At 40.6% G+C, this 72,089-nt stretch overlaps 1 protein-coding gene across 2 annotated transcripts; it reads left to right on the top strand.

Moving 5' to 3' along the window:
• Positions 1-15,326: 15,326 nt before the first annotated feature.
• LOC148030472 (GDT1-like protein 5) lies at positions 15,327-68,656 on the top strand. 2 transcript variants are annotated; one of them, XM_087686803.1, is made up of 11 exons: positions 15,327-15,513; positions 17,588-17,656; positions 33,158-33,217; positions 43,833-43,880; positions 66,382-66,473; positions 66,581-66,617; positions 66,707-66,817; positions 67,246-67,290; positions 67,396-67,457; positions 67,639-67,711; positions 67,797-68,656. In XM_087686803.1, exons 1-11 carry the CDS (start codon positions 15,493-15,495, stop codon positions 67,866-67,868), a joined length of 690 nt encoding a protein of 229 aa, XP_087542929.1. In that variant the 5' UTR covers positions 15,327-15,492; the 3' UTR covers positions 67,869-68,656. The 2 variants fall into 2 exon arrangements, with proteins under 2 accessions (XP_087542929.1, XP_087542930.1); XM_087686804.1 differs by lacking the exon at positions 33,158-33,217.
• The last annotated feature ends 3,433 nt before the right edge of the window (positions 68,657-72,089 follow it).

Here is a 72,089-nt window from a genome sequence, read left to right as displayed (position 1 = left end):
CCCATCATCATTGACGCATACAACTACCTATCAACTCATCAAATCTTCCTTAGTTTAAACTCGTAAGTGCCATGGGACTGGCACTTTTCTAGGAGGGAGTAATGTTACAATGCTACAAGATATGTCACGGACAAGGATTACGTAGCCAAGAGAAAGCAGAGAAAGACCAAGAAAGCCCAAGTCAAAAAGTGAATGAAGAAGCTCATTCTACCCGAGTAGGAGAAGTGGAGGAGAAGGCAAGCTCAGAAAAAATGTGGGAGAACACTGAATATTCTAGCAAGGTGCTCTCAAGGATAAAGGAAAGCACTAAAGATTCTAGCAAGGCTCTCTCAAGGATAAAGAACGTCATGTCAGATAAGGAGGTCCTGTCAAATATAAAGAATGCTTTCTCAAGGATAAGGGAGAACCTCTGAGGGCTCTCGCAAGGAAAGTGCAGGGCGCAATGTAATTCATTTTATAGGAGCGCCAAGCTCCCTCTTGTGCAAGTTGTAAAGTCTAAATGGACATGGGTGAAGGGATAATGCAACTAGAAGGAAATGGAGAAAGAGGACCTTGCCAAGATGCCCATTCATGTAAAAAAGGGGATGGGTGCCCCAGGGATTTAGGGTTTTGTATATAAACTCAAAAAGTGAATGAAAAGCTCATTCTTTGGTGTGCGGAAAAAGTGATCTCTTCTTCTTCTCTTCTTCTCTCGTTCTTGCTTGCTTGTGGTGATTGAGAGAGGGAGTGTGAGGGAGTGAGGGAGTGAGTGTGTGAGGGTGAGGGATCGTGGAGAAGAAGCTCTCCATCATCTCCTCTCTTTTTCTTCTTCTCTTCTTTTCTCTCTCTTGTCTTGTGCGTGGCTATGGAGGATGAAGCCCGAAGGAGAAGGCTTGAGCTTGATTGAGCTTGCATCTCGAATCATGGAGCTACCAGCTTGATTGAGGGAGGAGGCTACTCATTCGAGCATCAAGGTAAGCTCACTACACCCCCATAGGATCGAAGGTGCATCGACTAGCTAAGAGATAGCCATTTGTGCTCGCTTGAAATGCTTGAAGCAATAAGCGGTCCGTGGGTCTTGGCAGTTGAGCGTGAGCTCCCAGTACATCCACAACTCGCAACTCGATGCATTTGCCTTGCATTGCTATTAGCATAACTACTCTATCTAACCCAAAGGCTAGATCCACAAAATGTCACCTTTTTGCCATCCAATCACATAGACCTTATTTGACATACAAGTTAGGACTCAACCAATGTCTAGGCTCACATATGGCTTTTCCTCATAATGGGGGCCTTACAACTTAGAGCACGGTGGATCATTGGCGGCATCTTATGAGGGTGGGGCATTGACCATATCTAATAGGAATGTAACTTCAACTAGCATTAAGCCCATTCCTTTCATCTCTTCCAATGCTTGTAAGGTCTTTGCAAAATTCCCTTCATTAGCACAACCAGTGATAAATGTAGTCCATGACAATACATCAGGTCAAACTAATTCATCAAATATTGCATGAGCATCGATCATGCTTCCACAACTTCCATAAACATGAATCAATGTGTGTGTCAAATCATTAAAATCATAACTTGCACATACAATGGAAAAATGAAGTTGGCATACAATTCTCTAAGTTTTTCTACTTCCTGCACGCTTGTAGAGTACATGTGAATGTTATATAATCCGTAGGTACAACTTCCTTGATAATTGACACACTTGGCAACATGGCCTATTTGTCGGGTAGTCTCAATGCATCATTAGTCCAAACTTTCCAGTAGAACCAATGGAAGTTACAATGGCCCTTGCAAGCACTATCCTTATCCTTGCTAGTTTAGAAAGCATAACATGGATATCGTTATTAAGAAATATATTGCTTGCTAATCTAATAAAGAGTGCAATGCATATATCGTTTCATTGCTACTAGAGTACACGAGAGAAGGATTCTATATGATGTTGAGCCTTTGCATTTATAACGTTTGAGTATCATCAATGTTTCAATGTATGTTACCGAAACAACAAGTGCCATTGCAAAATGGAGCACCACAACAACTGGTTACAAGCTCATAAAATCCAGCATAGCTAACGTATTTGCATTCAACATGTTGCAGAGCCCAATCATCCAGAAGTACATGACAATAGCTAAACATTTCCATCCAAAGAAAGGGCTTTGTGTCCTTAGCAAAGGTGTAGTACAAAGGGTTATATAACTATATCATGATAATGCCACATTCAACACAATGCTACAAGTAGAAAATGTTTCAGGCTATAGTGTATTTGAGAACATAGCTTAGCATAGTCAAAGATAGGAATTCCAAAGGTCCAATCGACATGAGTTTGCATTTGTCATATTACACAGCAATTATCAAATTATAGAAAGGATGGCACTATTCGTGACAAATGGTTCACCGACACTAGAGTCGCCTAAGGCACCTAGATGTCACCTTGGAAAATGTAGTGTTACCATTCATATTTCCATTTGGGCATGGCTCATTTGATGGCACAATGTATCACTGCGAATACATCAAGATACACGTATTGACCTTATTCTTAGTATACATTATGCATAAGCCTTACATTTTGATTCTACACCAACCAAAACAATATGTCACGGTCACAAATAACATGACAATAACATGCCTACAAAAGAGATGTTGATAACTACTACAAATGTGTAAAAGAAAACAACTTAAATGAAGAAATAATGTAGCACACACTTCGCTATAGCATTCTTGCATCAATATTAGGCTCTCCATCATGGCATAGAAGAAACTTGAAGGACTTAGTTACAATGGTCGCAATGTTTGGGGTATGCCACACCTCTTCCTCACATTTACTATAGATGAAGTCACCAATACACAATAGTTAGAGATCCACACATTGGAATCAATAGCACACAAGTTCAATCCAGAATTCTCATGGAAAGATTTCCAGGTAGAATACATGGTCCTATTCCATACAAGATTTCATTCTTGCAAAGGATGCTTGCTTAGATGTGTCTTACATTATGTTGTCAATACAAGGCCCAATGCAAAGGCTTATTACATGAACATGTCATTCTTTGGATACATGAGGCCAACATTTGAGAATATCATGATCTAGATTTGTGCATACATCCCAGTTGATAATGAGGAGTGCAACTTAACATAAATATTGAGAAGACTAGTCCTAAAAAAATAGCTTTGCACATGTCATTGACTTTGCTATGTATTAAGTAATAACGAGCAAGCAAAATGTAAGTAGGGTTTTCATTCTCACCATTTTAGATAAGGGACTAAACAATAGATCCTAAAACACAAAAAACATTATTGCCCTCAAAATGAGCATAGAAATATGGTCCCATACCACCCAACACTACTCATTTGGGGTGCCTATGTGAACATCCAATGAGTCACAAACTCATCCATCTCATTTTATTTGCACCAGAAGTACACAATGAAGGCAGTGCCAATGGGAAAACTAAACATCAATGTTGAAGATGCAAAAAGTTTGGGATTGTAAGACTTAGACTCAAATTTATTGAAATTAATTGCTCCTATAATACACTCAAAGCAAGTTAGAAAAGAAGCCTTATGAGTAAAAATGTTGTAAGTCAGAAAAGAGTTCAAGGCAATAGCTCAACAAGTAATACATCACTACTTAATCAATGCAACATCTGGCCTACACATCATCAATAGTACCCTAGGTAACAGTAGAAAAAGCTTTCTCATATGCTACTACACCCATAACCTCATTTCCACCAACAACAAGAGCATCTTGCTAACAACAAGCATAGAAGAAGCCACAACTAGATTGTGCAGTCTTTCCACAACCACCCACTATCAATTTAAGATATCAGTCTATGCACACCAATATCCATTATCATTATAGGAAATGAATGAAAAGTTCATCAACATAAAAGAGGCAAATGCAATCATTGTCGCGATGAGATGTCAATGCTAAGACAACATAATAGTTCACCAAATAGTGAGTGTATATCAAGGAACCCTACTCAACCCATTTAAGAACAAGCCAAAAAAGTTATTCATTGATCTCACACAACTTCCACTAATCTACAACCATCAAAGAGCAATATGCCAACAATGTCACATCACATCATCCACATACTAAGAATATGGAAAACATTACACATTGCACACATCAATCAAGGACGCACATGACCCACACTTCTTGCAATCCTCGCAAACAATTAGGCATCATTATCTGACAAAACAAGAAATCCAAAGAATGTTTGCAACAATGCATTATTAGTGGGACGAACATCATGCAACTTATGGACCGAAAACTATAATTATCCCCCCTAAAATTTCTCCATAATTCATATTAGAGTAGGAAGTTTCAACCTTTATAGATTCCCACATATGACCAATTTCATGGCCAAAAGTCACTCATATGCCACCCACCTTGACACGGTTGCAAAACATTTGGAGGAATGAATATCTTCTCTAATATCTTAAAATACAGCTTGATAGTATGAATAGTCATCCAAGGCTAAGGTCTTGATAGTAAATGGAAAGTTATCTCTCAGTTAGACATCCTTCTCATCTTTGATTTCATGTGGGTCATAGTGCATTTCACCGACTTTAGTATATGTAATCATAGAGGGTTCAATTGAAACACCTATTTTTATTTGAGAGTCAATCCTTTTATTTATTGATCTCCTATCCTTTAACCTTTGCTCTTTATTTTACCCATACTAATTTCTTCTTTTGGTATTCTTTCAAAATAACAATTCTAGTACTTGAAAATGACCAAATCAAATGTCACACTTTATTCTTTATACTTCTAGCATATTGTTTAGCTTCTTTTTATTTTTTATTATTAAAAATGAGTTTCATTTATTTCAATACCAAGGTCATGAAACAGTTACAAAAATCATAAGTACAAAATACTTTTTTTTAAATGACTTCCAATCACATTTAGAAAAAACCAAATCCAATGTCACATTTCATCTTATATACTTTTAGCATATTGTTTAACTTCTTGTTTTTTTAACATGTACTAATTTCTTCTTTTGGTATTTTGACTAGATACACAATGTCTATATACAACAACACGAACATAAATGGCATGCACCCAACTTTCAAACAATTACTTGCAAATCAAAACATGATCATTGGCAAGTTTTGCTTAACTTATAAAGAAATGTCTACAAAAGAAAAGATAAATCCAAATGATGTGTGTTTAAAAAAACAAACTAATTTTGACAATATGGAACGAGCACCAATGATTCATGGACTTGTGTAAGGACATCTTAACAATAAACCGTCAAGGAAAGTAATATAGATTGGCCAATGGTCATCTTCTCAATGCTACAATAAATTTTCCTCATCCTAACAATACATTCCATTAACAAGATTGGAAATAATTATGCACGGCTTCTAAATGAAATGCTAGACAAGCTCAACATTAAGTATAATGACTCAAAAGCTACCCCATTATGAACCATTGCTACACATGCATTGCTCGATGAGAATACCAAGGGTATCTCTATCTACATAATCAAACTCCTCCACTATGGATATAATGTTTGTCTCAAACACCTATTAGCAACAATAAGAGACAAAGCAAACATTGCATTAAGCAATTTTATGAAATCCAACAATCACACACATATACATCACAAATCAATTATCACTATCAAGAAAATAACCTTCCTATTCAACAAGCCACTCTATAATGATATTTATGGACAACTCAAACATCCTTTTACAAATCCATCCATAAGAGGACGTAAGCCCATAAAAATGCTTGCTCTAAAAGCAATAACATTAAGTCATACAATGGGAAAAAAAAAGACCTCTAATAATAACAATAGTATATGCAAAAATATAGATAAAGGACTCCAAGCTACCAAAGAAGTTTCCCAAACACTACAAATAGTAGCACCTCAACAAGAATAGCCCCAACAATCAAACATACCCATGAACAAAGCTCAAGAACCAATGCCATTGTGACAATGGAGGGAAAGATGGGTAGGCACTGTGTATACAACATAACTTGTAAGACAAACGAAAAACATATATAGGATACATCATGAACTTCAAGAGTTCAACAATACAAACAAAGATTGGTAAAAGAAGACTAAGAAAGATGTGCAAACATACAAACCTTTCAACGAGCACTTCAGTGTAAACATAGAAGCTATAGTGGAAAATATACAACAAGTTTCATAGATTAAACAAATGCTAATTCTTGAAAAAACTATGACACCTAAACACTATAATGATTTTCATAGACAACCTACACATTGTAAAAAGTATTATTTCTTGAAAAGGCAAAATCGTATTCACTAATACTTAGTACAATTCCACTTCTCTTTAAATTATGCTTACTAAATCAATAGGTATCACAAAACTTTTGAATACTTCATGCATATAAAAAAAACCTAAGAACAACATTAAAAAGGAAAAAATGATCTATATCATACTCTATACATTCTTTATCACAAACACACCTTAAAAGTTCTACAACATGCTATATACATTCTTCATCACAAACACAACTTCAAGTTACACAAGTCACATCTATTCTACATATTATTTAGAGGTTTGCCATGGGGATCCCAAACCAACTAGACAGCTCCCAAGCCTATGTGGCACAAGGAGGAAAAGTTTGGTATTCAATAAACAAAGAGGGATTTTTTTAAAAGGGTGAGTGGGGGTTTACTCTCTCTCTCTCTCTCTCAATTGAACATCTATTTACTGCATCTTTTTTTTTTGGGGGGGGGGGGGGGGGGGGATGTGTCCACTACAAGCCTTTCCCCCAAACACATTTCTGACAACCACATGTCGGTTATAGGCATGGGCGTCTTTCCTCCCACATCTTTATCATAAAGAGTCTAGAGAGAAAGAAGCTCATGCTTTCCTATCCCATAAACAGAGTGAAAAATTGAATATCGACCAAGAGAGGATAAAAGGAAGGGTAGGGGCAACCCAAATCTACACCTTCTTGACATTTTGGATAATGACTAAGTATAGTATGAAGTCAAATTGGCACACACACATTTGTATGTATGTATGTAATGCTAATATATGTAATACATGTGTGTGTGTGATATTAATATGTATATAATGGCATAAATTAACTTACATATAGATGTAATATTAATATATATAATATGATAACACCACGTGTGTATAATACACATGCACATCCACACATGGATACATACATATATATATGTATATACATGTGTACATATATACATACATTATATTTATGTACGTATATGCATACATACATACATATACATAAAAAGAAGTAACTTTGTATATAGTTCATGGGTTGTCAAATTCATTTAATGTTGTAGCCTCATTGTGTGTATTATCACATAAATAATTCATTAATTACCAACTTTTAGGCAAGACAAAATAAAGTTCTAAATAATCATGGTTACATTTCTTAATCAAATACATATGGGAGGACAATGATCCATCATTAGTGAGAGGAATAAATATTGGAGTCTTGAAGCATGATAAGGATTGCCATATACCACATTTGTCAAAACATAAAATTTGAGGATTGCATTTTCCAAACGAGAGTAATAAATACATGGTGAAGAAGTGACCTTATTGCCTACAAAACCAACCCAAGGCAATAGTTGAGGACTAAGAAGTAACAAGGGGTTGCAAGTTGGGGGACCACCTTAATTGTTATCCCTTCACACCATGTGGATAATAGCTAGTTTCAAGCAAAAGAAGACATAATTGTTGTTGTATATAGAAGTTTCCTTTACATCTCTTAAGATGAACTGATCTAATTGTCTTTGCAAATAATCATGCAATATGAAACTTGCCATACCTTGTGATAAAAATCTTCCATATGGGTGTATATTTATTAGATTTATAAAGCTTAAGATTTTATAGGATTGGTGGGTTTTCTTTAGCTTCTAGTTATATTTATTGGATAGAATGTTCATAAAAGAACTACAAGAAGTGGTAGATAAGTGGGTGGATCAAAATATTTTATAGGCTCATAGATTAGCTAGTAGGGTAGCTATCTTAAGGCATATATACTAGGGTATAAATTTCTCAAAGGAATAGAATTAGAGTAGCATAGACTTATGGATTAGCTAGTGGAATAGTGGGTGTACATTTATTAGATTATATGAGATTATATTTATTGGATAGAATCATCATATACGAATTACTAAGACTATTGAGTGAGCAATTGATGTGGGTAGTCGATAGTGGATATGACAAAATACTTATAAACTCATAGATTAGTAAGTAGGGTAGTTATACTAGGGCATATATTATAGAGGAATAAACTATGACAATGAATTAGCGTGAAATTAGCTAGTATAGTACTTATTACTTCCTTTAGACATATATGCTATAGTATAAGTAATTTAAATATGTTTGTACTATCAATGATAATCTAAATGTGTGATTAGAACATACGGATATGTGTGTATGTGTGTTCACGTGTATTAGTATACATATACAATTGTGTAGAAGCCAAGGCTTAGTAAATGTGTGTGTGTGTGTGTGTGTGTGTGTGTGTGTGTGTGTGTGTGTGTGTGTGTGTGTGTGTGTGTGTGTGTGTGTGTGTGTGTGTGTGTGTGTGTGTGTGTGTGTGTGTGTGTGTGTGTGTGTGTTAGAAAATAGGGTCAACATGCAATTGAAAGGAGAGATATGCAATGGTAGCTAGACGAAGATGTGGACGTGTAGTAAAAAGTGTAGTTTTAAAATACTAAAGCATAAGGGGATGCCTAAAGGATTTGGGGGAGTACAATTAAAAGAGAAGGGTGAGTGTATTCATACGATGGAAGAGAGGAGGGGTTGAAAGGAAGAAAGAGCATTGATGTCATCACCTTGATGGAGAAAGAGTAGAAGAATAGTAGAGTGTACCCAAGTGAGCTTTGCCTCTTCTGCTAAGGGATGTTGATGCCAAGAGATGTAATGTTTGTTGGAAATGGGAATGTCATGGAGAGAAAAAAGAAAGTATGCGGTTTAGTGAGGGAAAATTTCATAAATATCCCATCTCAATGGTAGAGAATTTAGCCCAAGTAACCGATTTTGGGTGTTGCAGTCGTGATAATTCCTTCATCCATCAAAGCATCAATGTAACCGAAATCGATTTTCAAACGGTGTCGTTCTCCTTGCTAGCGATCCGATCATCTGTGGAGCCGAATAAACTTGCATTCATTATATCATTGAGTCAAAAAAAAAGTCCAATTTAATTTGTGCATTTAGTCATTGGCCACGTCTAACCAATTTAATGTAGGAGGCATGAAATCATTTCAAGGATCATTAAGGGTTTAAACCTATTTGAATAATCATAGAAGGTTCATACCATGTGGAAAAAAGTCCTATAGGACATTGAAGTCGTATATCTCCTTTGTTTTCAAACCTATGAGTAGGAGAGATGTTATATCTATGCTCGTGAGTGGAAGGTCTAATCTAGTTGCACCTATAATAAATGCCATATGAAAGCTAAGTTGTGACTATGTGTTGGTTAGTATAAATGTTATATTAGTGGTGACGTTGTGTGCTAATGCTAGGTTGTGTGTGCAAGAGTATGAATGTGCTGAATGGACTACCTATCATGCATGCACAAGTGATGTCTTAATGTAATTTATGTGTACGAGTACTTTGCCTTATGTGATCAAACGTGTCTAGACTAGTGTGCACAAGTGTTTTAGTTTGTGGTAGTGTGTTTTTCCTAGGTGGATGAGTGCTCTCTAACTCATCTTAAGAACTCACATGCTATTAACAACCAATGCACAACTAAGTGCATGAAACCTATTGAGTGCACGAATACTTTAGATGTTATTATAGATTAAATTTGCAAGTAAGGACTAAAGTACATAGCACATTGTGTGATGGCGGTGGTAAAAACCTCACATTTATTATTGCAATGTTAGTATTCATAAGGAGTGTGTGTTTTTTCCATAAAATTCTAGAAATAAGGACTTGATATGTGTATTGTCCACCAATGAATGGAGATGTTTGAATCACTATCTTCTTAGCACTAGGCACCTCTTCATTTTTACTAGTGAGTAGAGTGGGGTAATTTTTGGTAGACTCTTACTAAAAATATGCTTCTTTTGAGAAATACAAAGCACTCAAGAAATCAACTTTAAACAAGTAATAGTTTTTCTTTTCTAAAGGCTTTGAAGGGTAAGTAATTTTGTAAGATAACAACTACAAGATTTAAAAAAGCAATAATCATTCTTTTCCAATTTATTTGGGGAGTAATTACTTGTAAGTATTAACATTACAAAATTTAGCCTAAGGTTGATTTGGATATTAGCTTTTAGACCCAACTTGCAAAAATTCTCCTATCACATCTTAATACCCAATATTTCCAACATCACAATGTAGATTTTATTGCTAAACTTATCTAAATAATGTGAGGTTCCATGTGCAAATATTTATAGACTCATGTTTCATTGCATATGCCATACTTTGGCATGAACAAGTTACATGCTCATGTATTTTACTTCATAATTGGCATATGAACTAGTAGGAGGATTAGTAGCTATTAGCACCTCTTAGAGTACACAACCACACCATGGTGAAATGATTCATGGAACTAAATGAAGTTCAATAAGTGGAAAACTCAAAACTAGGAGTGGAGTCATGCTCTACAATGAGTGTGAGGTGAAGTTTGCATGAGACAACTCTCTATATAGAGAGGCTATGTCACATCACACTATGTAGGCAATGTGCTTATAGGGGAAGAGGGAAGGTGAAAGTATGAATCTCAAGGGTGTTGGGAAATTAGAGCTTAAAAGGCTTACACATAGGGGACATGGCTCTAGATTCTAACGAGGGGCCTTTAATTTCATTTTGTTGGGAGAGTTACTAGCTAAGATAGATATGAATACTATTTAGGTAATAAAAAAAGATAGAAAGCTCCTTGAACACCTTAGATGTATATAAAGAAACCATCAATGGAGCCTCTTCTATTGGATGATATGTCCAAAAAAGGTTAGGTGAACAAAGCCATGAATATCAAATGGGCCCATCTTCAAATGTGTGGGAAGGTTTAATTTCCATATCATGGTGCATGAAATGTTTGTTAAACCCTGAGATCCTTCGTGTGGGATAGACTTGTAGCATTTCTTGATATCAAGTGAGCAAGCACTAAAAATGTTATTGAGGAGGTTAATAAAATGAGGTCAATAGATGAATCAATGAACCATTATGATTGGGCATGTAGGCCTGAAGTCAATAATTTTTTTAAATTAAAGGCTTCACATATAGTTTGAAGCATTACTTTGCATGTATTTAGTAGAGATGCACATAAAATAGTAAATTTGGAGTAAAGGCAACAAGAGTAATAGGGGCAAAATCAGGACTAGTTGTAATAATAACTTTTTACATACGAATGAAAGATTATTTGGGGCGCTGTCCAAACCTACGATAAAGAAGTGGGATGTGTGAGTATGAAAGCATAAATAAGCTTTATTAATTTGTTGGTTTCACGATCTCATTAGTATTTCAATTTAGCAACATTTAAGAGAAGCATCCTCGATAATATTGAGATCAATAGTGATGACATGTTGATGATCCTTAAAATAGAAATTTGAGTCTTAGAGGTGACAAAAGCATAACATAACATTTCTATTGACGAAGCAATTATTTGGGAGATATACCAATTGTTTGAGAGAGGGAAGCGAAGACCATCCAAATGTGATGGATGATTATACCAGATTAGGGAGAGATATGTGTTAAGCAAAAGAGAATTCCCATATAAGAGATTTGAAGAAGTTGCTAAATGAAAGAAACTTGCATCAACCATTAAGCAATTTCTTAATAATATTGTTGTAGTCTTCCAATGATATGCCGTTGTGTTTCAAATTGGTAGATGGTTCATAAAGGATAGGGTTTTTAATCCCAAAGTTTATTGTCTTGGTTGGAGGGTGTCCTCTTTTGCTTCCATGGAAATATATAACCTATTGAGGTAAGGTACCTCTTTTGTTAGTTTATGGAGTAGATTATTAGAGTTAAGTTTTGACAGAAGTAGGCATTTTTCAATAAGTTTAATGCCATCTCCTCTAAAGTTTGCAAAGTAGACTACCATTTTTATGGGTGAGTGTATTTTTCATGGCCTAGAGAACTAATACCCTGTAATAAGCAAATACCAATGATGCTCTAATAAAAATGTGGCATTCACCAATCCACTTGAAGAAGAGAATCATAGATTCCCTTAATGTTCTTTAAATAAAGATCTTGTTTACATTCTAGATAATGAACCATAAGGCATTATCAAACCACATAATACAATTATTATTGCATTCAAAATTGTGGCTAGTGGTATCACATGCACATTTTGTAGGTCTAAAGTAATTCGTACATCCATAGAGGAACTTAGTGTCCTTTCTACCATCCAATCCCTTATGAGACTTAGTGACATGCAAATACCATATGGAGAAGGGCATCTACCTACAAAAGTTTGCATTGAGAATGGTCCCATTAGGTGCATAATGCTTTTGATAAAGAAAAGTCCATAGAATACTTTTTAGCTACTACATATAAATCTTATTCTCTAAGTAAGATAAGCCGCATTTCAATTGGAACAGGGGCAATAAGAGTATAAGCCCCAAAACTCCAAGTCTTGTTGTTCTTATCTTGAAGAAGGAGTTCTAAAAGCCATGGTGGGATGAAGGCATCTACATAGAGTGTTTCCTCCTTGTTGTTTACCCATGAAGGAGTGTGCCAAGTGGTGGTTAAGATGTTGGCTTCCCCTTCAAAGTGTGATGGGGGAACAAGGGAGGAGTATTCAACATTTTTGGGGCTTGGAGAGGATGCGAGGATCTCAAATGATGTCCTTGGTTTTGGATTCTCATAAGTAAAATGAACTTTGTTAATATAATGAACACATGTTTAATCCTTTTCTAGACGATTCATGCCATTCAGAGTGCATTTTCTCATCCTCTTCCATACACATTGGTAGGCTTTTAATGAGAGCTTTAAGCTTTGTGATAGTAGCTTTTGGATAATAAGCATGCCATGATAGGCTCCATGTGAATAGAAAACACCATTAAATGTGTTTGTATTTGAGAAACAATCATAAGGATTCTCTAGAGATATAGTCAAGGCTTGATTCTGTTGATGTTGATCTTCCACTCCCTATATATTAGTGAGTGCCACATCCTCACATATTGCATTTTTATGCATTCAACATTGCATTAGTTTAAGTAGGTGAAGCTTTCAAAGTTCTGCTTATGTTACTTATATTAACTTCTCATGAACCCTCTTGCCACATGAAACATGCACCTTTGAACCCCATTACAAAGCATTGGTAGAACATTGACATGAAGCATCAGGAGAATCTAGGCATAGAGTGCCTAGTATATAACTACAAACTAACTTCACTTGTCATCTTTATAATATTGTTTGTTTATTCTCTATCCACTACAAAACTATCTGATTCAATAACAAAAAAAAATATCAATTCATCAATATATTATGAAACAAATTCAACAAGGTTCAAACCCAAGAAGAGGATGTGGTTCATTTGTTTTGGGAGTTCCCTCTAGTGCGTAGTGTGTGGATGAAGTTTGAGAAAGCTATGTTTCAAGTGGGTCTTTACAACACCATTACCCTCAAGTAGGCACTTCTAGGAGATTGGGGGATAATGGTGGAAGACTCTTGGTTTATATAGGGCATCATAAGGGTGTTAATTTGCAACATAGTGTGGTCCATAAGAAATAGGATGATCCATGGCACCTTGAGGATGGGGAAGAATGACATTGATAAGGCACATGAAAGGTGCTTGCAAGAGGTCAAGAGTCTCTTTTGGTCAGTTAGAAAGAAAAAGCATGTCTATAGGATAGTTGCCAAAGCCTTTTAGATGTTGGAGTACAATTTTGGAACTTGGCAATTCTCCTAAGTGAGGAAACCTTCATTTGGAGGTTGTACATACTCTCTACTTTATTTAATATATCAAAATCCATGCGTGCATTTAAAAAAAAGCTTCAAACCCCAAAAATACCTCAAGCTTTGCATAAGTGCACGTGTATTGCTAGTTTATTTTCCTTACTAGAGAGGAAAAATGAAGGATGGGAGAGAATGTGCAATTGTTTGAAAATTGTATCTATGAGAGAGAGAGAGAGAGAGAGAGAGAGAGAGAGAGAGAGAGAGAGAGAGAGAGAGAGAGAGAGAGAGAGAGAGAGAGAGAGAGAGAGAGAGAGAGAGAGAGAGAGAGAGAGAGAGAGAGAGATGGTGGCATTATTAGTTATAAAGGGTGGAATAAATGGACTATGGGGAACAAATATAGGGGTTGCTAGAAAGGTCTTTCTCTAAAGCTCACTTCTTACCCTTTCTTGAAAGGACTTCTTAAAGTGTGCTTGCTAGTCGAAAAAGAAATAATGAAGTTACTCTTTACAGTAAGGAACATGTTTCTCCAATTAAGAGGTTATGTAAATTCTTCTACTAATAAAAAACAAATTGATCTACCCCCTCACTAGTAAGGACTAAGACCTTGGCATGTGGGTGGGGACCCCAAACTTGACAAAAGGATATCATAGAAATATTTGATTCCAAGCCTTTTTCCTTGTGCATAAAGCTTATCATGAGGCCTTTCCTATGCTAGAAAAAGACAATCTTAAACTTAGAAATTGTGAAAAGTCAGTCTATAGATGCTTCAAAGCATTCAATAAAAAGAAAATTCTGAGATGGTATTATAAAATATTCCAACAAAGAGAAGAACAAACACTGTAGCCTCTTGGGCCTCCCTATGTTAGAAAAAGGCAATCTTAAACTTAGAAATTGTGAAAAGACAAGTCTATAGATGTTTCAAAGCATTAAATAAAAAGAAAATTCTGAGATGGTATTAAAAATTATTCTAACAAAGGGAAGACTGTAGCCTCCTGGGCCTCCCATGGCTTTTCCCAATGAAGTGACCTAAGTCAATGTAGCCATTGGCTCTCCAAGTAACCCCACCTTTCTCAGTCAGGTATTCGTGCAAATACTTATTAATAACATTATTTAATTAATACAAAGCGTGAATTATTTTTAAAAAAGAACAATTACAAGAGAGGCAAGGTGTCCTTTGGAAATATCTATCGTATGCATGTTAGGAATCTAGGCGGGGAGCGCCTAATGCATGTTAAGAGAATAAGATTTAACCTTTGGAGATTGTTGTCTTAAAGTTTTCAATCGTATGCATGTTAAGAGAATAAGATTTCAAGTGGGGGGGATTATTATGCTAAAGTTTTGAATGGTATGCAGGTTAAGAGAATAATATGTCATAATTGGGGAATTAGTATCCAACTGCGAGGGTTGGTGTATTTCCGAATAAGGTTTTAGGCCTACACGGGGGAGATCGATACCTTTGCTTTTCACTTTACTTTTCACTTTTACCGGTTTTGATTGCGGCCTTCTTTAATACTCCGAGAAAGAACAGGAGCGAGGGAAGAAGAAGAAGAAGAAGAGAAGAGACAAGGAGTTCAGCTGTGCGGGGTCTGCCCGACTTCGTCTTCCTGTTCCTCTCTCTTTCTCTCTTCTTCTGCTTCTTCTTCTGCAGCTCCCTCTTGAGCTCCTTCTGTGGCCATCATCATCGAGATGGCAGCCATGGTGAATGAGGTAAGTCTCCTTTTCTTGCTTGTCCATTCATAGATGCCCTTCTCGTGTCGTGTTCGTTCTTCTGGACTTTACACCTCTCTTGCGCGCCTGTAACCTACGCACTCCATTAAAGCGAAGCGTTTGCCTATCGCCAACAACCGAGCTGCTGCATGACATCACTTGTGCGCACTTTAAAAGACCTGCAGAAGCCGTTGCCTCGCCATGCATCTCGCACCGTATATGTCTATCGACCTATCAGTCCCGCGTTGCTTTGTCCTCTGGATGGATGTTGTAAACAGAAAGTCGAGATGCACTTTTTGTGAGAGATCTTGGCGATTTCTTTTCTATCATGAAGTGAGGCCATGGAGGATCTTCTCTCACACTTTCATTGGTCGGAATCTGGCTTATACCACCTATGTAGGGGCTTGTCATATTTCTGAGCTTGGGACCTCATGGCCACATCACGTGGTTAGCATAATCATTCCGATCTTTGACATCGCAGAGGGGCTGGTAGAGTCTGTGTCCAATGCCTGCTTTACTGCTCTTGTGAGTTTAATGGTGGAAGGTACCAGCTGCATCATCAGAAATCCCTCACCTTACCAGTGCATTAATTGTCAATTCTTGTTTGTTGTGATTGCTCAGAATTCAGGCCAATGCACCTGTAGTCTAGCCATAGTGTTTTTGCACACACGACACATTATGTCTGTACTTTATGCCTGTTAGAGGGGCATCGCACAGAAGAGTAGAACTGCACCCTTGGACATTGAATGCTTCAAAGATCTGTCGATTGCCTGACAACAACGCCCAGTTCTTACAAATTTTACCTCCATGAGGTATTGTTTGTGAACGCAGGCTCAGTTACTAAAGTCACGGCAGACGGGGAACTGAGCTGTGTGTGAAGCCCCTCTTACCAGTTTTACTGGTAACTTGTGAGATCCAATTTAGATTTGGTAGTGTGATTGGACTTTGCAATATTCTGGCAGTCTATTTCTGTACCAATTGCAGCTGGTGTTATCGCCATAAGTAGTCACATCACTTGTAATAGGACATTTTGCAGGAAGGACACTTGATAACTCTAGTTTACGTTAAATGTCTCAAGATCTCTTTGAGTCACTCAGTTCCGATGATGTATTTATGATATTCACCAGGGTCATAGTGTTCCATCTATATATATTTCTTTATTTATGTACAGGGGTTTCACATGCATTTTCACCTTGGTGGTGATTATTACTGAGGTGTTTTTATAGCATAAAAATTATATTTGTATAGATCTGATGCACTAGTTTCTAGTTGCCAAGGTATAGCACCCCAAGTAAGCTATAGATAAACAGATTGATGAATGAACATAAAAGTAGATGAAGAACAAAGGAGGCGGTGAAGATCAGCAATGACAGTGGGATAGAAGCTGTTTCTGAGGCTTTACAAGTAGGAGGAGAGTGTAGCACAGCCCATTTTGGTTTCCAATTACTATGACCACTTGAAATGCTACCCATATTTTCATAAATGAAACCTTGTTTTCCTGCCTTCAAAATTTCTTTTACTATAGAGTTGTAATTGAGTTGGTGAAGAAACACTATTCTTGTGGCAGACGTACCATATATGTATGGGTAGGAGTAGACACTTTTTAGGTGCTACAGATGCATTCAAAACCCTGCACTTTTTACTTGTTTGCTTGTGATAATACATAAACTAGTTTGCTTTTGTCTTCTTCACTTTCTTAGAGACCTTTGGATGTGGTGCAAAAACAGCACACACACAAACAAAAACTTGAATTAAAGCATAAGCATCTGACTGAAGTTAGAAATGCCTAATAGCTATTGATATTATAGAAGTAAGGAATCTGTTCATTGTGACCTTTTAAACTGCCGCTAGGAGATTACATCAAGAGCGACTTAGTTACTCAAATTTGCTGTCTTTATAACAAGTGCTCAGTTTGTGTTGCTCTTGGTGGTAAAAGTAGTCAACGGTCTATACCTGGAGTCTATGTAAAAGCATCAATGTAGTACGGAAATAGTTATCTTTGAGAATGATTTGGAAATGCACAATATTTTGGACTTGGTATGCTGAAGCTTGGATTTTTCCAACATTTGAACAGGGCTTTATCAAGGCAATAGCCATGACCGTTGTGTCTGAAATTGGTGACAAAACATTTCTAGTGGCAGCGGTATGCACATTTTATTGTTTATTTTTCCTCCGTTTGTGTATAAACAGCAGTTGTACACTCAAGACTGCACATGCACATACTCCACTCTTTGTAATACCTTTTTTTTTTGGGTGGGGAGAGGTGAAATCATTGTTTGTATCATTAGGTGTACAAGCTGTAATATGGGAGAATCTCAATATAGAACTGCTAATTCTGGAGATAAAAACCAGGTTTGAAGTGTGGTTGCTTAAGAGGGAGAAGAAAGAAAGGAAGTGATACTAATGTTTGCTATAAGCCAAAGTGACCTATGAGACCACCAAGTGATGAGTGCAAGTAACTAATCCATGGGATCCATCATCATGGATGAAGAAAGAAAGACAAATTAGCAATTGTAATGCTATTTATGTATAGAAAGAGCTCATTTCTTTCATGCCATCCCAAATATTCAACATGGCATTAAGAAGCAGCGATCTGAATAGCTTCATCTTCCATGTATCGTGTTTTACATTGTTGCTTCTTGGACACAACATATGGCTAATGACCTGATTTGGAGGATATTTTTTGAGCTTCCCCATTTTAGCTCCTACTTGAACCGCATATGGACAATAGAGATATGCTAGGGTTTAAAGAAAAGAGTGAATGAACACGATGAAACATAGTGAACAAAGATGCTAACACAGCAAAACTTAAGAATGAAAACTGAATGTCGAATAACGAATAAATGAATGAATAAATGTATGTACCTGTCACAATGCTCAAAGGTATAGTCCAACAGCTGATGGCTCTCATAGGAGTGTGCCACACTTGTGCATTTGAGTTTTGGGTCTGTTTAATGAGCTAATGAAGATTTAATGAGTAATGCACTAGTGTTGTGAATTTTCCAAAGATCAAGTAGCATCAACTTGAAAATCACCTTAATACTTATTGATCCTTTACGATATTTCAAAAGGCCCATAATATCTTATATTAAGTGTAGGGAAAAGATGCTCTTATTAGCAGATTATTTAGTTCATGGTTGAGCCTGTACATGTGGTACAACAAGCTGGGCACAAATATATTTTAGGCATTTTATTTGCCAGCATTTATTGTGTTTTGGCATTATTTGCAGCCAATCAGCTAGCATTTAATGTTGGCTGACCAGTCATTTTTGACATTTATTTGGCCTATATATTCTCATCACCTGATAGTCCTTGGAGAGAGGGAGCATATGCTAGTGCCTCCACAGCTGGTGACTCACATTGCTTCTGTACTCTCTAGTTTGTGCTCGTGTTTTGGCTATGTTCCCTCTCCAAATACCTTCTTTTCTCTACTTCTTTTCTAAATCCTCTATAGAAGGCTCCTCCATGCACATCCACTGATGACAAGCTCCATGGACCTGATTATTACATGTGGAGTGTGGTGATGAAGGCGTGGTTTAAGCAGTTATGGTACGTGGTTGGCGGAGCTATTGCACGTCCTCAATAGCCTTCTCCTGTTCCATCCGATTTTAATGAAGACAACCATGAGGAGGCAATGCTTACATGGAATTTGGATAATGCCCGCTGTGCTTATTCAGCCTTACTTCGGTGTATTTCCAAAAAAGTCCTACCAACGGTCACCTCTTACAGGATAGCTTCAGACGTATGGTCGAAGTTGTAGTTGATGTACAAGGCTTTTTCCACCATGAGGACTGTTACTCTCTATGGCCAGCTCCAACAATTGAAGTTTGAACCCAAAGATACGATCCAATCATTGCTACTTCGAGTTACCCAACTCCAGGACGAGCTTCGCACTATGCGGTTTGCTCTATTAGAGGCACATCTTGTTGGTATGGTACTCTATAAGCTTCCTCAAGAGTTTGATGGAGTGGCAAATGCGTTACGGGTGTAGACACCTATGATTTCTATCAGTTTTCTTCATATGTTCTCGATGCTACTTGAGCATGAGGCAACTTTGCGACTACAGGGAGGCTTTTGTCACACTATGGAGGTCTAGGTGAGGCTCTTGCAGCTTCAGAGAGGGGTTCGAAGATAAAGAAGTCGAAGGCCCAGTGTTACCACTGTGGCAAGAAGGGTCATTTACGGAAGGACTGCAAAGAGTTAGCGGCTTCCAGAAAGAAAAAGTCGTTGAAGACGAAGCGGGATGTAGACTCCTCCGATGAGTCATCATCTGCCTCAGATTGCGACTCAGCTCTTTCGGCCAATGCGAGCGCGGAAGGGACCCTCTTCTTCGGATCATGGGAAGGGCTTGGTGGCCCCTTCCTCAGCTGCTTTCTAGTGGTGGTGATGAGGTCATTTCCCATGACTCTCCAGTGCTATAGAGGGAGAGGGGGTGTGAGAGGGTGGTGAGATGGGGCAGCCGTGCCTCATCTATATCGCTATACAGATGCATAGGATTCATAGAGGGACATTCCTGATGCATTGACCGTAGTCCGGCTGGTATAAATTCTAGAGTTAGGATTGACATCCAGGTTCATGATGGGTTGGTTATTTGATAGAGAGCGGGTGGCTTTCGTCTGGAGCTCATATAGGGGACACTTTGGTGGTCTGGCCAAAGAAGGAGAATCCATGGTCATTTATGCTCTGTGGCATTGGTGACAGGATGGTCACGTGTGCCACATTAGAGGCATTGTTGACAGACATTGAGAGTTGCTATGATCTTCTCTATCTTTAGGAGTTGGTACGATCGACATAGATATCAAGTTCTCTCTGAGGCACCTTGGTGGCGGCTTGCGCACCCACTACTTGGGTATCCATGGTTCTACTATGATGGACATTGTGGTATGTACTATGATGTGACATTATCATTGTATATTGTATTGTATTAGATCATCCATGATCTGAGAGAGGGTGTTAGTAGATTATTCAGTTTATAGTTGAGTCTGTACATGTGGTACAACAGGTTAGGCACAAAGATATTTTAAGCATTTTATTTGCCAACATTTATTGTGTTTTGGCAAATTATTTGCAGCCAATTGGCTAGCATTTAATGCTTGTTGGCCGACTAGTCATATTTTGGACATTTATTTGGCCTATATATTCTCAAGCTCCCTTCTCCACGTTCATTTATTACCTATGCCTCCATAGCCGGTGACTCACATTGCTTCTGTGCTGTCTCATGTCTTGGTATATGGATTCCATATTTGGAGCATACATCTGAGTTCTCATCTGTATTGTGTTTTTTCTTTCCCTTTCTCTTTTGTCTTTTCAGCAGTTTATTACAGCTTATGTTTATGCTTCCATTGCTGTACCACTTCTGATAGCTCTTCACCGTTTCATTTTCTTTAACTGGCCTTTTCAAAGTGTAAAACGATCCAATCACCCTTTGCAAATGCCTAAGCTCTATAGTTATAATTAGTTGTTAGTGCGCAAATTGGATGCTTTATGCGTGCATAGTGAATGCCGGAAGGTCCCCAAGCACAAAGAACTCTACAAACTTTCATAATTTCAAGTAAAAAGCAAAAAGGAATTTGCACGACATGAGACAAAAAGACAAATTGGGTGCAATCTCCCCCCATGCCTTGTGTGAGCGCTTCACAAGGCATGTATTTATAGATCTATTTATCTTCAAGCTTAAAAATAGCCCACTTTACAAACAACATGCTCTTGTTTTTGCATTTGCTTTTGTTCAAATATAAAGTAAGGCGTTTGGGCGTTCAAAAGTTGGGTTGTGTCCAAATATAAAATCCAAATAATGAAATATTTAACCGAGCGCCTATGTGTATATAAGATAATAAATGTTTTGTCAAGCACTTTAATAAATAAGCACGCTTAAATAAATATTGGCGCCATGCCTTTAGTGATAAGACGTGCGCCCATCAAAAATAGTAATTCTTCTAGGCATTTGGATTCACGCCATCGCTTAGTGTTACCCAATGCCACCGTCGCCTGCTCTATACATCAATTAAAGCATTCACAATTGTTAGAAAATAATTAAATAAAACCCAACAAAAGTGAATACCTAGCAGTCTTCAGCTACAAAATAATTAAATAGGTTGGAACTTTGTCCTAACCTTAATTTAATTCGAGTGCGCACTCTAAACTCGTAAACGTCTATTAATTTAATATGTATTTTATGGAATCACCCGCTATGGAATCACCCACGTGCACATTAAATTGATCTGACGCCTGAAAATTATTGGCGTTCTCGTCAACTTCTCGTACAAGGAATCCACCTTGTGTATAAGCCTCGACAAATAAATAGTTCCTCACGGAATCCACTGTGGAATATGCCTCTTGGCATCAGTTGCTTTCTTTTGCTTTGCTTCAGTATGTTAGAGAGCTATGTTTACTTTAGTATAAGTTTCATCAATACTCTTGACATACTTGTCGGCTTCAAAAATCTTATATTTTGTATATAAAATGGGTGGGAATTTCTTCCCCCTCATCCACAATCTCCAACAGTGCCTTGCCAATGGAATTGTGCACTCTATGGTAATAAGTATATTTCACAAGTAGCAAAAACTATTTCCATTTGGTCTTATGCTTGGATACATCATTTCAAAACATCTAGGCCAGTAGCATTTGTCTCTTTAGACTAGCGTTTTGCGAGGATGAAAAGAAGATGAGAACTTTAGGGTCGTATCCATACTCTTAAAAATATGTCTCCAAGGCTTATTCGTCATGTGAAGATCCTTGTCACTCACAATAGACTGTGGCATGCCATGATATTTAAAGATGTTCAACATGAACAATCTTGCCATGTGATCTGTAACTTTATCTATTGTCACCAGAATGAAATGATCTTCTTTGCTAAATTTGCACATGATGGTCCATATGCTGTTATTTCCTAAAAGTATCCTAGGAAGATCAAGGATAAAATCCTTGGCTACACTATTCCATTGTCTATTAGAAGTAGACAAGGGTTGTAACCAACTCAGTGCCTTTGTTGGTCAAGCTTGATCTTTTGACATACAATGCTTGTGCACACAAAGTGATTCACATAATGTCTCAAAATTGGCTAATAAAGAAAGTCTTAGTTGCTTTTGTTGTCACACCAATGCCATGATGCCTTGCATACGGAGGTGCATGACTTTTAACCATAACCTTGGTCCTTGATTGCTTTGTGACACATCATCAATCATGCATCATAAGAAATCCCTCTCTCAGAGTACAATGCATGGTGTTGACCATTTGATAACATATCATAGACTTGAGCAAAGTCCTTATTCTTTGTACAATGTGTCTTCATTTCATCTAACTCATGATGATATGCTATAGATACTGGCTCAAACTCATGGTTTCCTAGACAATGTATCGGCCAAAACATTCTTTTTTCCCTCCATATGCATTATCTAAAAGTGAAGCACGGATAAGAAGTTGACCCATGGCATATGCTTCTTAGACAACTTAGTTCGAGAAATAAAATATTGTAAATTTTGATGATCTATCTATACAACAAAATCGGCCCCTAGTAAATAGTGTTTCCAAGTGGAAAGAGCATAAAATACAACAAGCAAGAGAGGGTAGAGAGCTGCCGTTTCCCTTGCTTTAGTGAAACTTGACATGCCCTAGCCTTCTCAGTACCCTGTAAAGTTCTACTCTCATATGCCAGAATATGGCCCTCTTGCATTAGAATTGCAGCATTGTTGTTCCCATATACATCACATTGAACAAGAAAGCTTTCCAAAGATTTGGCAAGATCAACATTGGATTTGAAATAAGCTTTTCTTTTAGCTTATTAAATGCTGCAATTTCCTTATCAAGCCGGGTGAATGGAACCTCGTTCGAGGCTAGCTATGTATTGCTTCCACTTATGCTAGACCCAATGTAACATCATCTTTTGAGACAATATGCCCCAAGCAATGAATCTCTGATATGAAGAATTTACTCTTATATATATATTGGACCATCTTTTTTCTGCACAAGGAGTACAAATGAGCAAAATAGTGTTGAATTGGGCTGAATTAAACCCTTTTCCACTAGTTCATTAACTTGGCTCATATTAAATTTTTTTGTTGGGCACCTCTCACTGTATATGATGGCCAATTTAGAGACCTACTACTAGGTATTAGGTTAATGAGATGATTCTTTGGCCTTTTAGGTGGTAATTCTCTAGGTAAGGAGCCCAAAAAAAAAACCTTGGAACTCATTTAATAATTGTCCGCTCATTATTCAATATTGAAACATCTTTTACCAAAACCAAGCACGCGGAAAGATGATTTTTCATTATTGAAGGAATTGCTAAAGTATACACAAGAGGAAGTGACTCTCCATTCAACTTAACATCAAGAATATGCTGCCATTCCTTTGTGAATGGGGGCGATTATCTTGTTATATACATCAATTGTAGCATGCTCTCTATGACACCTTGGAATCCCCTCTCGAGACATGGAATGATGTGCTTTGATACCATATTGAGAAATGGTAGGGTTTGTGGGGAGAAACACAGTGTATGGCAAACATTGAGATGAAGAAACTCGGAAACATTGAAGAAGATGAATGAAGAATGATGAACATTGAATCATGTTGATACAATCGAGCAGAGCTTAGAGATGATCGTTGCATTTTGGCTGATTAGGTGGTAGCATGTGGAAGGGATTTGCATTGTGAAGGGAGTGAAATGCAGTCCTTTGGGTAGAGGTGTTGATGAAGAGGAAAAGAGTTACTCTACAGATGTAGTGAAACACAACCCTTTGGGGTGGAATGTCAGAGTTGACATTGGAAGGTGGACATTAGTAGAGGGAACAAAAACATAGTTCTCAAGAGTTATCGGAGATGAAGAACATGCTGAAATCTTTTTGAGATGATGGCTGTTGTTAAGATGACTATTGGGCAGTTAGTAGGAGAATAAAACACAAATATATTGGTGAAGATCTCTTTGCGTAAGTGGTTGTAGACAGGGGAGTGCTGGGCAGCCCTTCAAAAGCGAAGGAAACATAAAAACGTAGGTATTTGAAGTAGGCTTGATAAAGAGGGTATAACTTATTGTAGAATGCAAAAATACAAATAGAGAAGAAGGAGAACTCTAAAGTGAACAAACAAATGCTGTAAATGAATACAAGATGCTCAATGGGAGAGCTATCCAATAGTCAATGGCTCTTGTGGAAGTCGGCTGAGGGAAGTATCAATGTATGTCATCCACTGGAGAGGGATCCTGAGTGCTCTAACCACTAGTTGTAGCGAAGGCTGATGAAGAAAAGGGCTGAAAACGCATAAATGACCTACTGTAGGTGAAGATGGGATGAGTGAGCTACGGCAAAATGTAGCTTAGAGGAGTTGCTACCAACGTGCCATGCGGTTAAATTTTGGTCTGAGCTCATGCTTGCCTTCCCAAGAAAGTAATCTCGAGGCTGCCAACAATTCCAGTTGAAAAGAGTTAGCATGTAAGCGGTCCTTTGCTGGATGCCAACGCGCCTTCTGGAGAACCAATTTCCAGGAGCACACCAAATGAACAAGCAGGGATTAGGAAGGACTAGAAAACTGAGAGTCTGCATTAAGAACATGTCACCAGGAGCTTCGAATTTGTGTATTACCATGCAGAAGCCCGTGTTCCTCAAGAAAATAACGGGCTACCACGACCCACGGGTGATGATCCACGCACATGGCACGAAAAAGAGACCAATGAAGTGCCAACATATGAGTTTCGGCATCCAAAATAGCCCCACCACCCATGCGTTTGGGGGTACATGTATGCGACCGAGAAATCCATGAAATGCCTGCCTGCAAGGAATCCTTCTTCCATAACATGAAATGAATGTGCTGAGTGAGAGCATTCAAAGTAGTAGTAGTCCAAGGCAGCAATGGCAAGAAATAGGTGAGCATTGGCAACATAATTGTTTGAGCCACTTTGAGACGAACATGGAAGGGCCAAGCCTGCGACTTCCAATACAGAAACTTAGCTGCCAGTTTCTGTGAAATCCACTCGAGAAGTTGCTTTGGCTGAACATCAATACCCAAAGGGTACCCAAGATGCCTGACAATGGAACCACGGGAAACAACATGTCCCTGCCAGCCCAAGGACTGTAAATCGGACTTTGTGCAACTGAGAATGGCTGATTTGAAAGCATTGATATGAAGACCAGAAGCATGACCAAAGAGTGTTCAAACATCTAATGCTTTGCGAAGATTGTCCTTGTCCGCACGCAAAATCATAAAGTGTCATCAGCCAAAGATTGAGCTATAGAAGATAACATTGAAAGAACCGGATGAGTCGGAAGGGCAAAGAAGAGAGGACTCAAAGGGCAACCTTGTCTCACCGAGCGTGCAAGGACAAATGGCTCTCTAACACCACCATTTAGCATAACTCGCGAAGAAGCCGCAATACTAATGGTGTAGATCAAGCGAGACATCCGAGTACCAAAGCCCATAGTAGACATAAGTTCTGCAATGAAAGACCAGTCTAAATAATCAAAAGCTTTTTCCAGATATAATTGAATCAATACCACTTGCTGATTGGAGTGCCTTGCATAGTCAATAGCCATTTGCACATTTAAGATATTGTGGAGAATGTTTCGGCCCTTAATGAAACCATATTGAAGAGGATGCACAATGGCCGGAAGATGCTTGTGGAGCCGATTCGCCATCACTTTGGAAAAGATTTGATACATCGAACCCATCAAAGAAATTGGTCTCCAATGTTTCAACATTGACGGCGAAGGGACTTTTGGAAGCAGTTTGATAAGACCTTCTTTCCATGAGGAAGGCATGAACCCCATTTCCCAAACCTGTTGAAACATAGTCGTTAATGGTTTCACCAGTTGGGTAGCAGAAATCTCAAAGAATTCATTGGTGAGACCATCCCAGCCGGGACTTTTATCCTTGGGCAAGTGTAACAGAACATCCATAACCTCCGCCTCACAAATATCTGTCTCCAAAGTAGTTTGCATATCAAGTGAAATCTGATTGCGGACCAAATCATAGAAAACGGAACGTGCATGAGTAACCTGGTCAGAAGGTGAAGGAGAATAACCAAGCAGGTCTATAAAATAATTCCTGCACATATTCACAATAGTCTGGGGGTTAATGACTATTCGACCTTCTGGAGCCTGGAGTCTAGTCATATTTTCTCGAGCAGGAGATGCATGTAGAGCTCGAAAGAACTTATGAGTCTGACAAGCACTGTCTTGTAAATTCTCAGTCAAATTTTGCAATTTTGCCTGCTGATAAGATTTCAACTGAAACTCTTTAATAAGATCAGCCAAACGCTTCGCCAATGACAGTAGGAATACATAATCTGGAGTGTCCCCCAACAGAGAACGAACCAATGCCAGTAAGTCCTCCGCTGCTTGCCGACGCCGCCGACAAAGAGAGGCATGATGGATCCCATACTGCCGAGCAACCCGCTGCACATTAGAGAGCAACGTTGATCCCATGGGGTAATGACATTACCTCTAGTATCAAAAGCCAACTTAGCAGGTGGTCCCTTTGGACCGTTCGAATATACTTTTCTAGTAGACTGATTACGAGGTGTAGAAGAAACCATAGGATGAGCAGGATGCTCTGAAGACACCATCTCTTTCCGGCGCATATAAGTGCGCATGGAATCTTGTGAAGCATTAGGCCTAGGCCAGCATCAAACCTTTTACCTTTTTTTGCACGTACATCCACCCAGTCATTGCCACGAGAATCCAAACCCGAAACATGTTGTTTACCTTTATCCAAAACTTTAGGTGGCTGGGTAGCATCCTGCGATGGAGCATCACACACCATATCTTCCATGGGCAACGCAACATGCTCAGCATCTGAAGACTGTTGCTTCTTTGGGCATTCGGCCATAAAATGTCCCAATTTTCCACACGAAAAGCAATGTCCTGCAAAGTTGCCCCATTTCAAACGAAAGTGAAAAGGATGCATGCCAGAGCAATTGAGACGTAACCAAGCTGGCCTTTGCCTAGCAGTGTCCCATAACATACACAAACGGTTGCGATTCATGGCCCTTAGGCTCGGGGGGACCAGAACAGTGTCCACAACGGCCATGGCATCCTTTAACAGTGGCCAATAGACAACTGGACAATTTTCCACTTCAACCCACACGGGGCATTCACATTGAAGCAGGCGCTAAAAATCTGCCATTGGGCGCCATGGCACAACATGGAACAAACGGCGATCAAAGAATAATGGCAGTTTCAACAGGAGATCAGCACGGTGCTTCTCAGATTTCAACAGCACCTCATAGAAACCTCGGGGCCCAACAAAAATCTCCTCAACACACTCCCCTTGTAGTAGATTGTACAGCCAGTGGCGAATATGGGAAAGCACTGGGATCCTGCGAGTGAAGAAAAGTATAACAGCTCGGTCATAAAACACCGAAAATGAGCGCAAGACATTTTTCGGGTCCACCGTGGCTTCTAGCACATCTTCAGTTCCAGAGTCAGAAAAAACTTCATGATTATGTTGGACATAATCGCCAAGCAGAGTGTTGGCAAATTCTAGCAAATGCTCCCAGTCAACATCCTGAGAATCTACAGAATCAGAGGCAACCTGAGCATAAGAACGTTCCTGATGATCCATTGTCGCTTCCAAAGTATGCTTGGTGCGTTTGTCGGCAGGCTGGAAATCAGGACCAAGGGGCATCTCCTCTGTGCACGGAACCATCTCCTCTGGTTCCTCTGTATCAGAATCCGGACCAAGGGCTGCCACCATTTGGTCGATAAAAGCCATATCTAGACCAGCCATGTTGTATCACCACTGTGCAGGTCAGATGCAGAACCAGGAGCACATGGGGGGTAGAAACGAACGTAGTCCAGTCACACAGGAGGGCACCGCAAGCTAGACGAAACCGGGAAGGCAAGGTGTGGCTGTTGAGGGAGGCCGTTCGTCTGCAAGGCAGATAGGCATCACCAAGCAAGGGCAGACTACTGGCTGTCTGAGTGGCGTTGATCCTTTGTCTATCTCTGCACTTTAGTGCAGAAGCACAGGAGCAGCGGGGTAGGTTTGGTCTTCAGCGAGTAACAGGTCTGGTTGTCAGACAGGGCAACGGGCTCTCTCTCTCTCTTTTGAAGCAGCACACGATTGGTTTACAACCAGGCGTACATGTATGGCGAGTGAGACCTCAAGCCGAGAGCAGTTGCGCGTAGGTGGAACAAGTGAGGATCCGTTCAAAATGGCCAGTGGCGACAGGCCCCCTCTCTTTCACAGGCGACAGGGCGACCGTGCGAACAGACGACAGGGCGACCAAGTGAACAGACGACAGGGCAACCAAACGAACAGATGACGGGGCGACCAAACGAAAAGTCACAGGCAGAAGCTCGATGTTGACTCGAGGTGCAGGTTGAACCCTACGCAGGGCAGAGGAAGATCTCCCGTAGCGCGCAGGGCAGGAATCCCGTCGCTAGGTCAAGGGGGAGCCAGGTTGGCCATCGCGATCTCGCTCTCTCTCTCTCTCTCTGTGCCTTCAAAGATTGTAGTGTGCAATGTAATCAGCTTGGATTGTACATAGAGACAACTTGTTTTTCAGGAGCAAGGGATTTAACCAAGAGGTCTTCTTGGATTCAGTATAGGGCTTGCTTAAGCTCATGCTCTACTTGTTTTAAAGTAGGGGTTTGCTATGTATGTGATAGAGAAACAGAAATAGAGAGACTTAATGATTTATGAGGATCACGATATCCTTGGATTATGTTGCTAATCCCAATGCATAAGATGGTTGTTTATGTTGAAAATGACCTATGTTGATGCATTTTTGTCAATCAACACGAATTTTCCATGTTTTTTCATTATTTGGAAACTTCGTGGCATCCATCTTATCACATAAACCTTTTTGTAAGCTCTAAACATTAATCAAAATTAACAAGTTCACACTAGAGGCTTCCAAATTACTCCTGGCTTTGGATTGCACATAAATTTTGATGAATTTGTCAACTTGGAGGATTTTTCATGTTGGTTTCTAGTCACTTTACAGAGATTATGCGGAGTGAAATTGATTTGTAAAGGCAGTTTGCCTGTACTTAATTTTCGATGATTGTTTTATGCCAAGCTAAAGTTTCTCTCTCTCTCTCTCTCTCTCTCTCTCTCTCGTATATATATAAAAGTTGAGGCTTGAAGGCTGGAATTTGAATTTGGAAATTGGGGCTTTGCTGTAATCAAAAGGCAGCAAGCTTTTATAGCCCAATTTCTTCATCTAATACTAATGATGTTAAAATATGTTAATAAAATTAGGGTCACATATGATTTAGATCCAAGGTTTGAATCATACTCGAATCATACTTTCATATGCATTTTCGTTTGACGTTTGATTCACATATGAAAAAACTATGACTATAACTGTAGCTTAACCCATAATACTCCAAGGTGTCCCTGTTAGGAGGATTGTTAGCTCAGGTGTGAGTCCGTGTATGCGTTTCAGGGCTGGGCACATTATCATTATTTTAGGCATTACTGTAGTGACTTATTTGTGGTATTTGCGGCATTTTAGTCAATCGGCCAACATTTAATGTTGGTGGATCAGTTGCTATTTATGGCCTATTTGTGCCTATTTATTATGGGGCTCCTCCTCCTCTTCAATCATCATCATTCATTAGGTGGACTTCGTGTTAGAGAGAGTAGCTAGTGCTTGAGCCCACGCAGCCAGTCACTTGTTGTTGTATGCGACTGTCTCGTGTTTGATATATGGATTCCATTTTTCCAACACACCTCTGAGTTCTCTTCTTTTATAGTGTTCTTTTGTTTTCTTTCTCTTTTGTCGTGTGTTTAATAGTTTGTTTCAACACTTGTCTATGCTTTCATTGTTGCACCACTTTTGACATGGTATCAAATTGCAGGATCTAGGTTCTTGCTGTGATTTCTCTGTCGATTTTAGGCCTTCTGAAACCAATCTTGCTTCTCGGATAGGGTGGTAAATAACCTAATTAAGCACTTAATTACAACAATTAACAAATTCACAAAATTGAAATGCACACTTTACCATAGAATCTTGGATATTGGACATCATATTGGCCCCAAAACTGGCATCCCTTGCGGTATTTCTTTAACCTTTATTGCAAATGGATGGAGTACGACTGAGATCCTTTGACCTCCTCCGCTAATCCAAGTGCCTCTTGCTGTCAAAATTGACGAGCAAGCCTCCAAATTAATTTGCCCCTTAGTTTGCTTGGGGATCGGCCTTCACCTTGCTCCTTGAAAGACAAATTTAGCCTTAAATCTGATATTGGTTGGTTGATCTTTTGAATCTCCTTGAAATTACTCAATTTAAGCCATTGGAATTCAAATCCTAGCCCCTCAATTCTGAGCACACATCGCGAGGTCTAACTCCTGCTTTCTTTCCTTGTCCATGGCGGTAAACTCAGCCATAAGCTTTTTGATTTGATTGGTTTTTGCAGTCAACTCTTCATTTCATCTTCCATGTTCAAACCGATCACATCCTCAGCCCATCTAATTTTAAGTGAGAATATTGGCTAATAATTGTAAAGGTTTAATTATTTCTCTAAAAGAGGGTTCACATGGTCACATTAAAAATTGGGGATTTTTTGATTCCATTGAGATTTCTCAAAATTCCTTTTGAAAAAATTGGGGGTTTTCATGTTGGCATCCTCTAGCATCCAATCTAGATATTCGACGACACATTGGCAATTGCTCGGACGCTTGCCTTCGACATTGGGCAAAAAATGATGCACCAAGCGTCCACTACTTGGGAGCGTCGTTGCAAGTGATCGACATTGGATGCGATGTCCTCAACATTGAGGGGGAATTTTAATATTGTTAATTTTTTTTTTAAAAATAAAAAGCTTAATTTTTTAAAAATAGTAAAAATTAGATGATCGGGATTAAACATTGGCTATGTACACCCATGTGTTAAGACCTTTCCATCGCTTACTAAATAATTGTGTGGGGTCCTCTACTCGAATTTTAATCCAAAATGAGTTTGCATTTCTTTTTATTTTCTTTTTTTCCGATTCACAAAGGAGCTATATTTTAAGGGGGATTGTAACCACTTCCCATGTGACCTTTGAGTTGAGCTTGAAAGCTTTACCCATGTATTTGATCTTTGGTCATCTCCCCAGTGCCTTTGAGCCATGTTGGCTTTTGATCAGCTTTTGAGCCATGCACACATACCTTTGAACCATGTCTTACTTTAGGTCTTTGAGCTTCTCGGTAGACCATGTCATCCTCATGTTGCAGCTCTCTCACTTATGTATCTCCTTTTCCAAAATCATTATACGGGATTGGACACTGCCTTTGCGATGTAAGACCTTTCCTTTTCTTTTTCATGTGTTTTGTGTCAGAGGCTTAGTCACCCATGACCCGAAGGGGGATTTGTTAGATTTATTTATCCTCATGTGTGAACACACATTATTGTATGTAAAAGTCCACAATTAGGTGTGAACACCTTTTACTCTACTTAGCATTCAATAAGGGTCAAAGGGTTAGCTACACATGTTAGGCTATATATTCAGGCCCTATCACTTGCACTTGTATCTCACTTATCTCACATGTCATTATCAATCTATCCTTGTCAAGAGTTCTTTCTCTCTCTCTCTCTCTCAATGGAGTTCCATCTGCCATAGCTTGTTGGTCACACATGTGAGCTCCATACCCAATAAGAATGGTAGAAGTGTTTGGAAGCTGAAGTTTTCTCATAAACATCTGTATGCTGTCTCGCAGCCATTGGAAGTAGGGTCAGGGTCTTATAATTGCATAATAGGCTTCCACACAGTTAGTGTTAGCTTATATGCATTTGTTGCAGAACTGCTAGTTTTGGTGCACCTTGGTTGAGTCAGTCCATGGCCATGAGCCATGAATCAAGTTAAAAATTTTAACCTACTTGGAGGACAAGCTTGAGTAAAAGCCTTCCCTAGAGCTTAGTTTGAAAAATTTAATTCTACAAAAGCCTAGGTTAAATGCGTTGTGAGCCAAGGTGGAGGACAAGTTTGAATGGGGATTAAATTTTAAAAGCCTTGCCTAGAGGCTAGAACTTAGTCCAAAAGAGTAAATTCTAGGAAATCCTATTCAATGCATTGCGTGTCAAGGCAAAATGGAAAGCACTAGTGTGAAACCTTAGTTGAGACAAAAAAGCCACAAGTCTGTAAGTGGACAGAACATACTGTTAATGTGCATGTGCTTGACAGAGTGGCTGTGCATCTGCTGTTGCTTGACAGCTAGTAGAATGAATGTTTGAGTAGCAGAAAAATGAATAAATAATGGGGTATATAAAATGTGTCTATATCCCTTGTGGCTGGTTCGTTCAGTACATGCTGCCCTAGTTTCTCATGCCTATATCCCTTGTGGCTGGTTTGTTAAGTATGTGCTGCCCTAGTTTCACACCTGTGCAAGCTCACACTGTGCTGTCCCTGTTGTGATTTGCTGGTAAACAAGCCCTACTGTGCAGGTTTTAAATCTGACCCCAAAGTTCTTTGCTGTGTTGTGACTTTTAGTGACCCACCTTGCTGTTAGGGTTTTTGAATTGCTACTGCTGTATTATCACTATTGACTGAAAATAATCTACTCTTTGATTAATGTGAGCACCATTATTTGTGTAGTTGCATGAATATTCATGTTGCATGTGTTTTGCCTCCCTAGGTTGCTACATTTGCTGTTCAGAACTGAACATAGAGGTACAAGTGTTCTTGACATTCTGCAGACTGTACTTACATATGTCTGGAATTTGCAGCTTATGGCGATGCGACATCCACGGAGATTGGTATTTGGAGGTGCTTTTGGAGCTCTTGCGGTAAAATGCTTTCATTCTACATTTTTCTTTCTTTATTGACTATTTCCTCTCACTCTATAGGCTTTTGGGGCTGGTAGGCAATCCCAAATTCATGCCATTAGAGTGACTTGATTTGGATGTAAGATTTAAAAATACCACAAATGGATAATGTGGAGGTTGTACACCATATTCAGCCAGTTTGATTTCAGTCATGGCTGGTTTTTGCTAGTTGGTCTGTAGGGTTGGCCAGCTGGCAGGCAATGCCAAATTCAGTCGGATAGCCCAAAAACCCCATAGAGTAAATTGGATTGGATGTAGACAAGCAATAGCAAGATATGCAGACCAGGAGGAAGGAGCTTCTCAAGGAAAGTTTGGTGGCTATAGAACAAATTTTTGCTCCATATTTAGCTATCCCTTGCTATTGTGTATTTGTACTGCTTAACAGATCATTCATTATTTCTAACAGTTTCATCTTGATTACCTACAAAATTACACCAAGAGTTTTGTTAAGGATTATGGAAATAGAGGTGCAAAAGGTGAGTGCACAGCAGAAGAATGAGCAGAATAGAATGGCAAAATGACATTAGGAATTGGGCACTAATTAATTAATTAATGCCAAATCAGGGGCTAATAAATGCTCAGGAACACTTGGATTACAAATTGACTTAGCGAATTTAATTGTTGGCCGGTATTGCTAATTTTCTAAGTAAGAATTAACATTCTGAAAATTAATTTAATTGGGCTGAAAAATGCATTTAGAAGGTTGTCACTTGGCAAAACTTGCCCATACGGGTGAGAGTAAGGACATTAGAGGCTGTTGGAGCCTCATTCTAGCGTTGTGGAGGTTAGGAGAAGAGGAGAGAGAGCTGTTGCTGCAAATTTCCAGCCATTGGAGATCAGCCTAGCCATTGGAGGCTGTCAAAGAGCTGACCCCAGCTGATTAGGCGGCCATCGGAGGCGTGTGACAACCCCTGTAGACTGTCTATAGGTATGATATCAAGTTAGCTGTGAATCCTAGGTGCAAAAATATTGAAGTGAGAACTGAAGTATGTACAAGTGCGGTGACCTATATATGGGCTTTGATAAAGGGTAGCCTTTGCCTTGTTGAGTTTGATGTTTGCAATGAATGAGGAAGCTGTCACTCCAGCAAAATGTTAGTCTACAACAAGAAAAAACATTGAGAAATCCTACATAACATAGGTATTAAATGCAAAAATGCAGTTGCTAATGGAAAAACTAATGATGTGGCTGCAAAAATGCAACTTGATGGATAACACCTATCCATAGGACTAGTAAAATGCAACTATTGCTGATCAGGATGGTGCCTTGGCTACCAAAGGTGGTAGTAGAATGGACACTAGGTTTGACTGTATTGAAACATGCCTGATGGAGGGCTGGGAGGGCCACAAAAAATACAAGAGCTCTTAGGAAAGATGGTATTGTGTCATGTAATTTAAAGCGTTGACTAATGGAAGTGACATTAATAGGGAAACACCTCAAGGAAATGTGATTGTGTGTGTATTATAGAATATATACATATGGAGTTTAGGGGTGTATAACTAATAGCATACATAAAGAACACGTGACCAAGGGCTTATGCTATCTCAAATACATGGCTCTAGCCATTTGATCTATGCATACAATAGCTAGAGCTAAGCAAGTGGCTAGGTAGGCATGCTCACACTATTAGGAATTTAGGAGTAAGGTATTATACAATATACATGTATGGAGTTTAGGAGTGCATGACTAATAGCACACATAAGGAACACGTGACCAAGGCTACACCTCGTAGAGCCCGTTGTTATGAAGATGACATAGTATCAATGTCATTTCTTACACGTCTTAGCAGAGGGATTCATTTTTAGGCCATCATATATGGATGTCCACCTCTCCCATGGGATATGTAGTGCTACTAGACAGATACAAACATCATCACACTAGCTCAAGATTGAGAAAGGAAACGATATACACACATGCTTGAGGATGCATGCATTTGCCAATTATGCCACCAAGAGGTTGAGACTAAGGAGAACTTTATTTGCAGATGCATTGTATATTATGAGATTAGAGGGCAATTTCATTGCCTTTTCTAGGAGGGGTTTGGGCCTCTCTACAGAGTGAGAGTATGAGGATTAGAGATGCCTAGGATTATTCTTGCTAGAGCTTTGGGCATACAGGGAGAAGTTTCTGAGGAGCAGGACAAAGACATAGGCAATGCTAGTGAGACAAGCTAGTGAGACAATGGGTCCTTACTGATTTTTTTAGTATTAGCTCCAAAGCTAGCTCATGAGATGCTACTACTACAGTAGTGCCACCACAACATCCAAGAGTTAGTGGGGTCACAAAGTAGACTAGGCAGCCATAGTGTGTGGGCATAGCATCCACCATCTTGTTGCTGTGCTCGACACCTTTACCTTTGGCAGATTTGAGCCATCATAGCTCGCCATTAGAGACGAGTATCTCCCTTTAGTAGATTCGATGACTTGGACCACTATATTCTTGCCTCCAAGAGAGTACATTGTTTCTAGAGAGCCATATTGATCATGGTGGGATCCTACGGGTTAGTCGAAGGATCATTGAGAGACATTTTGCACATGATGGTAGCCTATACTTACAGATGTCATAGTTTGTTTTCATTTCATTTTCATTCTCATTGTCGTTCTTGAGTTGAGAGGCCAAATGTACTCATCTCTTTGCCTCATATGCCATTTTGGCTTTTTGGAGACGTAAATACATCTTTCTTCGTTTTGGCTTTTTGGAGACATATATACATCTTTCTTCGTTTTGACTTTTGTAAATACATCTCTCTCTCTCTCTCCCCCCCCCCCCCCCCCCCCTTTTCTCTCCTCTCTCCTCTCTCCTCTTCTCTCTCCTCTCCTCTGTTCAATTGTAGAAACCCTTATGGATTAGAGCAAGAAGACCTTGGGGATTAAGGACATGATAAGAAAATGAACATTTAATTTTAAAGCAAAAAGTATTAGTAGTCATGTGTCTTGGGTGGTCATCTTTTGCCTGTGACCTTGAATCTGAGTCATACGAGGACATTAGGGGCTTTGACATTGTATTTGTTTGTCATTTTGTGTATTTTAGACACTTTAGATGGAGGGCACATTAGTGCATTTCTTTTTGGGTACTTTTGGTTGTCTTGGACGCCCCATTTTGGGCCTAGCCACTTCATTACTAGTTGTGGCCTTAGTTTTGCCATATATAGGCAGCTTGCCCTTCCACCCTCATTATCCATCATTGATCCTTCGTGATCAGCCATCCCCTTGCTACTATCTAGCACCCACACTAATGGGTAAAGCTGTGTGTTGGGGCTGACTGTTGCGCCTTGTACCTTCAGCCATTACAGTCACATTGTTCCTTCTCTCTCTTGGGTTCTCTCTTTGTCTCCTCCTCTTTGTGTTCACTTTTCTCTTTCCGATGCACACTCCCACATGGTATTAGAGCTGCGCGTAGGAGTTGGAGATCTCAAAGAGAAGCATGCTGTCCACTACAAAACCAGCTGGATGGCATCCACTTGTGCTGCGAACCCTGCGTTTGGCATCAAACAATGCAGGGTGCCTTGTTTATAGTCACAATAGGCTGCGTTTGACAGAGACAGGTTGTGTTCAGCACATGGGTGGCCTCTAGCAGGTTGTGCGGCGCTATTTATGTACCTAGGCAGCCTCTACCAGCTGGGCAACACAATTTTTGCAAGAGGAGGCATGTGTTTTCATGCAGGCAACTTATTTGCCAGTGTGTTTTTGCTTTTTCAAGGCAGTAGTAGGTCAAATTTGTGTTTATTGTAGGCTCACCCCTTTTGGGCATTCTTGGTCCTTTACCAGGGCGTGGATTGGCTGCGATTACCGGTGAAGGCTTGCTTTCCTTAGCATTTACTGCTCCCTCTTTCTGCTTGGCATTGTGTATTCTCTTCGGCATCGGATACTCCCTCCGTCTATCTTGGCTAAGTTAGTCTTCTTCTATACTATGGTTTGACGGACCTTGATTATCTCGAGGATACCTCTTGTTGGTCTTTTCATTCCAGTGGTAGCATCTTCTTTGTTTTCTTGCTGGTATTTTATTGAAGGACATCTATGGGCGATTTGTATGCTTTGGGGGATCGTGTGGTTCGGGATGATTTAGATCGATCACCATCCTATCTCTCTTTCCCACTATATTCTTTTGGTTTCTAGTCCCCGATTGGCCTTGATGGCATCTCTTGAGTAGGTGTCAGTTTTACCCTCTCTATCCATATGTTACAAGTTGGATGGGACGAACTACCCTCCATGGTCCTGCCGCATGGAGTTTCTCCTCGACGACTGTGGCCTTCGGGATTTTGTTATTGTCCTTATATCGTGACCTACCGTGGATCCTCATGATGGTGTGATCGTGGATTTGATAGCTTAATGGGATCGATGAATGCTAGAGCCAGTTCTTTTCTCTTTTTGAGTGGTATAGATTCTATGTTCGTGCATGTTAGATGCATCTGCATCACTACAAAGGTTTGGAGGAGATTGGTATCTCTCTTATGGATTCAGACATTTGGGCATCGATTTTCTTGAGTGGAAGCTATGATAGTTTTCTGCTATAGATTTCCCTATGATGAGGGATCACATCCATAGGATGGAGGAGCTAGCTATGGGATTGTTGGGATGTAAAGGTCCTTTATTCACCTCCATGTATTGTACACGTGTATTATTATGTTGTATATGTGAATGCACCCTTATGTGCCCTAAGTATAAATACATTTTATTCATTGTGTACTAACACATTGTTGGTACACCTTAAATCAGATCGTACTCTCTCGGTTGCTCTCACTCACCTGCACACTTCTGTTGCAAATCTTCACGCTTCCTCTATCTGCGCAATCAACGATTGGTATCTGAGCACATGTGCACGCTTTCCGAGACTAGTAGGTAGTAGTCTAGTGTTGACCAAGCAGACTAAAGCGGCTATTGTAGTTCCTATGTGACCAAGCGATAGGCTAGTCGCAAGTGATCAGCCTAGGTGACATGCAAGCAGCCAACGGCAAGTCAACGGGTGTGGACCAGTGTGGATGACTGCCCGCTCCAGGTAGGCTGACGGGACGGGTGTGCATGACAAAGGTGTGCGTGAATGATGCGATGGGATGGGTAGGCCCCCCCCCCCCCCCCCTGATTTTTTTAAATCAGAAATTTCAGTTCATTTTTACTTCTCCCCTTCCATGCGTTCACACGCTTAAGCAGTGATCATAAATTTGTGCAAATCTGCTCCAGGAAATTTGGGGCTTTTCCCAGATTTGATGCTGTTTATGCTTGATAGTGACATTTGTGTCAGAAATTGCAGACATTGTGCATGTTGACCTCAGTTAAATTGGGGATTTTGCCAAATTTGTTGGAATTTTACTCATCCGAGTAAAATGTATTGACATTGGACCTTGAAAAATTGGGGCTTTTCATGTATTGATGAACATTTACTCAGCTGGGTCAGATTGGCTGACATTTACGCACAATTGGACTTGGAAATTTGGGATTTTGTGCAGATTTTGGTAAATTTCTGAAGTATTTGCTCATGTGGTGGCTGGTTTATGTAAAAACAGCAGAGTTTTGTTGCTGGTTGGGCAAGAACAGCAGTGTATTTGCTGGTTTAGCTTGTGCTCTTGCAGCTCAGTGCATTTACACTTGTGTTTGTGATAAAAATGGCTGCAACTTCTTCCAGTTCTAACATTAAGAGTTTGATGAAAATCAAACGGTTTGATGGTTTGGGTTTTGACCTTTGGAAAGACCACATGCAGGGCATATTGTTTTTAAAAGATTGTGAGGATGCTTTGCAGGAAGATAAACCCGCACAAATGTCTGATGCAGATTGGGCCAGAGTCAATAAAAAGGTTGTGGCTTATATAAAGATGGGTGCCATTGATGACATTTTGATAGACATTAAGGGCTTAGATGCTGATCATGCAATATGGGAGAAGTTGAAAACTACTTATGAGATCACCACACCTGTCAATCAAGTGCATTTAATGCGCAAGTTGGTGAATATGCGGTTGGATGAGTCCAAGCCTGCAGCTGAGCACTTGAGTGCATTTATTGGTATTTTAAATTAGCTCAAGGATGCTAATTTGGATTTTGATGATAAGTTGAGGGCGATCTTTTTGATCATGATACTGCCTGATTCCTGGGAGACCTTGGTAGTTTCTCTCAGTAATAATCCCAATCTCTCATATGATGGTGTAAGGGGTTCAATCTTGAATGAAGAAATTAGACGTAAGTCTAGTGGAGAAGGCAACAACTCAGCTTACAATGTTAGAGGCAGGGCTGAAAAGAGCATTTATTGTGATCAGAACTTTGCAATCACATATGTAGATCTTGATCCTTGACATCTTGTCAAGAGGAATCTTTGATATAATAGCTTGTTAGGGAAGGATGCATGCTTGATGCATTAATATTGTACCAATATGGCATTTGCTTATGGGTTAACATATAGATGTGAAAGGGAGATTGCTCTTTATTTGACCCTTTCTTTGTCTCCTACTAGACAAGTGATGTTTTAGTTAGTCTTGGAGATTTTATAAAAAGAAAAAAAATAAAGAAAAGTGACTGGCGAAATCACATGCGCCGCGATCGCAATCTACAGGCAGCAGACAACACTTCGAACAAAGAAAAGGAGTGAACTGAGAGCTTTCTAATCAAGTGTCTTGGGGTTTTACTCCTATTGTGGAAGGGCCACAAGAAGCCTGATTGTAGGTACTACAAGAAGGAACAAGAGAGAAAGAAGAATGAAGGAGACAAAAAGAAGAAAGAAGATAAGACATATGTATCTGAGACAGCCAAAGGCAAGGAAAAGGCCAATGTGGCCTCCAATGTAGTGAGAGAGGAGCTCTTAGATGCATAGGTTGATGTACTATGTGCAGTAGATTATGATGCCCTTGTATGTCACATGCAAAATATGCAGTTTATCAAGGCTGATGTGATTGATGTACTTTTGTACTATGTGATGCTTACAAATGAGGGTGAGCCTCTTACATATAAAGAGGCCAAGTCATGCAAATTCAGCAGTAAGTGGGAGCTAGCTATGTAGGAAGAGATTAAATCTATGTATGCTAATGATACTTGGGATCTTGTGTCATTGCCCAAAGGAAGAAAGCCTCTTCCAAACAAATGGGTTTACAAAGTAAAGACAATTGATGGGAAACCCAAGTACAAGGCAAGACTAGTTGCCAAAGGGTATCCATAGAAGAAAGGGATTGACTTCCAAGAGGTCTTCTTATCTATTGTGTAGATGACCACTCTACGTGTGCTTTTTGCTCTCACTGTTGTATTGGATTTAGAGCTGTAACAAATGGATGTGAAAACGACTTTTTTGCATGGTGACATTGATGAGGAGATCTACATGAAACAGCCTGAGGGCTTTGTAGTTCTTGGAAAAGAGCAGTTGGTGTGTAAACTAAAGCGCAATTTGTATGGGCTACGGCAGTGGTACAAAAAGTTTGACACTTTTATACTCTCTCATGGGTTTATACGCAACCATGCAGATCATTGTTTGTACATGAAAAAGGATATAGATGGCAACCCCATCTTTGTATGTGGATGATATGTTGGTAGTTGGGAAAAGAAAGACTAGCTTGGATACTCTCAAAGATTAGCTGAAATCAGCTTTCTCCATGAAAGATTTGGGGAATGCAGAGCATATTTTGGGCATGAGGATTCACAGGGATAGAATGCACAAATTGCTGTTTTTATCTCAAGAGAAGTATATTGAAAAGGTATTGGACAAATTTAACATGGCTAAAGCTAAGCCTCTTGGGGTGCCCTTATCTTCGTATCTTAAGCTTAGTAAAGCCAACAGCCCAAAAGATGACACGGAAGCCAATGCTATGAAGGGAGTCCCTTATGTATCAGCTTGTGGCTCTCTTATGTATGCTATGGTTGCTACTTGTCCAGACATTGTTCATGTAGTGGGAGTTGTCAGTAGGTTTATGTCAAATCTTGGCAAACCACATTGGGAGGCTGTCAAGTGTATTCTTAGATATCTAAAGGGTACACATAGAAAGTGTATTTGCTATGGGCATGATGCACTTAGTCTGCAGGGTTATTGTGATGGAGACATGGCAGGTGACTTGGACACTCGTAGGTCCACTAGCGGGTATGTCTTTATAGTTATTGGCAGGGCCATTTCTTGGTGCTCCAGGTTGCAGAACATCGTAGCGCTGAGTACTATTGAAGCTGAATACATATTAGCTACTGAAGCTTCTAAGGAAGCTATATGATTGAGTAGACTTGCAAAGGATCTTAGCATGTCTATGAGTACACCAGTGTTGGAATGTGATAGCCAGAGTGTTGTGTATTTGGCCAAGAATGCCATCTATCATTCACACACAAAGCATATAGATGTGCGATATCACTTTATCAGAGAGATTCTGGAAGATGGTCTAATCACATTGACCAATATCAAAACACAAGACAACCTTGTAGATGTTCTCACTAAAAGTCTAAGCAAGGCTTAGCATGAGCATTGCATACGACTAGTGGGAGTTGGTTAAAGGTTCACTTCGGCGCTTTAAGTGGGAGGTTGTTGGGATGTAAAGGTTCTTTATTCACCTCCGTGTATTGTACATGTGTATTATTATGTTGTACATGTGAATGCACCCTTACGTGCCATAAGTATAAATACATTTTATTCTTTGTGTACCAACACATTGTTGGTACACCTTAAATCAGATCGTACTCTCTCTCTCTCTGTCACTCTCACTCACGTGCACACTTCTGTTGCAAATCTTCACACTTTCTCTATCCGCGCACTCAACAGGGATGAGCTTGCATCCTTGGTATGGACATTTTTTCGGAGGACCTAGCTGTGACACTTATCTCAAATCTTTCATCACCGACATATGATGTGTTCTACACCAGTCTTCTTACTTTTCGTAGTCGGGAGAGACTCACTTGGGAGAAGCTTGTTCCATTGGTGCTTGACTAGGATGCGTGTCACAGTGAGATAGATTCTTGTAGAGTGCGTGTACATGACCGTGCTTATGTGACCTTGTGCCAAGTATAGGACAAGCCAAGTAGAAGATAGGGAAGAGGAAGAAGTTGGAGTCATCTTCTTTTTCGACTTTGATATAGATTTTGTGGGAAAGCATAGAGAATATCCCACGTGCCCTCATTGTAGGAAGACCTCACACCCCGAGGAGAAGTGCTGGAGGACATACCCTCACCTTCGTCTGGGAGTGAAGGGTGGATCTACATCGGACTGTTTGTCTCCTGCTACTTCGTTACTTGCTATTACCGCTAAGTGCGTATTTCTACACATTTATTAGGCGGAGGAGCCTTCTTTGACTATCTCGTCTTTTGAGTAGCCTTGGCTCATTGACAATGGTGCATCGAGTCACATGACTTCGTGAGGTGATTTGTTACAGGATCTTCGTCCGTTAGAGGGTATCATCATTGTTAGTGACATTTCTTTGGTGCCTATTAGTAGTGTTGGCAACTTGCCTCTATTGTTTGACCGTCCATCAAGCTTTGTTTTTGAGGCCCTACATCTTCTTGACTTGGGCTTCCCTTTCCTCTCAATTTTTGGCCTTCTTAGACTCACGACCCACGTTGTCTTTACTAAGCCGGCCATCTTTGTTGAGGATTCTTCTATAGGAGCCATTTTTGTGATAGATTGGTAGGAAAGGGGGCTATCTATGCTCCATTCCCCTTCCATTGTGCAAGGTCCTTCAAGGCAGTTTCTTTTGCTGCACCTATTCCTAGTTGTGCACCATTTATCCCAAGGTTCCATCCCATTCCCCACCATCTCCTTTGGTGGTTCCCTCGTACCTCCCATCCCTTTCAGAGGGGGTCAACATTGGTGATGTGGCTGTGGATTTCCTGGCCCTTTATGTTTCAGAGGGGACTTCGTAGGATCATGAGGAGTTTCTTCAGGGTTTCCACTCTACTTTGGGCCTTTCCTTTCTGCGGTGACCTCTTTTCTTTGTCACGAGTCACCATCCCTTGCCGCTTGGCCTTTGTTCCCTGTTGTTTCTATGCAGCTTATGGCGCCTGTGATAGTTCCTTATTATTGTCTCCTAGTTGAGTTTGAGGCTTGGCTCACCCATCCCCGACTGGTTTTTACAGGAGTGATCCATTTGAGGCCTCTCTGTTTCCATCTGAATTAGATTAGAGCTGAATGTACCAATTTCAGCAATGGGTAATACTCAAAGGAAACTTAAGTGCAACTCACAATTGGCCACCTAAAGATCTGGATACTTTGTGCAGTTGTAGCACCCTTATCTCTGTGTATAGTTATAGGAATCAAGATAACACTAAGATGTAATTTTGAACCCTGTTGTATCTTGCAAGGGCACATGCTTTGTGAACAGCCTCCAGCACTGCAGTTTTAGGTGGAGATAACAGAAAGCCTTATAATATTACATGCTCAAACATCTTTCAGATTGTAGGATGCTTATCAAAGTTTGTTAATTTTAACAATTTATTGGAAATTTGGAGGTTCATGGTTTTAATGCTCTTAAAACTCTTGTTATCTGCGAGTAACCTTTTTATTTTTACATCAGCACTTCTATCTATTTTTGATGGATATTTACATCATGGTTACTGTGGCCTGAAGTGCTCTGGTTTTTGTAAAGCTGAGCTTTCAAATTTGCATCGAACTAATGTTTTTGCACTTATGCGTGCAGCTGATGACTGTTCTTTCTGCAATGTTTGGCTGGGCAGCACCAAACCTGGTATGTCTGTCTCAGGCACCATACATACATGTGCTACATGCCTGCATGCATCGCCTTCTGTACGTTGGTTGGATCTTTTGCTTGGGAAGGCAAAGTTGATGTTACTCTAGTCATTTCTGTGCCAGAATTCTTTGCTTTTGCTTTCCTTCCTCCTCTGATATAATGTTTTAAAAAAACCATATTTGCAGAGTGCTGCTATAAAGATTTGAGGCTTTAGGGTGAGGATATTTGTTATACTATATGAATTAAAATGTGCTGGGTATAGAATTCATAGTTTCCTTCCTTGATTCCAGTCTGAGACTGTCATATACTAATGCTATGAGAGATGGCCTAAAATCTAATGCATCTAAAAAACCGAGGTGTGGAAATAGTCAGTCTTAAAAATTTCAATTGTGTTGACACCCCCACAGCAGTTGTCTAACTGTCTCAGAACTTGGGGATGCACAGGTCTCTTATTGCAAAACATACCTTTTGTTTTTTGGGTGTAAAATGGGAGTCTGTGAAGTTTGTCATTTTATACACTGAGGAATTCTACACGGATTTCAGTCTTGTTTCAGATTGTTGCAGACATAAGCGCACACACACACACATTCTGTTCTGATGAAACCAGTGCTTTTATTCTACAATACAGAGAGAAATGCGAATCGTGCAATCTATGCATATTATGGTTTAACAACTCAAATTGGTTGAAAGTAAAGGTATGCAATTAGTTAACTGAGGGAGCAAAATATACCATGGATCACAGATACATATCATTTTTGTCGTATAGGTCATCCGAGATATTGTGTGTGTGTAATGGGCCACATTAATGTGCTTAAACGCATGGGCATGAGTGTCTATATTATGACTGCAATCTCTTGGTCACATCCATGCTGCTCTGCCGCCTTCAGTGTACACCTGTAAAGAGATGCTAGGGAAAACACAGAGAAACACAAATGTATGACATATGATAAACACAATCTGATGAATGCTCAAATGAAAATGAGGGTGAGAGATAACGATGGTACAAGAGGCCTCAAATTTCCGTGTCTCAAGGACTGGGCAGATGTGAGTTGAGAGTAGCTCGGAGATGCTGACAATAGCTCTGAGAGTGTTGTACTTGAGACAGATCCCAAGATGCAGCAGCGCAGTTTACTGTGTAGGCTGATGGTGTGGTCAGCAGTGGAGGGAGCAAGATGCAGTCCTTTTGGAAGCAAGATGTTGATGTGGGATCCGAGCAGCAAAAATGCAAGTTGCAGGCTGAAGACATGGCCCAATTGGGCAGCAGATGATGGTGTGATGATGATGATGACAGCTGGCTGTCCTGAAGACCAGCAAAAATGCAGGCTGCATTAGAAAACACACGCTGTTAGTATCGTAGATGATGGAAATCAGTAGGGCAGCAATATGGAGCAGGTGGTGACGATCTCTAGGGGATGGCAATGTCCTCTAGGGCAGGCTGGCAACAACCAGCAGGTTGTGACAGGCTGGGCTGCACAGTGGCACCATCAGGCAACAAGGTGGCACTTGGAGTGCAGGGCAACAGCTCCTCCATGGGGCGTAGCCAGCATGAGAGAAGGGGGTGACTCGTGAGTGTGTTAGGAGACGTGTGTCTATGTCCTCCCTCTCAAAGCCCCTTTGCATCCCCAGGATGCTCAGCATCCCTGGGCAGCCAGTTTTCCATCAGCTGGCTAGGTATTTGAGCCACATGGGTAGGGCGAGTGTTCTCTGTATGGGCAGGCAGACTTGGGCAGCCATATTTTGGCCTGGTCACAGGTTGACTGTCAGCAGGTCAGTCAGCTTCTAGAGGTGTTGCTATTTATTGCCAGCCCCCATTCCACCGTGTATTGCATCATGTTTTCAGTCCAGCCTCCCTCGCTACCAATTGCAGCCTTGTGTAGTCCCTGCTCAATCAGATTTGTCTCTTCATTCATAGTATATACTGCATCTATCTTGTCTCCATCTTCTCTTTTCACTCTGTGTTCGTGCTCTTTTCTGTTGCACACTCTCACATGGTATTGCCAAGTTGAGAGCCAAATGTGACTGAAGTGGAGCATTCTCCTTGCTGCATGCTGCTGTGGTGACATCCCTACATTGGTGGAAAGGTTGTGGTTTCAGCAGACATAGGTCTTTAGTGCTGTGTTTGATCAACAGCAGCCGTTTCCACACCTGCATTTGCAACCTGCCCTCTCTCCCTCTCTCTCTCTCTCTCTGTGCTAAGTTTTGTGCCGCCAGCCATCCAAACAGTGCATTTTTTACTGACATCATCAATATCTAGGCTGCTTTTGCAGGTTTTCTGAAGGATGTTAATCAGAAACCAGTATTATGGCAAGATTGAGTGGATCAGGATTGTGAGGACTGCAGAAATGATTGAGACCGAGAAGATTGTCATTCTGATGTGTGACCATGAGGATCATTGGTAAGACTGCCAAGATTGTGAAAGAAATTGTCACTTGTGACACAAATCAAGAAGCGAACCATGACTTGGGCAACCACCTTCATATGATTCTATCTGTATTCCATCTTTTGTGGCTACTAGTCCATGGTTGGCAATCGTGGCCTGTCCTATCCTCTCTCCATGCATCTAGAAAGTTGGATGGGACCAACTATTCCCTTTGGTCGTGCAAAGTTGAGTGCATTCTCAACACCTTTGATATCTAGGCGGAGTTGTCCCTCATACCCAACCTGCTGCAAAGTTGAGTGCATTCTCAACACCTTTGATATCTGGGAGTTGTCCCTCATACCCAACCTGCCATGGATCCCAGATTAGAGCGATTGTGGACTGGCAACTTTGTGGGAGGCTTGATACTAGAGCTGGCTCTTTTCTCTTCTCGAGTTATACAGATTTTGTGCTTGTGCATGTTAGATATATTCACATTGTTGCAGAGGTCTAGATGAAGTGAGCAACTAATGACCTTGGAGTGTGTACATTTGAGCATTTGATGACCGTGGAGTTAGAATCCCTATCACAAATTCCCCTGCCATGAAGGATCAAGTTAATCAAATGGAGGAGATTCGGGATGATCTTGAATCTCTAGGGAAGATTGTGGCTTTCCGAGGACCTAGTTGTGACATGGCGGAGATAACTGCAAAGAAGCATAAGTAGCATGAATGTACCTTAGTACACTCATAGGTAAGTTCTAGCTCCTGGGTGGGAACGAGCCACAATAGTTTTTGAATGATTTGGCAGTAGTTATGCTTGGCAAAGGAAGGAGCATCATAGTGGGATTTTGTGAGTGCCCCATAACGGTGATTGGCCAATACTTTTGAGCTCCTTTTTCATGGTAGTGCACATAGTTCTTACTTACTAAAGTACAATACAGTACGGTACGAATCACGATAAGATATGGTACTAAATGGTACCTTAAGATTTTATAATGTACGATATGATATTAGTACGAAGAAAATATTAACTTGATTTTAAAAAAACTAAAAATGATAGAACATATGCTCAGAGTTAAAATAGCAATGTCATTACAAAATAATATGAACACATGAGGTTACAAGCCAAAATTGGCATATGCTAGGCCTTGGCGGTTGCATGCATGGTGGTCAAGTACGGAAAGTATGATATGATATTGTACGATAAAATATGGTACTAAATGATACCTTAGTATTTTTGAAGGTAAGGTACGATTAAAATACTTGTGGTTCTATTGCAACTATGGTAGTGCACCATTTGGTATGCTTGAGGGCATTCTAGTAATCCTTTCGTATGTGGTACTATTGCAACTATGGCAGTGCACCATTTGGGATGCTTGAGGTCCTTTTGCTAATTTTTTGCCTTACAATGCGGTACATAATTTGGTGGAAAGATAGATATAAATGATGCGGTAGGTGTGAGCCTAGTAGAGCTTCTAGAACCATTTGGGATAGTATCCATCAATGGTCCAATAGAGCAATTTGACATTTCCTCTTGAGAGAAGGGTGTGAAGTGATGGCTTTAGTGGCCACATGACTAGGGTCTCCATTGGTCTTGTTGGCCATCCAAATGAGAAGGGATTAGAGGGTTGCCGCTACTCTACCTCCATTGCCTCTACCGAAAGAAATTAAATGTACCAACTACAGTGGAGGTTTGAGTTGGGGGTTTTTGGGATGGATGCCCTTGGCCTTAGATCGATACATATTGTCAAAATGGCTTGCTTTCTCACAATGTTGGCAAAACCTATTCTTCTTTGGTATGCTTTACCATCCCGGTTCTTTTAAGGGGCAGAAATTAGGGCCTTGTCTAAAGATGGCAAAAGGGGAATTCTTATGAACTTGCTCGAACAATCTTGCAAATGTCTATAGTTGACACTCAAATTTATACAAGGTAGGCAAATGAGACTTATGAGATGATTTGTTGCATAAAATTGAAATATTTAGGTATTAAGTTTTTTAAGAATAGAGTGCATTGGTCGTCATGTGACCTCTTTTTTTTTGGGGGGGGGGGGGGGAGTGTCTAGTGATGGTGAATTCAACAAGTAATTTGTAGTCAACGAGTTTGTCATGAGTTGAGCTGAGAGTGCAGATGCGAAGAGTTGAGAGCAATAGAGAGTGAGAGAGTGGGCACGACACTTGATGTTCAGTACAATGACTAGTGTACCACATTTTAGGTTTTGAATATGTATAAAGTACAAAGTGTAAAGGTGCGTTCACACCCGGACACAATAAAAGGCACAGTGATCCTTTATTCCGAACAACCTCCCACCTAAAGGCAACATGCTTGAAGGTAGAGGAAAGAATCAACTAAGTCTATGTATGTACAAAGTTGAAAGACACATATACTATCCAACCCCCATCATCTAGCGGCAATGAGCAAACCGCTCGGCTAGGAGACCTTTCATGAGAAGGTCTGCAAGATTATCATCTGTATGTACCTTGACAAGCTCAATGCCTTTGCTGTCAAGTACATCCCTGATGAAGTGATACTTCACTTGTATGTGCTTTGTCTTTGCATGAAAGACATGATTCCGTTCTAGCATAATAGCACTCTGACTATCACAGTGGAGGATAGGAACCTCTGTAATCCCAAGCTCTCTCACCAGACGTGAGAGCCATAAAGCCTGTTTGCATGCCTCTGTGGCAGCCACGTATTCTGCCTCTGTAGTAGACAGTGCAACACACTTTTGCAGCCTAGATATCTAAGAGATTGCTACTCCTGTGAATATAAACACATATCTTGAAGTAGATTTCCTGCAGTTAGAATGGCCAGCATAGTTTGCATTCGTGAAACCAACAGCAGATGACTTCTGTTTACCAAAGCAGATACACAAATCCTTTGTGTCCTTAAGGTATCTCATGATACCCTTCACTGCTTCCCAATGCTTTTTGCCAGGATATGTCATGTATCTGTTTACCACTCCCACTGCAAATGCAATGTCAGGACGTCTAGCAACCATAGCATACATCAATCTACCGACAGCTGAAGCATGGGGTATCTTGGTCATTTCAGCCTTCCCATCATCTGATGTAGGGCTGTCATTTGTACTAAGTTTCACATATGGGGACAATGGTACACTGATAGCTTTCCGCCCCTCCATATTGAAACGTTGTAGAACTTTGGTAATATATTCTTGCTCTGATAGATAAAGAAGACCCTTTGATCTGTCTCTGAGTATATGCATGCCAAGAATGTGATTTGCCTCACCGAGATTTTTCATATCAAAGCTATTGTCTAGACTTTGCTTCAAGAAGTCCAAGGCATGAACATCCTTGCTTGCAATTAGCATGTCATCCACATACAATACCAAGAGAATAAGGCTGCCATCTGCTGCCTTCTTGGTATATAAGCAGTGATCAACTTGAGAACGATGAAATCCCTGAGATTGCATGAATGCATCAAATTTGTGATACCACTCGCGTGGTGCTTGATTCGGCCCATATAGACTTTTGTTGAGTTTATATACCATGTGCTCTTTTCCCTTTGAAACAAAACCGTCAGGCTGCTGCATATAGATTTCCTCATGCAGATCACCATATAAGAAGGCGGTTTTTACATCCATTTGTATGAGTTCCATGTCCTTAGATGCAACCAAGCCCAAGATGGTTCACGAAGTAGTCATTTTGACTATAGGAGAAAAGATTTCATCAAAATCAATTCCATGGTCTTGCTTGTATCCTTTAGCAACCAAGCTTGCCTTGTACTTGGGCAAAGAACCAGAAGTGACTTTCATTTTGTGAATCCGTTTGTAGGGTAGCACTTTTTGTCCTTTTGGAAAAAGTACCAAATCCCAAGTGCCATTCTTCATGAGAGATTCCATCTCTGATAGCATTGCTTTTTGCCATTTCTTACTATCTTGACTGTCCATTGCTTCTTGGAAGCATGATGGTTTACTACAATTTGTTAACATGACATAATCAGCCACATAGTTTACTCCAGGAACAAATCTACTTGGTTGTTTTTGCACTTTGGTCTATCTACGGACCCAGTGGTCAATATTTGCTGGCTGTTCAGCCTATAAATCTGCATTAACAGCTTGCTGTTCTGCAGGTACAGCTTGCTGTATAACTAGTTCAGGTTGTTCCAGGTGCACATGTTCTTATTGAATTTGTGGGACATCATGGGCAAGATCTTGCTGATCATTTACAGCATCATTCCCTGCATTTTCAGGGATATTTTCAGCAGGTATTTGCTGCTAACAGGCATTCTTTGCTGTCCTATTGGTACATCCTCCCGGAATACAACCCTTTTGACTTCCTCTATTCTTTTGGGTTGTTTATGCATGTGATCTTCCTAGAAGATGACATCATTGCTGCTTACTACTTTTCTTTTCTCGGGATCCCATAATCTATACCCCATTTCACCTTCATCACCATATCCTAGGAAAATACATTTACAAGACTTTGGCTCAAGTTTGTTGCGTTCTTCCTTACGTATGTGCACAAATGTCTCGCAACCAAACACTTTCAAGTGTGCATACGAAGGTGGCTTGCCCGACCATGCTTCTTGGGGAACTTTCCCCCCCAAAAGACTTGTTTGGTGACCGATTAATCAAGTGTACGGCTGTCATAACAACATCTGCCCAAAAACCATGGGGTAAAGCAGCATGTGACAGCATTATACGGACCTTGTCTTAAATGGTCCGATTCACATTTTGGGGCGGATTATGAGGAGCAGTATGCTTCCTCTTAATCCCTTTGTTGTCGCAAAAGTCTTGAAAGGCTTTGGACACATGTTCCCCACCATTGTCAGAGCAAAGACATTTTAATGTTTTGTAGTGCCAATAAATTTTTAAATTTATCCAAGGCCTTGTCTTTGTGACGGATTGGATAAACCCAAACTTTGCGTGTGGCATCATCAATAAAGGTAATAAAATACTTCTTCCCCCCTAAAGATAACCTTGGCATTTGACATATATTTGAATGTACTAACTCTAAGGGTGAAGACTTTAGAGAAAGAGATTTTTTGTGTGACGTTTGAGCATGTTTACCATAGATGCAATGACCACATTGTTCAAAATCAGCATACCTCAAACACGGTAAATAACCCAAACGAGAGAGTACTTTCATTACAGATTGACTCATGTGTCCCAATTGGCTATGCCACAAAGAAACACTTGGCTGCTCAGTTATGGTGACAACATGGTTACGCACACTAGATACATGCAAAGGATACAAAGTATCACTTTTGGACCCCTTGGCAACAATGCGGGAGCCCTTACATATTTTCCATTTGCTATCCCCAAAGGTGGTGTGATAGCCTTCATCATCTAGTTGCCTTCTCGTGCTGATCAAGCTCTTTTTGAGCTGAGATACATGTCTCACATTATGCAAAACAAACATGCAGCCATGCTGAAATTCCAGTTTCACTTTGTTAATACCTGCAATTTTACATGCATAGTTATCCCCCAAGTGGACAACACCAAGTATTGCACCATTGTAGTTAGAGAACCACTCATGATGTGGTGTGACATGAAAGGACGTACCTGAATCAAGTATCCAAGTGTGAATGTCATCCCCAGAATCTGCAATCAATACATGTGCATCCAAAGAAGAAGCTAGAAGTACATCACCATCACTGTCATTATCATGAGTGACTACATTAACCTCTTCTATTTTCACATTGCTCTTTTTGACATGCTGGTTGTCCTTGTTTTCAGCCTTGTTGGCTTCATTGTTTTTGTTTTTACCCTTTTCTTTTTTTAGTTGAAAGCAATCCCTTTTGCCTCCTTTTTGCCACAATGATGGCACTCCACATTCTTTCCACGAGACTTACTGCGTGCTTGGTTTTCAGAACTGCTCTTATGCTGAAATCTGCCTCTAGTGTGTAATGCATTTGAAGACTTGTTTGCTGAGTTGTTCTACCTATTGAGCTCTTCCATCAACAAAGAACTCTCCACATCAGAGTATAACAGCTGAGCATTCGAATTACTCAAAGCTATCTTGAAAGTATCCCAATTTTCAGGTAGGGTGCATAGCAAGAAGGTAACTTTGAACTCTTCATCAATATGAAAATCCAAAGCAATCAACTGATTGAAAATTGAGTTAAACTCATTCAAGTGTACAGACATGGCTGTACCCTCTTTCATGCGAAAGTCCATCAGTTTTTTCAGCCAATAAACCTTGCTGGCTGCACTTTTCTGAGTATACAATTCTTCAACTTTTGCCACATTGCATATGCTGAATTCAGCTTCTCAATGTTGAAGAGTAAGTTGTTTGACACTGAGAACTCAATGATAGAGCGAGCAAGTTTGTCCAAGTCAAATCACTCATCTTGTTCCATGTTTGTTGGTTTGATTCCCTTTGTTTTGATGGGCTTCACATGTTTTTTCTGCACCAAGACATTATCGCATCGTTTATGCCAGATTGCAAAATTATGGGCACCCTCAAGCTTCTTAATGTGCAAAAGATTACTGCTGTCACTGTTTCCAGCCATAATTTGCAGCCCCAAATTGACTAACCAGTCACCAAAGGCAAGCCCAAATATGACACAAGTGACCACAATGCACAAGAGTACCAACTAGCAATGAAAATCCCAAGATTGCAGAAATTCAGATCTGCAAACGAATTTTCAGAATTAAAAAATGTCGTTTGCTGCACTCCTCAAGCAATTTCTGACACAATTAGAGACCAAGCCAATAGTTACATGTGAGATCCCCAAAATTTCATTGCAATTTGTGCTCCAACAGCATTCCCGAGCACAAATTCGACAATTTGGGTCAAAAGCCCCAAATTTTTAGAGGGTAATCCATCCAGATTGCATCAATACACATACCCAAGTGCACATACCAAACATTTGTTGCAGAATTTGAAGAAATTCTGCAAAAGCCCCAAATTTCTCGGGTCCGATGTGCACAAATTTCATTGAAATGTGAAAAAGCTTCAAAATTTCACGGGCAATTGTGCATTGATTTTGCAATTCTTGAGTCAGATTGTTCTAAACTTCACCAAAATCCCCAAATCGGAGAAAAGCCCCAATTTTCTTGGGGAGGATTTAACTTTGTGCCTTGGCGTGTGAACGCCCCATGGATGAGAAAAAAAAAGATATTTCCTTTAAAAGAAAAAACATTGACTTGCTACCCGTCGTGTAACCCATTTGTAGCGAGTGGTCGCAGCCTGTCCTGTCCGCCGTGTGCTGTGGCTTGCAGCCCGCATTTCATCCACCGTGCGCCGTTTCACGTGTCTCCTATAGCGTACGACTTGTCGACTACTGCTCGTCGAGCCCGTTTGCAGCTCCTGCCACACCTACCCGACTTGTCTATCTGCCTACCTATTATGCCCACCTGCAACTTGGCGTCTCCTCCTTAACTTGCCCTAATTGTTGCACGCCTTGACTGTTGCTTATCACCTCAAGTGTGTCACCTCACGCCAGTTACCTCACACCCGTCACCCGCTCTGATACTAGTTTGTAGTCAGCAAGTTTGTCGTGAGCTGAGCTAAGCTGAGAGTGCAGATGCGAAGAGTTGAGAGCAGTAGAGAGGGTAGACAGGCCATCTCCTATGGCCAGCCAAGGCAAGAACAGCTCGAATAGTCGCCATACATGCAGTGGGGGCAAAAGTGTCATGACAATCAATCCTTGGGCGCTGTGCAAAACCTTTAGCAACAAGGCGAGCCTTGTGCTTGTCCAAAGAACCATCGCTAAGGTACTTGGTTTTGAAGACCCATTTGACGCCAATCACCTTCTTATTCGGGGGGCGAGGCACGAGATACCAAGTGCCATTCCTCTCAATAGCCTTCAACTCGGCTTCCATAGCTTTCTTCCATGGTGCGGATTGTAAAGCCTCCTTCATGGAGGTGGGCTCTCGATCCTGCATAACACGGGTCATCAAACAATAGTTAGAGCAAACAAGCTCCGTAGAATGTGCCTGGTGTCTCCGTGACCACCGCGGACCATCCTACAGTTCCCACTTCTCAGGGACCCCCTCGATCCCTGAATTACGGAGTGTGTCACGGGCCTAGCGAGGAGGAGGCCGGATCTCTCCTCGTCGCTCTCCATCAGCTGAAGACTCTGGGATATCCACCGGTGGTAACTCCTCGGGGGTGACCGGTGGAACAGTAGACTCTTTATCGGAAACAGAATTAGAATCAAAAGGCGTTGGCTCGAAAGGAATTGTCTTGGGAGTCCAACTCTCCCCTGGATCTCCAAGAACGGGATGCTCCTCACCCGCTGCTATGGCCGGAACCTCCAGGAACCGCACATCTCGACTAGTGTACATATCCCGCTTGACGGGATCATACAAACGATAGCCTTGGGACTGAGAGCTGTAGCCAACAAACACCTGTCTTCGGGAAGCTGCTTCAAATTTATCACGATGAGTCTTGGGAATGTGAACATAGGCATCACACCCAAAAACCCTAAAATAAGAAACATCGGGCTTAGTCCCAAAGTAAGCCTCAAAAGGTGCCATCCCATCAACGGCCGAAGTGGGGGATCGATTAAGGATGTGGACTGCAGTAGCCACAGCCTTGGCCCACAGAAACTGAGGTGCCTGTCGGTACTCCATCATGGTGCGTGCCATCTCGATCACACTTCGGTTCTTTCGTTCAAGAATGCCATTTTCTTGAGGAGTGTCGGTGTTAGCAAACTCCTGGTGAATGCCTTTATCTGCACAAAAACGAGCAAACTCATTAGAAACAAATTCACCACCCTTGTCGGATCGCAAGGTCTTCAATCGCCGGCCTGATCGGTTCTTCTCAAAGAGAAGCCAATCCTTGAAGTGGGAGAAAGCCTCCGACTTCAGCGCCAAGAAATAGGCCCAAGTCATCCTGCTGTAGTCATCTACGATCAACATGAAGTACGAGCTTCCTCTCAAGGACTCGTTCCTCATAGGGCCACAAAGATCCATAGATACAAGCTCCATCGGTGAAGTAGACTGCCGCGAAGCTTTGTTGGGAATCGCATCCCTATGTTGCTTCCCAGGAATGCAGGAGACGCATGGCTGCTGGCTCACCACTATGTCCGGCAACCCTCGACAAGCTGTCCACGTGATGCCCTCCGAAGAGAATCATAGTTGAGGTGACCAAACCGAGGATGCCATAGCTCTGACTGTGTCTGAGAGGTAAGAAGAAGAGTAGGGAGGGCGGTAGAAGACGTCAATTTGTAGATGCCGTTCTCCTCATATCCTGGTGAGAGAACCTTCCTTGACCCACAATCAAGGACTCGCACCGAATCACTGTCAAACTCCACCAAAAGTCCAAGTGAACAAATCTTATGAACCAAAAGTAGATGATACCCCAAACCTGGCACATGCAAGACCTCTGAGGTATGAGTACCACCACATCCATCTAGAGTAAGCTGCATCTCACCTCGTCCTGCAATAGACACCGAAGAGCTATCTCTGATGAGAATCTGCCCACGCAAAGGTCGCAACTGGGCAACACCAACTGATGAAGGAGTCATGTGCCGGGAGGCACCACTGTCAACGATCCACTCTCGAGCCTGGGGAGCTGTCATCGCAGCGTCAGAAGCATTCTGTGTAGAGTCCTCAATGACAGCTAGATGAAGAAACACAGCTGATGAGGGTGCAGCCACCGCTCCAGAATCCTTCGTGTCCTTCTGGTCGGTGTCCTTCTTGTCTTTGTCAGGGCAATTCTTCTTCCAATAGCCAGTCTTACCACAAATATGGCATGTGGATTCTTTGTCCTTGTCTTTCTTTGACTTGTTGTCCTCCTTCTTCTTCTTTTGGTCCTTCCCCTTCTTCTGAGAGGCTTGACCTGTCAAGGCTTAAGTCCGCTGCAGTTTGCACGATCTCCAGCCTGAAATCTGCAAACAGAGATGTAATCTGCACGAATCTCCAGCCTGAAATCTGTGATCAGAAGTGTGCGGAAGACTGCAGAAGATCGGCTATAAATAGCCAGGAAATATGCGCCAGAAAAGACAGGTCGGCTGCATTTAATGCAGCCGACTGGTGCAGTACAGTTGGACTGCCACGTGGCAGTTCGACTGGTCAGTCCGACCAGGCCAGACTAGACTTTGAATTGCTGAAAAATAGTGCCCCAAAGAGCGGTAGTGTGTGCATAGATGGTGGTGCTTCTGTTAGTGCCAACATCTCTATGGATGCAGATACAAAGGCGACTCAGGCAAGTGCAGTTTATGGCTATTCACTATTGAGTCTTCAATCTTGATATATATTATCATCATTCATGGGCCATGGCATACTACAGTCTCTTATATTAGGTTCTAAGTTCTAACTTCTAAATCTTGATCTTGAAAGTTTTCTAAAGTCATGGATTATGATTTTACAATCTAACTGTCTTAAATCTTTGGTAGAATCATGTATACTTGTCAAATCTCTTCTAAAGTTACATGTATACTCTATATTGTTGAGGAATTTAAGTGGTTTGGTATAGATGTTTAACCTATACATGGTATTACCCATTTATATATGTCTTTTATTAAAATGTTCTTAGAAATAGATGTAAAATCAGTTTCCTCATTTTGTCGTTTCGGCCTCGGGCTGAAACTCCATTTCGCGACTCCGAAACGTGTCCAAAATCTCTATTCTGCCATCCACCTCTTCCTCTAGAGCTTCCCCTACCTCTAAAGTTTCCTCGGCCTCCTGAAACTTGCATTTCACCAAATTGCTGATTGAACGTGTTTTGTTGGTTATCGCCAGACGTCCCATACCACGGCCTCTCGAAGAGGATCTACCACGTCCCCTTCCTGAATCTGAGTAAAATGCTTGGACATGTTTACCATTTCTTTCAGACAAATCACCTTGCATATTGATCTCTTCGATAATCATGAGAGAGATCAGCTCATCAAAATTTGAAAATGGCGTCCGTACATATAATGAAGGAACAAATGATTATGGTTGAAAAGTTGATATAGAATGTTTGAAACCTGATCATGACTTGGATGAACAAACATAGTTGCTAGGTGAAAACTTAGGTCTAGATGATGTCATCTGGCTGTAAAGAGGTGTAGTAGTTGCAGGAAAGGTGGCTTGATGTTTGATGATGATGAAGATGTTGTAAACTAGGTCATGGCAGTTGCAACGGGTTAAAGAAGCCTCCGACCATTAGCAGATTGGTAGTGGTATTTGGAAACGATAATAGTAGCAACTATGAAAGTGGGGATAAATATTAAATAGGGATGCTAGGGAATGAAAAGTGGTGTGTACATTGAGTCCCTTTTATAGAAATTGTTGGATCTAGATGAACTCTCATGTCTTGTCCAAAGATCAAAATTGCCTTTTTGGAGATGTTTTAGTGAGCTGAAAAATGCTAGAAAAATAGAGTAAATTAGAGGCACATTTTGGCACCTCAATAGTGAGGTGACGGGTATGTTTGCGGCAAACTATGGAAAGAGGTCTAGATAGGTACTACAAATGGCATTGAGGTACTTATCAAGTGCACTCTAGGTGGAAGACTAGTGTAAGGTGGATACGCTTGATAGAAGGTAGATTGCCCACTAGGCATTAGCATTTGTGCAAATTGTGGGGTCACTTGAGTGATGCTTAGGACTTGATATATGCGGGATGAATACTCGTGTGTGAGCTCTGAAGGGTGTATAGTTTAGGAATGGAATTCCTAGCATTGGTGGAAGATAGGGTTAGGACTCATGGGGTATTTGTCACCAGGTGGTGATACTTTTTACAATTGTTTTTTTAATTTTCTTATTTGCTGTTGCTTTACACCCCCAGAGTTCTCTTGGATTAAGTCAGGATCTTTGTATGGCCAGAAGAGGCAGCCATTGGAACAATTTGGACTAATGGTTTGTTTGAGCCTTGGGACCGGATTGAATGGGCACTGAGGAAAAGAATGCCAGTGGGTTGGGACTGTGTGCTTAGCTACTGGAGATGGTGCAGGACAATGAGCTTGGCTAAGACAGAAGATGTACATGTAAGAATGCTCACGGAATAAAAGTCACCGTAACTGAGCCACATTACACTTTTTGATGTGGTTGCAATGATAAAAGTTGCTCAGAACAACTTAAGGAATGCAGGGGTCACCATCCCTAAAATTTAGGGAGTTACTATTTTTGGACCCCAGAATCTGTTTGCGTCATTATCTTCGTTTTTGCACGAGGATTAATTCTTTGGTCTGTGTCGAGGTCAAATTTTGCACCGATCATGGAGAATTTTAGACCGGAAGGTTTAAACGGGAAAATTGTTACATGTATGCCATGTGTCACAATTTGGGCACAAATTCCCAAAAGAGAGAGAGCAAAAGCAAGGAAAAACAGCCAGATGTCACTTGCTATCCGTATGGATGCAAAAGGGCATCAAAGCCAGATTTCAAGTAGTATAAAAAGGGGCAAGAACTCAAGAAGCAGGCTAATGCAAAAGGGAAAAACAATGAGAAGGATGGCAACTCTACCCCTAAAGAAACAAAGAAGGCAAATGTGGTGTTTAATGTTATTATTGAGGAGATGGAAGAAAATAAAGATGCTGATTGGCTGGTTGCTTCTTCAGATCCACATGCTATGACAGTGGAAGACATGTATATCACTAAAACTTAAAAGAGATGTGTTAGATGCCTTGTCTGCTCATGATGGTTTTTCACAATTCTTGAGTGAACCCCAGATGGTGCATTGGTAGGCTGCTTAGAGAATTTTGAGGTTCCTTCGGGGGACTCTTGATCTTGGGATCTATTATCTGGAAGGTACAAGTGATGCAGACTTGGTGTCTTCAGGATGGAGTGATTTAGATTGGGCTGGCGACGTGGATCATCGGAGGTCCACGACCGATTATTATTTTACCTTGGGTGCCGATGCTGTTTCATGAGGTAGTAAGAAGCAGCCCACAGTTGCCCTATCTTTGATTGAGGGGGGGTATTGGGTGGCGTCTTCTACCACATGTGAGACTGTGTGGCTTTGTAGGGTATTGGATGAGCTTGGCTGCCCGCAGACAGGTCCTATTGTTCTTCAGTGCGATAATGAGAGTTGCCTTGCCTTGGCCCGAAACCGTGTTTCATGCTTGGACAAAGCACATCGAGATCCTTGAACGAAGGCGCTGCCTTAGGCTTTACTTCGATAGCACTCTAGATCCCTTAGTCTTATGCCCTGTCCAGGATCTGAGAGGGGGTGTTAGAGATTGGCATCACTTGGGTAGGTAGTCATATACAGTCGCAGCAGGCAGGACATATGGCAGTCTGGCCGCACAGCAGGTGACGTCAGCAGGCAGCAGTCAGCGTAGGTGCCACATGGCACAGTAGGTGCAGTTGGTCAGTTTCTGGGCAGTTGGCTGCATTTAATGCTGCCGACCTGCATTATTTTTGGCATTTGTTTTGGGGTTTTTATTCTGCCCAGCCTCCACACACTTTTCAGTAATTCTGATCACAGGTTTCTAGATTGCTGATCGTGGAGACTGCTTCAAGGTTCAAAGATCGTGAGATCTTCGAGGTGGAGACATACGCAGACACACACTCTGCACCCATGTACATATCTGCTTCCTTATATAGCATTCTTCCTTGCAAATTTGCTGTGTTCCATTGCTCCCCCCCCCCTCTCTTTGTTCACTCTATCTTGGTCATATGCTTCTCCACAGCTTCACTCTGACACACCCTTCCTCAGCAATGAACCGCTGCTGTCTAGGGAAGACCTTGCTGCTGCTGTGAGTCTACTCTTGTTGACAGTTGTGCCTCCATTATTGCTACCACTGCTGGCAATGCCTTCACGAGCTGTCATATCATCACCACCCTTGCCAGGACTGTTGCTGCTGTTCATCGTGCTGCAGTGTACGTCAAAACACAGCCTTGTACTGCCTGACGATCGCAGTTTGCTAACCATGCTGCTGCACCAGCTTGCCACACATCATTCTACCACCAAAACACAGTATTCTGCTGCCTGGACTGTTGTTACTAGCCAAATGACAGGTCTATCCTTGCAATCTGATACATCTACCTACACATATTGGTTGGTTGCTCACATTTGGGTTTCATAGAGTGACGATAGACTCACATTGTTGTCCATTGTATCAACTGTCCTCTGCTTTAAGCCTTCCCCCTTATGTCGGCTTTTACAACAATTGACTCCTACCCTACCACTAATAGTACATTGTATCTCAATTTTCATCTATGTAGAGATTCCTTGTATTCATTCATGTTTATCCATCTTCATTGTACATTCCATTTATCATATAGAGCTAAGTACTCATTGGTTTTTTGAGGACTGTGTATGCAATTAGCCACTTGTGCTCACATGGTATTGGAACTAGGTTCTTTTGTCATTTGAGCCACCATGAGTGTTTGGGTTGACAAGAGCACATTGATTAACATTTTATGCATCAACTCTCTCTCATCATGGAATGAAGATCCAATCTCGAAGTGATTATCATCATCAAAGCCAGTATTGCCATTGAATGAGCATCATCATTCCTTGAGGCTGTATAAAAATGGTTTGGCAAACACAATCACCTTCACCTGTGATGCCCATGCTTCTTCCTCCACATAATCCTCATATTCTTTGGCCCAACCCCTTAATGCTAGCATTGCATCGTTAATTCACTTGTCTTGTGGTGGGAGGGACATGTACTTCAATTGAACAACTAGTTGACGAGAATGCACGACTCTCCAATGGTGGAGGATAGATAGTCATGGCAGTACGTTGTGCATGTCTTTCACTCTTTCTTAACTGCCAATTCCATTTTCTATCTCATCTTAACATACAACTACCTATCTATTGGTACTAGAAAGAATGGCCTCCATATGGCACGTATGCTGAGTGCCAACTACTTTACCTTTTATGGTGCTCTCTTGGTGGGAATTCCACCCGTGCACAATGTAATGTATACCTACCCTCATGTGGTCATACTGTAGGGAATACTCATCTAGCCACAAGCTTCCCCACACCTACAACTTACCTATATAGTTCTCAACCTGCTTTGATGTAAATGCCAAAGTTCTTATTCTACCTAACCTACAATACCTATAATACCATCTTCTCCACTTGTAGTGCTACTTATCCTCATTTACCTAGGGGATCTACCTAGCCAAGAAATACTCTTGTGCCACATGAACATTTGTGGGTAATCTCCTAAGTGTATCCCACATTCATGAACTATCCTTTGCTAGTACGCACCATTGTTATTGTCTAGGAATACTTTTAGTGGAAGAGACTCACTTTAGTAGATCTAACTTCACTACCTAGTCTAATCTTATGCAACAAGTTATTACCTCTTAGGCATAGTTGGCCTTGTACGTAGTACGGATCTGTTCATACTATATGATTTGTACAGTACGGTACGTATCTATATGTTTTTGTAGAAAAAATGTATGATCTGGTGCGTTCTGCACCTTGTTCAAAGTGAAATCTACACACTCTGTCCACGTTTTTGTCCTGTTTTCTGCTCGCGTGGTACACTTGTCAGCCCATTGCCACTTGGCATTTGGATGCCAATTGCCATTGGATCCTGCCTTGGATGCTCTTTTCCACACTCTTGAGTCTTCTCTCTTCTTCCACTTTGGATCCCTCTCTTGTTCCACTCTCTTCTCTAGCCTATAAAAGGTGCTCCTTCCCTCCATTCTTCCACACCAAATCAATAAGCATTCTCATTACTCAAGCCTCTCTCTCTTCAAGCAAGCTATCTATTTATCAAGATTCAAATCTATCCCGATTCCTATACCCTCTTTTCCTAGCTTCCACCCTCTCTCTCCCTAGGTTTCAAGTCTCTTACTCTTCCTCTCTTTCTCAAGGCTTAAGGATCAAGGCTCTCACTATCCCTTGGGTCTCTCTCTCTCTCTCTCTCTCTCTCTCTCTCTCTCTCACTCGTTACTCTACCTCTCCATTGGTATCATGACTCGTGAGAAGCATGAGGCCTTCAATTTGCATGCCATTCATGTGGAGAGGGACACAAAGAAGTTCAACTCCCACCGTTGGACGTGCAAGTATTACGGGAAGCGCTACACAAGTGGTGAAACTCTACTTCTCCACAAGATGGGGGGGCAAGTTGCTTCATGCAAGGAAATCCCTCAAAATATTACGGACGAGATTCTTGCCAAGATGAGAGAGGGATCTGCTAGAGGAGGAGGAAGTGTCGTATCAGTACCAGCACATATGCCTACTAATGAGGAAGCATCAAATGTGGACATATCTTCAACCATTGCAGGTAAGGCCTCAACCATTGGTGCTGGGGGTTCCATGTCCGCATTTGGCTCCAACAAAAGACAAAGAGTGGAGGTTGATGTGGCACTAGAGAGGTCCTCTCTCTCTCAAGCTTTGGGTTGTGTGCGTGGATCGATTGCCTTTCTTAGAGAAATGCAACGACTTGCGGACATTAAAATTGCATGTGCGGTAATTGAGTGTAATATTGTATTCAATGTCCTTAAGTAAGAGCAATGGAAGAAGATGGTAAAAGCTATTGCCAATGTTGATCTATGTGAAGGATGGATCCATGTCACATATAACAGCATGAGGACGAAAAAGATTGATGAAGAGAACGAGAGGATTGATAGAGTCCTTGATCCTATTCCGGTCGCATGGGCAAAATATGGTTGCTCCATTCCCACGGACGAATAGAGTGATTGTAAAACAAGGGAATATCGTCAACATCCTCGTTTCATGTCCACCTGGCACCTACTTTTTATAGGCCTTAGACACTGGCAAGAGGGGGAGGAAAACGACGGGTGCCTTCATCTATCGCCACATTCGGCAAGCTATCATTCAGGTGTACATTGTCTTTTAAATTTGTTTCTTTCATTATTTATGAATCATAATTATCTATCTCCCTACTCTCTCTAATATCTACTTGATTCTCTCTTTCTCCCAAGCCTCTATTTCTCTTGATTCTTGAAAGTTGAATCTTTTGAGGCTCAACTCTCTTTTTCTCTCGTGAATCTATAAGTATTGTAATTTGTGGTTGTAGGTGGGCTCTTCGAATGTGGTGCAAGTTGTTATTGACAATGCACTAAATTATTGGCACATGGGCCGCTTGCTTGAGACTTAGTTCCCTACGATTGTGCGGACTCCATGCGTAAGCCATTGTTTGTACTCACTCATGGAGGACATTGGGAAGCTCAAGTGGATGAAGAGGGTGGTCCTCAAAGCAGTATCGGTTGTCATCTTCTTCACAGTAAAGGTAAAGGTGGTTGTGATGATGTATCACGAGCATAGCACACTCGAGTTGAAGAAGTCTTCTTCAACTCTCTTTGCTTACATGTGGTTATTATTCGAGTGCCTTTATGAGGTGTGGTCCATCCTATGCCAGACAGTGGTGGCCACTCTATGAAATGAGTGGGATGAGCATAAGATAGAGGAGGCCAAAGCTATGCAGTGCTTGTGCCTTAGTGAGCAGCTTTGGTAGAAAGTCCGTGGCATTGTCATTGTCGTAACTCCCTTTTATAGGGTGTTATGTATGAATGATTATGAGGGGTCCACCATGGGTCTTTTTGTACACTCCTTTAGAACGGCATTGGTGGAGGTAGGTGCTTGCACGGAAATCATAGAGACATGGTGTGCACATGTTCTAGAGATAGTAGAGAGGAGATGGGCATGGATGCATAAGTCCATCCATGGTTTTGCAACATTGGTATATCCGTCCTACAAGTTGTCAGCGGTCATTGATGATAGAGAGCTTCATTTGGACCAGCTTGCTTATTTGACACGCGTGGTCCTTGTGGATGACCATAATGTATAGCTAGAGGAGCTAGGATGCTATGCAGATCAGAGAGGGCATGTGGCTTTTGCTTCTCCCACTTATTGGAGGAGGAAGTCACTTGTGAAGCCTCTATTTTGGTGGCAGAAATTTGGATATGCTTTGGAGACCCTTCAGTCCTTAGCCATGAGAGTCCTTGCTCAGGATTGCTCTTCAGGTGCATGTGAGAGAAATTGGAGTGCCTATTCACACGAAGATTCGCAATCGGCTTAGCATACGACAATTAGAGTGGTTAGTTTATTGCCACACTAACTTATGAATGATGAGAGCTATGATGAGCATAGATAGTCTAAAGTAGGTAAATACTTAACCATTAAATTTAAACATTGTTGTTTTAAACTTTAAAGTTCATAGTTTTATAATTTAGTCTTTAGCATTTACAATCTTATGTGCATTGTGTAGGTGAATGTTGATACATTCAAGTTGACGGGCGACACTCTTCCAAGTATACATCAGGAGGTGGACAAGTAGGAGATGATCTTTGCGGAGCTCTATAGAGAGCATATAGCAGCAGATACTCATGACACTCATAGTTAGCGTTCTTGTGGGTGAGAGTTCAAGTAGATGGTAGCAGTGGCATGGTCATTTGGCGTCCTCCGATATCGAGTAGGGGTGGTTTGAGTGGCTTGTAGACATATGTAAGGCGGGGCTCTAGTAGCTCACATCTCGTGCCTCATGATGACATTCCCCCCTTGGCTGCATAGCCGACGCCTAGAGAGCCATCATTTGATGATGATGGTAATCTTATCAGTGAGGATGAGTATGAGAGTGTCTCATCATCCGATGCCAAGGAGTCACCTTCAGACTCTCTTGATGAGCACTCGGATTGTTTTGATGATGATAGTGATGCCTCGTCATAGATTTATAGGTCTCTCTCTTTTTTGTATCTACTATCATTGTATCCACATGTCATTGTGATGCATTATCCATGGACCCTGTATGTACTAGACTTTAGTTGTATCGCATGTTGCGTGCAGCCCATGCGACCGTGATGGCCACCCTCATGTATTCATCTTATTTTGTAATGAAATGGCTATTTCCACTTTAAACATGTCTTGAATGTTCTATCATCTAATGATTTATGGTTTTAAAAAAAATCATGTTAATTTTTTTTAAATGCTAATATCATACCATACCTTATAGAATCATAAGGTACCATTTAGTACCGTATTTTATGGTACCATATTGTATCATACCGTTCGTATTTGACAACTATGCTCTTAGGGCTTATGGAGGTTTGTATGAAATTTAGATGTAAAGCCTGATCCACATATTTCCCACCTTGAGCTTGCCTAACAATGGAAAGCTTGCAATGCCATGGCCATTGCAGATTTGCTCAGTCATGACATTTTTCCCTTGCAGCTCTCGTTGGGCACATCCACCGACCATTATGCAGCTGAAGATTGTAGTTAATATATTAACCTTCATTGAGCTCCAGGAGTTCTCCATTAAGAAAGGGGTGAATATAACTCTCTTCTTACTCGTCCATCTTTTGTTGGTGAAGGTGAACTTTGAAGAATGTGAATGGAGCTAGTGTAGTTGTGTGAAGAGCATAAGGTAGTCGCATGGTCTGTCGAGCACTCGGACAAGCAGTTGTGGTAGCAGAGCCTGGTGGTACCATGCTAGGAAAGTAATTTTCAAGCAGGTGGGCCCAATCATGGGGCAGGGCGATAACACACTTTTAAACTGGGGCAAAGTCAACAGTTTTGGCAGACACGTGGTGATGTGGCTAACAGATGACTTGATTTTATAGCTTTTGCCATATGGTCTGACTCATGGTCATCAGGCAGATGTGACAGGCTTGTGTGATGTGACTTGCAATGCAGGTGGTATACGAGGCACAGGACTCACATGCTCTTTTCATGACTGCAGCCAGGTGCAAGGGCTGTAAGTGACTGAGACCAGCAAGAGACACCATTGCTTGTGGTAGCAATGTAATGTTGGTGGCTTTGGCAAGCATGGGCCTTTGGGAATGTGGCATGGTAGATGGGTGACTGCAACCACTGTTTGGGCTGCTATGAGCACTTTTTGGCAGCAGTTGCATCATCAACTCCCTCGGGATACACAAGTGTGCAGACACTTTAGTGAGCTGGCCAGTTTCTCCTGCATTTCCTTACATGTATGAGTGCTTGTTGTTCTCAAAGCTTGTTTCTGTAACTTGTATGCTACCGGCTTGAAGAAAATTACCTGGCTTGAATGAACTTTTGGAAATGTCACTTTACATTTCTATCATTGAAATTTAGGACACTGAATAATTAACAATAATAAAAGGGTCGTGATTTGAAATTTTAGATAAAAGCCCCATGTTGTCAGATGTTTTGTGACAGTGACCCTCTCTCCCAAACTGCTGTGAATTGCACTCTTCTTGTTTGTGTAAGACTGTCGTCCTGATCCTTGCCAGAGCTTAACTTTTGCAAACAGAGCATCTTTGAATTAACTAATGCAATCAGAATTATACTAAAGCTCTTGCAAATAGAGCATCTTGAATTAACTAATGCAAGTACCAGATATCTCGCAGGCTCACACACAATTTGGCAACTGTCTTATTTTTTGTCTTTGGGATACGGCTAATCTGGGAAGCCTCAACTAAGAAGGATGGGTAAGCGCAAGTGTCTGCAGGCAGCAGGTGTTATGTGTCTTGATAAAGATTTTGCTTTATTCTACTTGCATTTATAACAAAGAAATGTCAATGTTTGATTTTTCCAGAGAATCATCAGAAATGGCTGAGGTGGAAGCTGAGTTGGTCAGTAAATCTACCTCGTGGGATCAGAAGATGAAACCCTTGTTTTTGTGGTTCATAATGAGTGTTTGTGCTGGTGAATGTCGAAACAGGACAGTGATCAGAGAAAAAGAAACAAATTGCCGCCAGGAACTGATGCTGATGATTTAAAAAAGCAAGAAAGATCGTTGCTAGCAGCTCTTTTCTCACCTATACTATTGGAGGCATGTGAAACCTTTAGCAGTATTTTCTGCATGTGCATGTGTACAGAAATGTTTATATGTATGCATGCGTGCGTGCCCAAGAGGGATAGCACATGATCGTCAGGTCACAAGTTCAACCTTTGCTTGCTTTGCATAGAATTCATTATCGTGCACCACCTGTTGGGCAAATGAACCTATATTGTAGCCCACATTTTGATGGATCTGCCAGTGGTTTGGGTCTTCAGAGGCATCAGTTGTTGCCCAAGAATAAGAGGTCATCTAGTAGCCTATGTTTATATATATTTGTTCTGTATGTGTGTCCATCTACACTTACCGGTGTTTTTGCACTAAACTAAAATCTAGAGGCTGCTGTTAGGTCTCGTATTGTTTAGATTATCTTGGAGACATGATTCAGCTCAGAATTGGTATGTATTTAACTTTGGTTGCAGACCTTCTCCCTTACTTTACTTGGAGAATGGGGTGATAAAAGTCAGGTGCAGCCCTCCACCTTGAAGGATTAGTTATTTATGAGTTCAGATGCCTTTTGTCATAAATTGAAGCAAGATGCAGGTACCTAATGTTGAATTTTCCATTTGCAGATCGCTACTATTGGGCTTGCTGCAGAGGAGGGTGTTGTAGGGGTGGCTCTTGGGGGTATCTTGTAAGTCATACTGGCCATAGTTTTGAACTGTTTTATGACATACATCCTTGGGTGCCTCTTAACTAGGTCTTCTGTCTATGTGTCCTTCTCTTGCTGTGATATCAATTTAGATAGACACTTCCGATAAACCTAGTTTGCTACTGAGATTCTGTGGACATCTATTATGTGTATGTTGTCACAGGGCACATTTTCTCTGCTCAAGTCTTGCGGTTTCTGGTGGAAAGCATTTGGCATCCCGTATTTCTGAAAAGACTGTATGTGGTTTAATTCAACTTGTCTGTGCTGTCAGTAACATTGTGCTGAGTTAATAATCTCATTATTAAGGATGATTGTGTGCAGGTTGCATATTGTGGTGGCTTTGTTTTTCTTGCTTTTTCAGTCCATTCACTGTTATCTGGAGCGGATGGGTAGTCTGCTATTCTTTTTTCCTTCTTCTCGGAGTCCACCTCTATTGAGATCCATTACTGACGCAATGTTATTTACGAGGGAATGTGTTAAAAATAGACCAGATCAGAACAAATCATCAATTATAGGATGGAAGTCCCCAGAGCTTGGAATTTTAGCTGTTTGAGGGAGTCTGTCCGATGCATTATTACAGCAAAAAGCTGAAAAAGCAAGTCAGCTTCTTCAGGGGTTTACAATCAAGTAAATAAGCAAGCCGTATGCCAGGGCATGTCTTTTCCTTGTGCCTGTGTAGTAAATTTTGTAGTCAGTCTCTTAAGTCAGCTGCTTTGGATTGCATGCGACTCTGTCTGGTGATAGTTTATGGGGCATCAGAATGGTTGCATATGATCACAAACTTTTCGCTTGTCAAAGGAGGGGGAAATGACATTTTTTTAATGAGTCCAATCAGTTTATCTGTAAGGGATCCTGTCTACAGTCAGGCCTGCCTGTGAGTAGGCAGATGGATGAGCAATGGAAAGTTATAAACTAGCCTTAGTCTGTAGCGCATGTTCATCCACATTCGAATCCCTTAGTCTCCAAAACGGTGATCTGCTTATGGAATTCCACACATACAATTGCTAGGCAGACATTTCATTGGTGATCTGCTTATGGAGTTCCATACAGTCAATTGCTAGGCAGACATTTCATTGCAGGTCCGTCAGGATCAAAGCTGCACCCTGTCATTGATGCTCTCTCTGGAAATTCATATACAGAATACACCAAATTCTGGAGGATGGATGCTTGGTTGATTTTTATTATTTCACATATTACGGATCAAAATATGCTTGCACTACAGATAGCTTTATGAAGCGCAGGTCCCAAACTAGTTAAAGTGTGGGTAAGGTCTTCAAAACGTTTGTTGAAGAGATTGAATTAACTCTGCCTACTGCAATGCAGGGCAAGGTTGTGCAGATAAAACTGTCTCCTTACAGTTTTTGTTGTTTTTGACGATTCCTTATTGCTAATGATTGTTCAAATACGATTGATGTTTTATGTTACCCTTTCACAAAAGGCCTAGCTATGATGAAAGTTGGTTTGCCTTGTCTAGCCTATGATATTTATTCTAGTTGTAGAAAAGCTCATATCATTGAAGTCATTTGCAGGGACTTTTGAAAGATTTTTATTGAGTTTCCTTTGCGCTTTTGTGGCTCTGTAGTGGATAATAATCCTTCTAGATTATATGAGAGGATGAGATGCACAAAATATATAGCCAAAAAATGGCTTCATCTTGCTTGGTAGGGTCATTGTGAGTTCATTTACCTTAGGAGCTATTGTATAGAGAAAGCGAGAAAGTTGTGTTAATATTTGTTAAGACGTAAAGGTGTATAGGATAAAGAGAGACATCAATATTTTAGTGACAATCCACTTCGAGGTCCCATTGGCAAAAAGGAAAACTAATTTGTACAAGAATAAGTTTAGTACTAAACACATCATGACCTTCAAGTAAGTCTCAACTTTTGCTTTTTGAAGTCCTCTATGATGGTTTTACTACCTTGATAAGCTTTCCATTTGCCCTCTTTTCTATCACCTCATCTTGGCGATTTAACCTAGTGATGTTTTAGAGTTGTGTTGGCATAAGTTGATTTGTGATTCACATGTGGAGTTCGTTGGAGCATTTTTATTGGTTTAATAGCTTAACAATTTATTTTACACGTTTGTGAATTCTAAAGTTGCATCTCCTTTGTGATTTTTTATTATACGATTTGACTAAGTATTTTTCCTTCCAATATTGGCATTGGTTGGATCTTGAACATTGATGATGGTCTTTATGAGCTAACTTGTCTTTATGTTTTTAAGGTCATTTGTAAGGAAGGCTTGCTAATGTATATGGAATGCAATCCTCTTTCACAATGCGGCTTCACTAACTATTGATACTTAAAAAATAGTGCATGTCATACCTTGCTCATTTGCTATTTTCCTTCTTTTGATTAGCTTTTATAGCGCTTGCACTCGAATATATATTTTTAGACTTCATAATTTTTTCTAGCTCATCTTAAGTTTTTGTCCGTAGCTCTTCCTTTAGCTTTGCCTAGCGTATAAGCAATTTGGCAAGTGAGCTCATCGAAACCACATTCTCAACTTTAGGTTGCAATCCTTTCATGGACTCGATGCATGAGTCGGTTGGGTTGGTGATGTAAGATTATTTAGAAAGCATTTGGGTACATCTCAATCAAGACGAGCCCAACTCTAAACCTTCACTCCTAGATATTGCCATTGCATTGTAGGGGTAGGTGATGAGAAAGATTAGGAAACACTTGGAACTTGCTTGCTCAAGTAGTCCTATGCAAGGTGGGGGGACATGATGTGAAATGAGCTACGATTGAAAACAAAATACACTCTTAGTTGTGGATCTATTGAAAAAGAGAACCGGTTGTCAAAGCCGCACCCCCACACACCCCCTTCCCCCCCCCCGAAATCTTAATACCCTTTAAGATAAGATGCCACATGGGTGAACTAAAAATGTGCATCATTAGATATCAAGATAAATCCACTTTGGGTTGCTATAAAAATTGTAGCATGATTTACATAATCGGATGTTAGCAATGAAGTCCTCTTCTTAGGGGATTGTCGAAATGCATGTACAAGGTTTTTTGGTAAGATATATTGCTTGCTTGTTTTCCTTTTGTGATGGTGTTTATCTTGGCAATCTCTTTTGGTTTCTCCTTGAGCTTGTAGTGTATGGGCTATTTGCAACACACAAGTTCATGCCCTTATTGGTTAGCATGCTTTAGAAAAGCGATTTTATTATCAACTCATCCAAACATAAGGGTGGTTTGATATTCCCCTCGTTTATGGATCTCCCATGGGTTTGGGAACATAAGAAGCTATTTGGAAGGTGGTGTTGATCTTAGTATTAAGGTGATAATGTTTGGTGTATTTCTTTTAGTGCGTTATTTTCGCAAGTCCTCTTCAACTTCTTCATGCCATCTTGTAGGAAGGTTTTACATCTTGAAAATGTAACTTGATATTTGCAAGTCATCTTCAACTTTCTCATACCATCTTGTAGGAAGGCTTACATCTTGAACATGTAACTCGACTTTTAGAGTTCATGTTGCACCATCTCGTAGGAAGGCTTACATCTCAATCATGTAACTCAATTTTTAGAGTTCATGTTGCTTAATAAACATAATTGGATTTTGCTATCACTAAAGGATTACTTGTTTCTCAACTTGCTCTTGCATCACCTTTATTAAATTTTTGGGGACTTTTACTCCTTTGTGGTTGCTTGTAGCACATATACTCATTGAATATTGTATAAATTTAGAATTAATGCAAGGATAGATTCTCTTGGTAAATCTACTTGTCTTGGATTATTAGATATGTGTAAGATTTAGTGAAGGCCATCGTAGCCCTTGTCACAGGATTTCTCATTATTATTCTTGATACAAGTTGTGTGGGAGAGATTTTGGTGCTTGATTTTACAAGCAATGTAAGGAATGTCCAAAACTTTAATTTGCCTTTCTTTTGTGATGGCACTTTCTTTGCATTTGCATGTTGTGCATATGTAGACCTCTTTACTTGTTTAGTGTTCTTGCATGTTTTTTTTTTTTTTTGGTGTGATTCATTCACCCATTTTTCTTTAGTTCTTGGAGTCCCTTCAGATTTTTTGCACTTCACTAATCCCATAATCTTATTGATAATGACTCAAATTACTATAATGTAGTTGATGGATATTACCAAGGTTGTAGTCTAGTATCATGGAGTCCTCAACCTTACGAAATTATACAAGTCGAGTATAATCTTCTCTTGATGCCTCAAGCTCAATAGTAGATTGAAGGTACACTTGATGAATATTATTGAGGTTGCAATCTAGTACCATGGAGTCCTCAACCTTACGAGAATATACAAGGCAAGTATAATCTTCTCCTAATGCATCAAGCTCAATAATAGATTGAAGGTACATTTGATGGATATTCTCAAGGTTGCAATCTAGTATCATGGAGTCCTCAACCTTACGAGATTATACAAGTTGAGTGCAATCTTCACTTGATGCATCAAGCTCAATAATAAATTGAAGGTACATTTGAGTTTTTCCCTTTAGATTTGGCGCATTGGTCTAATGCTTTTGTAGAAAGGAAGAAAGCTCCACAAAGGACTAGCCATCCTCTGATGTGACTAACTAGCATGCAATACAAATCTTTCATATCTCCACCACCTTCATCTCTATCTCTATCTCTTTCATCTCTT

The sequence above is a fragment of the Lygodium microphyllum genome, chromosome 10, assembly GCF_053477565.2.
Source record: "Lygodium microphyllum isolate KBCC chromosome 10, Lygodium_microphyllum_v1.1.10, whole genome shotgun sequence".
Lineage (NCBI taxonomy): Eukaryota > Viridiplantae > Streptophyta > Polypodiopsida > Schizaeales > Lygodiaceae > Lygodium > Lygodium microphyllum.
This window is presented reverse-complemented; position numbering and strand designations above follow the sequence as displayed.

Bases quoted from the DNA above. Each gene is read 5' to 3' on its own strand.
- LOC148030472 (XM_087686803.1), top strand. From the start codon at position 15,493: ATGGCAGCCATGGTGAATGAG. The intron at 17,657-33,157 runs GTATGCACATTT...TGGAATTTGCAG, and splicing joins AAACATTTCTAGTGGCAGCG to CTTATGGCGATGCGACATCC. The intron at 43,881-66,381 runs GTATGTCTGTCT...TGCAAGTACCAG, and splicing joins GCTGGGCAGCACCAAACCTG to ATATCTCGCAGGCTCACACA.